Consider the following 64,440-nt stretch of genomic DNA (forward strand, 5'->3'; position numbering starts at 1 on the left):
AAGGGAAGCAACTTGGCCAAGATTCCACATCTTACAGAGGTGAGGAGCCAAGGTCTGAGGATTCCGAGGACACACCAGTGAAAACTTAACTACAAAGTGAAGACATTGAATTCCTGCTCCGTGCCAGCACCATTCTCCGTCTACCATAACTCCTATCTACTCTCATTCTTCACACATCAATGCTGGGAATGCGATTACTATGCCGCTATTTCTTACCTCAAAGGAAACTAGGTTTAGAAATAGGAGCAAAATAATCTGGCAAAAGACCTTCAGTAACTCACCAAAGTCCCAATGCTACGAAATTCTGGGGCACCAATTAGAGCTAACTTTGGAACTCGGGCTTTCGTGTTTGAATAAATGAATAAATTAACTAATTACAACCTCACTCCTAAAACACACATACCTAAATTTTTTCAAATGTTTAATTAAAACTGACCAATCTCAGAAAAAAAATTAGCCACATTTCTCATGAAGTAATTAAAAACACTGAGAGTGGGGCATTTAGGTTGCTTCCAGGTTCTGGTTATTACAAGTAATAGTGCTATGAACATAGTTGAGCACATGTCCTTGTGGTGTGACTGAGCGTCCCTTGGATATTTACCCAAAAATGGTATTACCGGGTCTTGACCTAGGTTCTCTCCTAATTTTCTAAGAAATCACCATAATGATTTCCAAAGTGGCTGCGCCAGTTTGCACTCCCACCAGCAATGCAGGAGTGTTCCCTTTACCCCACATCCTCTCCAGCATAGGTTCTCATTAGTGTTTTTGATCTTGGCCATTTTGACAGGTATAAGAAGGAATATCAGAGTTGTTTTGACTTGCATTTTCCTGATGGTTAAGGATGTTGAGCATTTCCTTAAGTGTCTCAGAATTTCAGATCGTCAGTTGAGAGTTCTCTGTTTAGGTATGTACCCCATTGTTTTATTGGATTATTTGTTATTTTGATGACCAGTTTCTTGAGCTCTTTGTATTTTGAAAATCAGCCCTCTCCGATGTAGGGTTTTTGAAGATCTTTTCCTATTTTGTAGGCTACTGTTTTGCCTTGTTAATCGTGTCCTTTGCTTGACAGAAACTTCTCGGTTCCAGGTGGTCCCATTTATTAACTGTTGCTCTCAGTGTCTGTGCTACTGGAGTTATATTTAGGAAGTAATCTCCTGTGCCAATATGACTGAAGAATGTATAAAGAAGATGTGGTATATTTACAACAATGGAGTACTATACAGTGGAAAAAATAACGACATCTTGAAATTTGCAGGCAAATGGATGGATCTAGAAAACATCATATTAAATGAGGTAACCTAGACTCAGAAAGACAAATACAATATAGTATGTACTCATTCATAAGTGGCTTTTAGACATAAAGCAAAGAAAAACCAGCCAACAATTCACAACCCCAGAGAACCTAGACAACAAAGAGAACTCTAAGAGATACATACATGGGTCTAATCTGCATGGGAGGTGAAAAAAAGACAAGCTCTTCTGAGTAAACTGGGAGCATGGGGGCCATGGAAGATGGCAGAAGGGGGAAGAAGTAGAAAGGAGAGGAGTGGAGAAAATATATAGCTCAATAAAACCAATTTACAAGATACTGACAGTCGTCTCCATTTTGAAATTCTACAAACTGATGTCTGTGACCCCTAAATTAAAGAAAATATTTTAGCACAATGTTCTTTTCTGTGACCTTCATCCTATTTTAAGGAAAATCAAATCAGCTTTTGTTTTGGTATTCCAATAAAACTGCTGAGAGATTTTAATTCCCACTGCATTCCAAAAAGGATGAAAACCATGAAAAAGACAATCTCCAGGTATTGGCGAACTCCTTCCAAATAGGACATGCCTATCCTTTCTCTTTTACGCTGCCCTCCCTCCACTCCAGCCAAATCCTCAGCCCTAAATTCTCCTAAAGGAACAGAAGTTAGCAATAACCGGAAAGAATTAAATCACAGAAGATATAAGTATCATTAAAATAACTGTGTTTTTTTTTTATGGGTGACATTGATAGGGCAGTTTTCTGATGCCCAACAGCTGCAAAATGTCCATCAAAAATCTGTCTGCATAGATTTATGAGGTATAAAACATGACCATCATAAGGCCTAAAAATGATGAGACTGGTCCTGAAAGCACCGTGTCGACACTTAGAAACTGCAGTAGGTAGCAAATAAAGATGATTAAATTTCATGTGACAGAAGGTGCCAGAATGCGGAGAACAAGCAGCTGTTTCCGTGGAGAACCATTCATTGTAAATGGTCTGTTGAGGCTGGCCAGGACCCGGTGGGCAGGAGCAGGTGGATAAAAAGAGGCTTTTGATGTTCTGTTGACTTCAGAAAAGAGATGGCCTTACTCTAGGCTGCATGAGCTCTTTCCAGCATCATGTCTTCCTGTTTCAGCTAGATGATGGTTGCACATCTCCCATAGTGCACAGAGGCGAATCTATGACTCATCGTCACTCCTCTGAAATGGCACATCTTGTGAAGAGCAGCTCTAAGGACTACATCATCCCATATTTAGCCCTCAACATTTTTCTTTGGTTTTGCATTATTACCAGCTTCCTGGTACATATTGAGAGACCGTGACATGAAGATGAACTGAACAAATTGAGTAAGACAAAATAATCCAGGCTTCCCAAAGAGCTAGTATGAACCCAAATCATACTTTCTTAACACTCTATCCAAATCTGTAATCCACTTCCCTCCGGATACAGCAACTCCTCTACTCCAATTGTCCATGAACTAAGAGTTACTGGGAAAATCAAAAGAAGAGTGTTACATATGAAAATCACTCAGGTGTCTATATTCATTGCTAATATATAAAGTTTTATTGACACATAGTAAAGTTCATTCTAGTGTGTATTATTTAAGACTTGTTTTTGAGTTACATTGACTGAACCGGGTCACTACAATAAGTGATTTGGCAGCTGACAAAGTCCCTTTAATTTTTCTTTTTGAGATCATCATGGGAAAAAAAAAAGCAGCACCTGGTCTGTGAAGTCCATGAGCAAGAGAAAGGCAGATGATCCAAATTCCCTTTTCCTGCTCTAGAGATGTGGTTGAGTAGTTGAGTGTACTTGCTGTTTTTTTCAGAGGACTTGAATTTGGTTCCAGAACCCACCTTGAGCAGCTCACAGCTACCTGTACCTTCAGTTCCAGAGGGTCTGGCACTCTTGTGTGGCCACCCCTGAGCCCAAGTGCACATGCATATTCACACACAAAGGCACATGAACAGGAACAAACACAGACTTTCTGTCCACATGGAATGATCTAGTCATTTACACTGCCCAAGCCAACCCTCCAACCACCCTTTTCTGTCTCTTCCATGTTGACATCTTCCTCTTGATCTGAAACACGGCATAACACCTGCAGTGTATTAGCTTGTGCTGAGGTGTGTGAGCAGAAATACAAGCATGAAATACCAGCACTGAAAGGGGAAGACATTCTGCACAAATCTGAATAACGAACAGAGTAGTTTTCCATAAGTGTAACTCGTTTCACTTAAAAGGTATCTGGGGCAGTCTGAAGAGATGGCTCATTGGGTAAGGTCATTTGCAATGAAAACACGAGGAACTGAATTTGGATCCCGGTACCCACATCAAATAACAGGCCTGGAGAGGTACTTATAACCTCTCTCTGGCAAGGGAAGAGCAGAGACAAGAGGATTGTGGCTAGCTCCAAATTCCGTGAGAGACCCTATCTCAAAGGAGTAAGTAAGATAAGGATAAAGAAAGACATCTACTATCCTCTTCTGAGAGTCACATACAGAGATGGGCACAGTGCACACACAGTTGTATAACACACACACACACACACACGTGCACATGTGCACACACATGCATGAACTTGCAAGCGATCTTCACCAGTGTTCTAGGCAGAAAGAAGGAAATTCACATTTGAAGACTGTTTTTTGTCAGAGTGCTCCTAATGAGGAATCCAAGTTTGAATAGTCACTCAGAAAACAAAATGCCTTGGGCAGATCAGCTAGTGCCTTCTCTGTGGCTCAACCATCCGCAGCTGAAAAGGAAACAAGCCAATGCAGGTGTGTCGCTCCTGAGAAAGACACAGATGTGCATACGAAAGCAATCACAGAGAGGGCACAGCAATTGGGAGAGTAGTGCTTCATCCTCCCAGATGACCAGATTTCAAATGTTTTAATAAATAAAAGTAAAAACCACATTGAATTTAACCATCAGTTTGGTAAAAAATTTCACCTGAATACTTTATGCCTGGCTTTTGTCTCTCAGACATCACTATAGCAACAGCCAGGGCAGGCTTCAGCATTTCCTAAACCACAATTAAGTAGATAACGGATAAAAGGTGCGAGCTTACAACAAAAAGACCAGAAAACATACATCTTTAGACTACAGAGCCCTATTTTCTTTCCTCTTGGATTAATATGCATATTTAAGAACAGAAAACAAGTGGGTAAATACCATGATTACCTCCAAATAGGAGGTATCACTCTGCCTTCAAGAGATGTATTTATATATCTAGAGATAGAACAGTCCCGTTCTTGGTTCTTTGACCTCAATGCACAATTTTTATCTGTATCTTTATATAACTCTTAGTCTTCATAAACACCAGCCAGTGGCAGCGAGCCTTGAATACACAAGAGGCTAGGCATTTCCACCAGGGAAGTGAGGGAGTACAATAGAGACAGCACGGTAGAGGTCACACATAGCAGCCTCGTAGGCATTCAGTAAACATAAGCAGCGACGTTTGACAGATGTGATGAAAAGCAGGGTGCACACACTACAGGTTCAACTGCATCTTCTAAGATCAAAGCAAAGCTTTGTCTAGCAAGAGAGGAAACTAACCTTTGCTTCAGTTTCCTCAAAATAGTCAGCTGGGAGATGCTATGGCCTGACCACAAGCCACCAGTTCTTCTGTGACTCTCCAGCAGAGCCTGAAATAATCTTAAAAAAAGCAAAACATCACTTCTTCTACTCCTCATTTCACAAACAAGGACTTATTTATGGGATACTGAAGTTTGTGTGTGTGTGTGTGTGTGTGTGTATGTGTGTAAGAGAGAAAAATTAGAGAGATGGGGAAGCAAGTGGGTGCATATGGAAGTCAAAGGAAGATTGTAGGTGTTAATAGTCTCTCCTATAACTTTAGGGGGTCCGGATATCGAACTCAGGTCTCCATGCCTGTGCTCAAACATTTCTCCTCTCTGAGCCATTTTGCTGTCTCCTATACATTTGGGAGAAGACACAAGTACTTCGTTTCCATAACCTGTAAGATCACCTTCTTCTCTTGTTCTTCCAAAACTGCGGACATTTGTCTTAAAGACACTGGATTGCTGCAAAGCACACTATTGTCAAGAATTTTGTTACTTACTGAGACACGTTGTTAGAAACCTGTATCTAGGAGAAGGAGACAATCTTCTACGGTGTTGTTTCATCCGGGAGAAGTGGTAAACACTTGGACAGAATCAAATTGAAACAAGTGAGGCAAGTTTGAAGTTGCTGCCCACAGCATCTCTCTTGAAAGATGATACATCAATCAATAGAAAGTGCTTCAGACTTTGAAGTGGGCAGCCCCTTGGGTAAGCCATTTCAGGGAGGATTTATTAAGAATGGGCATAATATTGGGGACACTTTCTTTTTTCCTGTCTCAGTAGCATCCAGTTGTACATAGTGTAAGAAAAAGAAAACACCTTCTTTTTCAAGGTTCGGTCTTTCTTTAGCTATGAAGACTTAGGAAATATTTCCAATGATGATCTCAATAATGGAAAGCTTGATGTTTGATTAGTAGATTGGAACAAGCCATGATCTGCTTTCCCAATCCTCCTGTTTTGTACACATTCTTCCCTCAGCATGAAATGTACCTCTCCTCCTTCTAGTCTCAAGCTTGAGGTCAAGCTTCAAGATTACTCCTGAGGTTTTCTGACCCTGCAAGCCAGAGCAGTGGTCACTGTCATATATAGCTGAAGACCTTACCTTGCATAATTTCTTGTACTCTCCCCATCACACTTATAAGGTTTTGTTTTAAGTTGTATTGTGTTATACACCTATTAGGTTATTCATCTACTAGGATGACGAATTACTCGCATGTGGAGGGCTTTGTCCTATTTACCTTTGCCCATGAAATATGTAGAGGCATAGAATACTTACTGCCTAAGAAATGTTTTGTGAGAGATACTGAAATTTTAGAGCTGGCACATCCTAGAAGTCTCTAAAAGCGTGTCCTTCAAGATGTTGATGCTTTTTTCTTTTGTATGCACTTTTATTTCTTTTTCATTCTTAAATTGATTAGATCATTTGGCTAAAACTCAGAAGTAACCTGAACACTGACACTAGGAGTCCTTGCCAAGACAGTTGACAGTCTGCAGACGTAGTGCCCCTGCCTAGAAGGGCTGGGGGGGATGGGTATGCCCATCCTCTCTTCCTGATGGTCTCTTTCAAACAAACACCATTGCTTCAGGCCCATGGTGATATGTGCAGTATGCATTACCCTCATAACTTTCCTAGCTTCTAGAGCCCGGCTTCCAAATTGGCACTGCCTCTGTCCTTAGAGGTTTTTCAACCTCTTAGTTTCTTCATTTGCAAATTTATGTTAGTAATAAGATCTGTCTCTTGGGGTTGCCATGTGAGTTAACTGAACTATCATATCAATTGAGTTCTTAGGACAATGTGAGGTGTTATGACTTGTATTATTTATATACATAAACAAAACCAGAAACTTATGAAACACTCTATCATATCATCTGCCCTTAAAGCAAATTTCTCATGGAACTTCAACTTGGTTTCAGAGCCAACATTTAATGCCATTGCTAGTGGATATATCTTTTATGTAACCATTTTTGCTAGCTCACATGAAAATGAATTGCTGTCTTTTCAAATGGGCAGATGATACAATTTCAGCCAGAGGATCAATACGCTTAGCCCTTTATTTCAAAGATGTTTTCATCAAGAAGGGATCTACATTATAGCACTTGAATTCTGTTCTCTATAATACAAATGAGCAGTAAGTTTTCTAAAGTTGGCCCTGTATGTAGCAATAACCTGACAACAATTTCAGAAACCTACCTAAATCTCAATGACCAGCACAATCAGAGAGATCTATGCAAATGGAAGCAACTGCTAAAACTTAGTTTGCATTTTCGCAGGTATAGTTCTAGTAATTGCTACTCATATAATTCCACCCAATGCTAAAAAAAGCAATAACAATAACAATACAAACAATACTTGCATGTGAAGAAATCAAGGCACAAAGAATTTAAATGACTTTCAGTCACACAGGCAGTAAGTGAGCTTGGACAGAAAGCAAAAGTCATGCCGTGGGCATAGGGCTTTGTAATGAAGCCCTAGACCCAAGGAGGAGTCAGTGTCAGCCCGGGCTGTGGAATAGAGCTCACCACAGGACCCCTTTAGAGAATGATTTAGGCACTCCCTGTTCTGAGAATTTGCTTTGTGTGGATTCTTCCTTATACTCCAGTTGGCTGGCCCGAAGATCTTTTCCCAGCTCTCTATAGCTTCTTTTGTTTTCCTCTTTGCCTGTGTCCTCTTGGCTTCTCCCTGGTCTCAGAAAGCTAATCTATATCATACATTTCTATCTCTGTACTCACTTGACTATGTGCACAAAACTCAGGGATAGCAAGGGACACTTGGCATTATAATTGGCAGTTTTTGTTAAGTCACCAATGCCAGCCTAGGAACTCCTCTGTGCTTTCTCTATTTATATTTGTCATTGCAAGGGCTGGCATATAGCCTGCCAAATAATTGGCACTCAGTCAGTGAGCACTTAACCAGTGTGAATGGGTGGCGAGGCAAACCTCCACACTGCAGGTGAGAAATCGCCTTAATGTAGGCTCCTATTTCACTCGCCACGCTTCTCTGCCAGTCTTTGTTACAGAAGCTTTCCTAGCAGGCTGGAAATTTCAGCTAAAAATATAACAAGGTATCTCAGAAGTGTCTTGAAGTTAGTGTTATTTGTGTTACACTAATAGTTTAATATTTCCACTATTAAAGTAGCTTCAGATTATCTAAAGTGTGATACTTCTCTGCCTGTGCCAGGTTTTGCTTACCTCCTTCAAGTAAAATGTCATTGCCTACCATGATGACTCCCAACAAGTTCTCACCAAAACCACCTTCTAAAGGATTGAGCCACCTATGGGTTGTCAGACGTTTCCATGAAGCAATATAAAACATGTAGCTACACATCAGTGATAGGATGAGCTTGTTCACCAAACATCCAGTTAATGTTAACAATTGGAATCCTTGACTGAATTCTAGTCATGGTTACTTCCTTCCTTGCATTTTGAGGGAATAAGAAATGTGTATCAGACTTAATACTGTGTGCTGTCCTTTCTGTCTGAAAATAATACTTAAGCCAGTGCAGCAGAGAGGGAAGACAATGTAACACAACACAAAGTTACTCTTTAAATAAGTTACTTGATTTCTCAGGCAATTGACTTACAACTTAATTTATGGCGTAGCTATGATAAGTTAGTGATGCACCACACAGTTGTTGGGGACTCGGTCGAGTGGCTGGCATGCAATTAAAGCTTCTGCTTACTAATCTATCAACGTGAGGGGATTGTGAAAAATAGGACTGATATCATTATCCTTGTTAAAACTCCACTTAACACTTTCAAAGTGATATCAAACTTACAAAATTATCTCTTTCTGTATCCAATGTGCTTTTTGGTGGTTCGGCAAAAAGACACATCACTATAGAGACCGTAATGCCATATCACCAAGGAGACAAGATGACAGAACCTAAAAATATGTGATTCACAGCATGACAACAACAAAGAAATGGGAAACATGTGAATTTTTCTGTATATTTCCACACTGTATCCCAGAAATCAACAGAACAAGTAGGCAGAAAAATCAATAGGGATGTGGAATACTTAGCACCACCAGCCATTTCAAGCTAATCAATATTTACAGAACATTCTGTCAAGCTGAAGACAGCATGTGAAATATCCATCACAATAAAGCATGTTCTAGGCAATAAAGATAAATTGCAATACATTAAAAAGAATTGAAATCATGCATAGTATGGGATGAAAGTAAAGATAGTAGATAACAAAGCATGTCTGGAAAATCTATGAGAATTTGGAAATTAAATAACCCATTCCTAAGGTCTTAAAGATATAATATGAAAGCTAAGGAGCAAAATTATTTGGTATTTTGGGGATGACTCAGTGGGTAAATGCTTGCCATACAGGCTTGTGGACCTGAGTTCAAATCCCAAGAATCCTCATATAAAAAGGTGAATGTGCCTGTGATGGTAGAGACTAGGGGCAGGGCTGATGGAGCTTTTTGGATGTCAAGCCTTGCTCCAAGTTCATTGAGAGATCCTGTCTCAAGGAAAGAAGGTGAAATATTTATATGGAATTCTCCTCTATATGCTGTGAATACCATTGGTTAATAAAGAAACTGGCTTGGCTCTGATAGGGTAGAATAGAGCTAGGTGGGGAAAACGAAACTGAATGCTGGAAGAAAGAAGGTGGAGTCAGTGAGACTCCATGGAGCCACCAGAGGGGAAAAATTAAAGTTGCCAGTTGAAACCTGTGGGTAGGCCACAAACTTCGTGGTAAAATATAAAATAGTGGAAATGGGTTAATTCTAGATGTAAGAGCTAGCTAGCAATATTCTTAAGCTATTGGACAAACAGTATTGCAAATAATATAGTTTCTGTGTGATTATTTTGGGAATCTGGGCAGCCAGGAAACAAACAAGTGAATATTATATAGTAAGACACATGAAATACTCCTGTAACCTCTGAACATGTCTGATTCTGGACACACATACACTCATATTCATACAGAAAATATAGTGAACTTAGTAAGAATAAAAGTATAACATATTAATGTAATTCATTAATACTAAAGAAAGAAATTAGTTATTCTAATATTTATGTTGAAGACTAAGAGTTCTAAAATCAGTGAAACAATAAGTTTGTGATATAACCCTGTATTTCTACAATAAAATATTATACAGCAAAAACAAGAACAAAGTACTGAGTCTTACAAGTATTGGTTAAATATATTTAAATTATGCTACTTAAAAAATACAGATTGCATGAACTACAATCCCATTTATGTGAAAATTCTGTAAGACAAACATATTCTAGAGATAGAAAACTGAGCCATGACTAGTTGACTACAGAATTTATTCAGGAGCAATGAACAGAGACCATTTTAGGATGATCGAAGTTTTCTTTTGATATGGCTATAAGAAACTTACATAGTTGCTGTAGCTCAGAAAATTCATTAAAAAATTCTTTTGTTCTACAGAACTTGTATTCCAATGAAGTTTCTTTTAAGTAATGTGTATGCATTTGTTTGATCCTTATGATTTTCTGAAAGGTCTGGGAAATAGTATATATGGGTGTTCATTTGTATACATATATGGTATAATAAAATATATGCTATAATAAAACAGTATATATAAACAGTATATATGGGTGCTCATTTGTATAGACATATGGTGTAATAAAACAGTATATATAAACAGTATATATATATAGGTGTTCATTTATATATGCATAGGGTATAATAAAAATATATGGTGTAATAAAACTGTATATATAAATATTATATATAGGTGTTCATTTATATACACATAGGGTATAATAAAAACATAACATTGGAGAATAACCAATGGTCACATTTTAAATTGATGAGCTTAGTGAGGAAAAAATACCATTTAGCAGTAAAGATTTATACAACTTTTCATATATGGAGAGGAATTTGACTTAAAATTTCTAGAATACAAAGGAAAGTCTAGATACAAGCCACTAAAATATTAGATTTCATACTGGTTTTCTTATAGTAACTTCCTCAAATTACATGCATTTTGGAAAATCAGGTTATTGCTTCATAAAATATGCAATAAATCAAACTAGATATGAACTCACAATCTAGACAGTTTGATTAAAGTCTATTCTTTTGTTAGGTCATTTCCTCGAGTAACACTTTAGAGAAACTTCTTTAAACTGTTAACCTTTCCTGAATATAATGTTTGTCTGGCCTGAAAAGAACATAGTACATAGTACATAGTACATAGTACATAGTACATAGTACATAGTACAAGGAAAGGAAGTATGTATATTGGTTTGTTTCAATTGTGTGTTTAAATCTAATATACAAATTTCTGCACAAGTGTGGTACAGGTAATAAAAAAATAAAATATGTAAGGAACAAAATATGAAAATCAGCCGCTTGCACCCAGCTCAGATAACACACACAGAGTCTCTTACAGCTTTGAACAAATAATAAGGCATGTCTATTTTAGTCCAGACAAGAAACCCTCACATGAAGAGAAGAAACATCAAGTTTCTTCCTGGGTTGTTGAAATGGCACATCTTCATGTTGCCCTGACTCTGTAACCTACCCCCAGAACACAAGGCCTCCCATCTCAGACCCACGGACCAGAATCTTGGTAAAGTGTCTGTGGTGGTTTGGAAGAAAATGACCACCAAAGGAGTGGCGCTATTAGGAGGTATGGCATTGTTGAAGTGGGTGTGGCCTTGTCGGTGGACGTGTGTCACCATGGGGGTGGGGGGTTGAGATCTCATATTTGCTCAAGCCACACCCAGTATCTCAGTTCATTTCCTGTTGCCTACAAGATGTAGAACTCTCAACTACCGTCCAGTATCATGTCTGCCTGCACGCCACCATGGCCTACCATCGTGATAATGGACTGAATCTCTAAAACCGTAAGCCAGCACTCTAATTAAATGTTTTCTTTTATAAGAATAGCCATGGTCATGATGTCTCTTCACAGAAATAGAAACCCTAACTAAGATAGTATCTGACTCCTAATTTGGTAGATCATATTTCTCATTTTTAGAGCCCAAAAACTTGCATTTCATAAAATTTCTCCAAGTCTCTAGTAGGCGAATCCTCAAGAGACTGTTTAAAGGGATAATATGGATTTATTATGATACACTCACAGATACACAACAAGATAGATTGCCACTGTGGTCCTCTGTTCTGCCCTGGGGTGAATGGCACCTGCAGTCTGATACCCAACCACCCCTCGAGAGGGAGTGACTGCACCCCTCTTTGTTTTAAAGGGGTCAAACCAGAAGAACTGCCACTATTGGGTCAGCCCAAGGTCATGGGCACAGTGAATACCCACTGCTTGTGCTCTCTCTCTCTCTCTCTCTCTCTCTCTCTCTCTCTCTCTCTCTCATTGTTTTCTGAACTTGCCACTTTTCCTTGCCAAGTTACCTATGACAATTTGATGACACCTCCCATGGCTTCCAGCATCCTCAAATGAGAAATGTGGACATCATAAATTGTGAACTATTAGTGGATTTGCGAGGACTGGTGAAGAACCACCTAGCTACTAGAAAAGCTCCCCCCTAAACGTGGAGATAGCTCTCTTATGATGAATTGCTCCTGCGGTTTTGGCAGCATACAGCCATGCATATCCTACAGAAGGAGTTTGGTTGTATGAATGTAACTTTCTTACGGCAATTAGGAAAGAGAAAAACAAATATCATGAGCAAGTCATCTAATGGAGAATATGATGGGGCCTAAACAAGTACTTGCAATTTTCTCAAGTTCAAACTGGAAGTGTAAGGCAAGATCAGAAAACCAATGAACAAGTTCCAGCTAGGAACTGAGACACTCTTATGAGATATCCTATGAACTGTGGTGCTGATTTTTCTTGTGAGAAATTCCGCACATGGTTGAGAAGCTTTGCCTAAATGGCAGAGGGCCAGAAAGAAACAGCCAGCATGTGGACTTGAGACGTGTCCGTGACACCTTGGGTCCATCATCTGCTTATTGTCCTTATTATGAAACCTACTGTTTCAAAAGAAACGCCTTCATTTCTCTCTAATCGGTGGTGGAGCACGCCTTTAATCCCAGCACTCAGGAGGCAGAGGCAAGCAGATCTCTGTGAGTTCAAGGCTAGCCTGGTCTACAGAACGAGTACCAGAACAGGCTGCAAAGTCACACAGAGAAATCCTGCCTCAAAAAACAAAACAGCAAAAGCAAAAACAAACAAACAAAAACAGAACTTAAAAAAATCTAAAGACCACATTTGACTAGAAATTAAGATATTATGATTAAGAAATCTTAATGCAATATAAGGTTTGTGTTTATTTGTTGCAAATAAAAAATATGTTATATATTAGCCCATTAAGGTTTATATGCAAAAATCTACTTTATGAAATAACAGTTTCTTCAAAAATACAGTGTTGAGGGGGGCATGAAGTTGATAGGAAACATGTAAGAACATAGTGATCTGATAAGTTTGGAGGTGAAGGTGAGTATGTGAAGAACTTTCTCCAGACTGTAAAGATCAAGTTGAAGGAGATAATGTGAGCCCCAGCCCAGGGAGAACCCTCCTTAAACACCCAACCTGGCAGCCACCCAATGTCTGTCTCATCACAGCCCAACTCCTCTAGGTCACGGAGGCGGTCACATCTTTCCCGACCCCGTGAAATCCTCGCCACTTTACACAACCTTGTACATCTGATCATCATTAATCCCAATGTCATCTCTTGTTCCTTCTTCTAAAGGAAGCTGTGCTTCTCTTCAAAACTTTTCAGATGCTACCTTGTGTGGGAGAACCCAACCTGGTTTCTCTGTCCACTGCACAGCACTCACGAGTACCTTCGTTTCATTATTCAACCCACTGAATGCCCATTTTCAATGTACAAATCACATAACTTTTTTTCTAAGCCTGTTTCTCCCAATAACTGTGAGCTGTTTGAGGGTAAAATGTGATGTTTACTTACTAACCATACAGCACATAATACGAACTTAACAGTTATCTGTTAGGAGGGAAAACAAAATGAGGTGCAGAGTATTTATTCAGAATAGGGCTGCAGAGGGATGCCCTGGGGAAAGATTTTCATGGAGCTAGAGCTGAAAGAACTGACTTCCTAGCCTGCAATTGCTCACTGTATTGTAAAGACGTACAGCACGGGAGTCATCCCATACCAACTGAGATCTAATTAAGGGCCCAGGGAGAATGAGGAGGGAAGGTTAGCTTAGGAAGTAAGGCTTTAATTTGAAGTAGGGAAGTTAGGACTGAGGAGGAAGACAATGCCTCCCTCAAAAGCATTTTCACGCTGATGAGCAGCCAAGAGAGAAATGGTTCAGAGTCATCGCTGCCCTGTAGGCCAAGGAGAAAGCATCCTTCACCCAAACCAGTGGGCAGAACAAACTAAAATTCAGGCAAAGATGGACCCAGAGTGAGAGAACCTACACTGGACTGGTTTCCTCCTCGCCACTCAGAATTTGGCGATAATTCAGAGGCCAAACCTTGACAGGGGCCATACATGTATGATTATGGGGAGAAAAAGCTGACTTGCCTAAAAGACAGGTGAAAGGTTGTGCGGCATGTAGAACATGGGAGAGCTGGCATCCTTCATCAAGGACTCTGACTACCAGTCACTGCTTGTCCTCCATTAATCTCCAAGCAGGACTGTAAGCCCACCAGGGCCAGACCCTTTAAACTTTTATGAGAAAAGGTCCTGATTTTAATATGTAATTTTTAAATTTTGAAAGGTAAAAATAATCCAATTATTTTAAATTATACTTGAGCTGGTCCTGTTTAGGCCAAACAATACACCCCTGGAACCTGAATGTGCCTTCTGGGATGTTGCTCTGTAAGGAGCAGTGATTGGGTAAAAGAGATGGGTGGGTACCAAGGGTTCAAAGGAGAGGTCGTTCCCTATGATCCGGAGCTTTGGCTCAGTCTCATTGTTACTGGCATTGGACATAGCTCGGGTGCCCTTTTGGTCTTGTCCATTTAAAATAGACTTCCTGAGGATCTGATCTTTTAAGACTTGGTGCCTCAGGCTGGGAGTCCAGCTAACGGTTGTTTCTCATGGTAAGACAGTCAGCTAAAAGCACACAAACGTTAACGGCTGGTGCATTCAGTTGATGTGGAGAGAAGAGCCACTGTCATAGACTGGCCACAGGAGGCTTTAGAGAGTGGGAATGACCCTGGGCTAGAATTTCACTGGATAATTCTCCCTCTTAGGAGTGTATTTAGATAAAGCTTTCACAGGTAGTTCCCTTGGTTGGCATTTCAGGCAACAACATAAGCCCAAATTTACATGGAGTAAGCAGAGGACCCCCAAGCCCCACAAGTTTCCACAGGTGTCTTTAGATTGAAGTATTCTGGTTGTTAATTTTATTTATTTACTTATTTGTTTGTTTGTTTTTATTCATGAGGCAAGGTCTTGATATACAGTCCAAACTGGCTTCACACCACCGTCCACTGAGCTCGCCAGTGTGCACCACTACTTCTAATCTGCAAGTCCTTTTTGAAAACTAATGCTTTTATGTGAGCCTCAGAAGCTCATAGTTAAAATATTTTAAAATCAATTTTAACTTACTTTTCATTCATATAATACAAAAGGAGAGAGAGCTACTTTTACTGATTTACTGGAGAATCAGTCTGAGGCTTTCCACAGCAGAGAGAGAAGTTGACCTCACTGCAGACAGCTATCGCAGGCTCCAAGGGCTTTGCCCAGAAGGTTTGCTACCTTCTAAAACACTGTCAAGAAAGAAGTAAAAATATGTTTCAGAACAGCTCAGACACAGGAGGCTCTGCAGAACTTAGAGCATCATTATGTACAAGATCAGCTTTTCTCGATCTTTACCTGTGATCAGTCTTCCACACTGAACACTATCAGCCACATGTTTGAGAGTACATTCTTCAACGGATTACGAATCAGTCAGTTCTGACGGGCAGTTGGGAATGCGTGTGCAGTGTGTGTGTGTGTGTGTGTGTGTGTGTGAGAGAGAGAGAGAGAGAGAGAGAGAGAGAGAGAGAGAGAGAGAGCTCTCATTAAGGGACGATCTATGATTTGACAGCCTCACTGCTGCGCCTGCTGCTGCCTCTGTTACTGCGGCTGTAGGGTCTGTCATGAGTTGAAAAGGGATGTGAGGCATTGGAGCAACTGCCGCTCCAAAGACTGAGCCTCTGCTAAGTGATCTCCCTGCCAGACAGACTAGACAAGATTTTCTGCAGGACTGGAAACTTGGACCTATTTCCTCTTCCTCTGCCCTGAGAAGCAGGCAGCGAGACAGAGTGAAAAGGTAAGAGAAGAAACTGTCTTCTATTGAGGCAGGGGGCTGGGGAAATGGGGAACTTAGGTGCAAAGGTTTGCTATTTTATACCAATGATGTTTCACTCCTGAGAGCCAGAGGCAGTAGCTAAATTCCTACCAGGCTTGACCACTGAGGCTTTCGGCTTTCCCACTGGTACCTTTTCCTTCTTCACTGTACTTTTCCCGAGCATCTGAGAGGTTTCTTTGTATTCATTTTGCAACTCCCACATTTTCTTTTTAAGTTTGGAATTGTTTGTTTGTGTTTTTTTGTTCTCCGGAGTGGACCCGGTTTCAAAAGAGGAGTCTTTTCTGCCTCTCTTGTCTTCCACATTTTTCTCTGTGAAGAGAGACTTACCTCGTCCTCTTAGCATGATGTGGTCAAAACAATTGCTACGTTCTGTCTAGAATTGCAAAATAAGAAGTTTTGAGAAGTGCATAGGAGCCCCATTACTGTAGAAACTCGGGTGTAAAGAGAAGAAATGCTTTGCCTGTGAGTGTGGCTTGCTTGGCCGTCGTGGCATTGTGAGTGAACATGTGCGTGACTTTTCCCAGGGGGAAGAAGTACTTCAATAAAGGTGAAGCGTGGAGAGATGTTCTAAAGGGTCTGTGTGTGAGAGAACTTCAAGCCACGGAAGATGGAGAATGAAACAGTCAGTGAGCTGAACCAAACTGAGCTTCAGCCCCAGGCAGTGGTGGCACTCGAGTACCAGGTGGTCACTGTCTTACTTGTGCTCATTATTTGCGGGCTGGGCATCGTGGGCAACATCATGGTCATCCTGGTGGTCATGAGAACCAAGCACATGAGAACTCCTACCAATTGCTACCTGGTGAGTCTGGCTGTAGCCGATCTCATGGTCCTGATAGCTGCAGGCCTCCCCAACATAACCGACAGCATCTATGGTTCCTGGGTCTATGGCTATGCTGGTTGCCTCTGCATTACCTATCTCCAGTATTTAGGGATTAACGCATCCTCATGTTCCATAACCGCCTTTACCATTGAGAGATACATAGCAATCTGCCACCCCATCAAAGCCCAGTTTCTCTGCACATTTTCCAGAGCCAAAAAGATCATTATATTTGTCTGGGCCTTCACATCCATTTATTGCATGCTCTGGTTCTTCCTGCTGGATCTCAATATTAGCACCTACAAAGGTGCCATTGTGGTATCCTGTGGCTACAAGATCTCCAGGAATTACTACTCACCTATTTACCTAATGGACTTTGGTGTCTTTTACGTGGTACCAATGATCCTGGCCACTGTGCTCTATGGATTTATAGCGAGAATCCTCTTCTTAAACCCCATTCCCTCGGACCCTAAAGAGAACTCTAAAACGTGGAAAACTGACTCAACCCATCAGAACAAGAATTTGAATTTAAATGCCGCCAACAGATGTTTCAACAGCACTGTGTCTTCCAGGAAGCAGGTAAGCAAAGCTGAACTTGCAAGTTTAGAGGGGAAGTGTGGAATAGAGATTAGGTAAAATGAGATCAATTTTGTCCTACTTAGCTGACGGCAAAACCAAAACACAATCATGCAAATGTTTCCCAGTGTAAGCTTCTGATTTACATGTTAAACACACCTCTGGATCCACTGGAGATCTAAAAATAAATGGAGGGATTTGCTAGCCCTGTAGCAGGAAGCAGTTCCCTCTTAGGATGTAGGGGACTGTAGACAGAACCCCAGAAGCCTTGGTTTAAAACTCCTGTGCCTCTCAGAAAATGTTAACTGAACATTGAGAAAACTTTTGGCCTCTGTAGGGAGAAATTCTATTGCACGACGAAGAAAGGTAATTTCAGGAATTTGACTACACAGTTATCAGGAGACTTTGAGAATATATCAGTGAGTCAAAATAATGAAACTTTTCTTGCAGTGTGCAGTTACTCATAACTAATCCTCCAAAAAAAAAAAAAAAAAAAAAAAAAAAAAAAACCTCCAAAACAGGTAACCAGCCTTATTTGGTTGGTGTTCATGGAAGATGATTCTCTAATCCTTTTCTCTGGCTCTCTCCAAGTTATGCAGAAACCGGAAATACATTTTCCCCGGGGCGGGGGGACGTATCTCAATACATTTTCCTCGGGGGGGAGGGATAAAACGTATCTCAAAAGGATGATCAACATCAAGCTGAATCAGTTAGAAACAATTTTTTAGTATAAGTTTCTAGCTTAGTGTAACTGGAACTCTTTTATGCTCTCAGGTAACCTAAGTGCACATGTAGCTGCAGTGGAGTGATGGTTTTATTAGTGAGTAAAGCACCTCATTCATCAGATAATGTAAAAATAGGAGGCTCTGTGACATATACTCATCTGTCCTGAGATACACACGAGCCCAGCTCTCAGTTCTCCCTCCCTCTCTCTTGCATGTAAGAAATAGGTAGTAGATATTTATTCTCATAATGAAAAGAGAAATCATGCAATCAACAATACCGGTTCTTTCAAATCATCTGAATTGACTTTTCATCTCCTGCAGGGAAAACAGTTAATTGCATTCATATGGGTAGAAAACTGAGTGTGCTCTTAAAAGCCTGTATGTGGATCAGGCATACTGTTACTTCTTAATCTCCAGGCTACCTAGTACGTTATGAACTGTGACTGGATAAATATACACACATGTGTACATGCACACAACAGGGCCAACTCATAAAAGTGGGGATGTTGGAAATACAATGTGGGCTGTAGTTGAAGAGAATGCATGCAGCATTTTAAATGATGCGTGACACTCAATTCACGTGGCATTTATTATGAAGACAGAGGGAGCACGTGAGTAACGACTACCAAGTCTTTGCTTCCATGGCTAGACAGCGAAGCTACCTAATGCAAGGTGTAGCTGGACATTACTCAAAGCTTGATTCATGGAGATGGAGAGAGAGATATTGGCCACCTGCCAAGACAAATATTAACAATGCAATAAGACAATCAAGAATATGCACATATTAACTAGAAACCAAACATTAGTATCAGCAGCAAGGTAGGTCAGTTAGAAAATTTGTACCTTATACTCACATACTCACATTTATATTTTTGTTACATATATATGGTATATATATATATGGTATATATATATATATGGTATACATATATTTTAAAGTGTTTGTATGGTCTAATGTCCATTCTTTTGATTACAGTCATTAGCATCCATCAGCATAAATAATGTACTTTAGATTGCTAGTTAAGTTACATGTTCACAATACTTTCAAAGGATGTTAGTGGAGAGCATGTGAGAGCCCTGTAGAGTATGTAGAGATGAGAAGCTGACAACTCTAGATGAGGACGATTGGAAGGCTGAGAGATGGGTGGCTATATGTTTGCGTAAGTAAGATCTTCCTTATCAATGCTTCTCAACCTGCCTAATGAATGCTGTGGCTGGCCCTTCAATGCAGTTTTTTTATGTTGTGATGGTCCCCAACCATAAAATTATTTTTACTGCTACTTCATATCTGTAATTTTGCTACTGTTGTGAATCATAATGCAAATATCTGAGTTTTCTGATGGTCTTAGGCTACCTCTGTGAAAGGGTCATTTGACCCTGATGGCGTCAGGACCCACAGATTGAAAATCACTGCTATATAGGGAAAATTTGAAGCAAAGTGAACATATGAGACCTAAGGGATGAGAAAGGGGTCATTTAATATGTAGCATACTCACACTTTACTCCCAAAATAATGGAATTATTCTTAAATAGAATACAAGAAGTAAAAGCAATCATGACTTAATCAGTTTTCCTAAGCCCCAGTTTTCTCATCAATAAAATGGGTGCTTCTACGTGTTGGTTGTTGATGAAACCAAATGAGATGCATTCTCAACGATGGGGAGTGGCCCCGGAGAGTGAGATCACAGCTGTGAATGAGGCCAATGTGTTCTAAACTTAGAGACCTATATTCTGGCCTCGCCCTTTTCGAAGAAAGTCTTAATTCTTCATAAGATTCAAATCTGCATGTCCTATAACCTAAGGACTTTTATTTTAATATTTCTCTCTGATTTTTTTTTTCTTTTAGGCAAGTGTAATTTACATTTTAATAAATACTTATCTGGGCCAGCACCTTCTTACCGAGTTACTAAAATCAAATGCACATAGCTAAGAGGGCTACATTTTTTTTTTAAAGAAAATAAAAGAAAGATTGCCTTTCTGCAAGAGACAAACGTGATGCTTTCCTTGCCTGTTCACTTTTCACTCGTATCTTCAATGTAAAAAAATCTAGATCAAAAACTTTTCTCTATTACTCAAAGACTTGATTATATTGTAGTAAACTACCCTGATTATATTATATTATATTGTAGTAAACTACCCGAGTTGAGATAAATTAAATTCGACCGCACTCAGTGGCTAGAAGCTATGTAAAGGGATTGCCTGATTGAATTAGTCTTTTGTTTAACAGTTGGGTGGTTTGACTCTAAAGAGACAGGGTTCAAATGGTGGTTTTTGTTACACTTTAGCTCTGCCTACACAAAGCCATAAGGCTGCAGTGCATTCAGGTCCTATGTTCAGCATTAGGAAGAAAAGCCATCTCTATCACTGACTATTTCTGCATACGTTAATGAATTTTAAATTTGGAAATACGGAGGCCCTTTTTGGTAAAACTCTGTAGTATCAATAAACACATTAATTTTAAATATTTACTACCCATGGGCCACAGGGACATGTAAGATATTTACAAACCAGGCTTCTGGTTTTGTTTTCAGGGGCACCATTTAGCAATTTCTCTTGTCTTACAGGATGAGGAATAAGAAAATGGTGTGACCTAATCCCAATAGAAGCTTCCAGAGATATTGTCAATTTTTTGTAGGTTTATCTGATTAGTCCAGTCTTCAAATTACCAGCCATTCCTCCTCTAAAGTGCTTACTAAAGAAAACTGTTGAAAGTCCAAGAAACAAAATAAAACAGCTTCCCTTTTTAAAGTGACATGTGCCATTTGGGGATGACACTGAAGATAGTGGTGGTGTTTATAATGTTGCAAATGGTGTCATCCATCCCTACTTTTCAGGAATTAAATCTTCCTTCAAGTCCTCCCCCATATGTTCTGATGCAGTCCTAGCCATTCTGTGCACTCATGGAAATAAAGGTTGTAATGTGCCTGCACCCCTCTCCTCCTACCTTTCTCCAGTCCTTCTCTAACGTTACCCACCTCCCGTATGTGTGTGTGTGTGTATGTATGTGTGTGTGCGTGTGCGTGCGCATGCACATGTCTGCAGTGGTATATAAATATATACATACTTGTGTGTGTGGAAGCCAAAGATAGCATGGGGTATCTTCTCTGGTTGTTCTTTGCCCTACTCTTTAGACAAGTTCTTTTACTAAGAGGGCTCACGGATCTGTCAAGCCTGGGCTTACTGACATGAGCAAGAGCACGCATGGGTGCTGAGGATGTGAGCTCCAGTTCTCGTATTTGTGAAGTAAACTCTTTACCAACTGAGTCATCTTTCTAGCTCACTGTGAGCTCGTTACAGAAACCAGGAAGACATCAGTAGCCATGGCCTTGCTAACAGGGAAGCTAGAAGTCTCACATGGCCTCAACTCTAGACAAAGAACTGCAGGCAACTATGGAATGCTAAAAGAAGGAGAAATAGTCTTCCCCAGAGAAGAGTACACTAAAAGGTTATCTAGTATCAAATAGACAGGGCTGAAAACATGTCAGTAACACAGGTGGAGGCAGTTGTATTTATATAATTAGGAATACATACAAATACATATACATACACACACAAACATACATACACCACCAACAATAATAACAACAATTAAAGAAAAGGAGGCCCTGAAGGAGAGCAAGGTGAAGACACATGAAGTTGGAGGGCAGAAAAGGAAACTATGTAATTATAATCTCAAAAAATTAAAAATAATGTATTTAAAAAGAAAGAATCTTGCACAAAGCACAAAGGAAATTCATCATGGTGATGATTCAGCCCTGTGACGTCTGCACTTCAAAGGTGAGGCAAGAAAACTAGAAGTTCAAGGCCAGTTAGTAGAGTCACTGAGCAGTTTAATGAACACATCAGACTCTAATTAAACAAACACAAAGGAAAGAGGCGAAGGCACAGTCCTGGAATGCCCTGGCCATAAGATTTGGGAGCACAAAGTCTTGTAAGCTGCATGACTCATCAGTCTGCAACTGCACGCACCTCTTGGAGAACTACTCTCCTCCCTGCTTCAGAACTCAGCTCAACATAATATAATCTCCTATCTCACCCAAGACCCTAGCTAGTGAGTGTCCTTACAAGGCAAAGAGTAGTCAGCTTTTTAGCACTAAGCCTTCATTAAAGTTGGAAGTGCAGGCCTTTAATCCCAGTACTCAAGAGTCAGAGACAGACAGTCAAGGCCAGCTGGTTTACAAAGGAAGTTCCAGAGTAGCCAGTACAGTTACGTAGAAAAACCTAGTCTCAAAAGAACTTTCCCAAATTTGCTAGGGCTGTTTACACAGATTTGCCTTTCATGTTTAATTGTTTTATTTCCTCCCACCATGTGGACTCAGCTCTGTTCATACTAGTCTAAAAAAAAACTAAGTTACAAAAAATAAGTAATTTATCCCTTAACACACAGGTAGTTAAGTATGCCACTTTGATTTTATTTAAAGAATAGCTCCCTGTTTCCTGATTCCTATATTGTTTCCAGGGCATTTCCCATAGATATTCTAAATGACAACCTCCATAGCTGTGGGATTTGTGTCCTTCATCCTAGATAAGTACCCTGTTTGTTTGCAACTTTAGAGCTGCAGCTTTCAGCCCAGTACATATGTGTGTATGTTTTCATATATGTGTGATGTATAATATATAATTGTATTATATATTTATATATTTATATATATACACACACAGAGTGTGCAATCAATACATCTCCTAGTGGCATATGTATTCATATGTACATATATGAATATATTCTTAGATGTCTACAAAAGGAGAAATCCTGTACCACTGCAGAATTCTCAGTTTGGCTAACAGACCAAATAATCTTAAAATCAGCTCTTCTTGAGAGTCACAAACTGTACTTATCTATACAGTTCCTTATGAATTAAAACAAAAATCCAAATTTTCAGGGTGATTTGTAACATTTCTTAAGTCTTGAGGCCTTTTTAATAAATAGGAGAAAAGTAGAGTGTACACCTGAATTAACATTTAGCAAAATTTCACGTCTCGCATTCATTTTTAGTCAATACCCCCTATAATGCCATTTCACAAACAGGACGTGTCTAACATCACCCTAAATGGAGAGGATGCAGGAATATTGGATGATAACTTTTTTTTTTTTTTTTTTTTTTTTTTTTTTTACCTTCAAGAACCTTCATGTTTGCCTTGCACACAAGCAACCCTGAATCAACTACAATGTCCTGCGACGGGGGTGGGGGTGGCATGAGGGAGATTGTGAAGTTCCTGGTCCTCTCCAGTCCCTGTTTTCTGTTTACAGATAGAAACCCAAGAGTCCATCTAAGCGCATTTCATTCCTAGTATGTCTGACCTAAATTCAAAAAACAGTAGTGAAGATCTTGAGGCTCTAGTGGTGACTCTCGTAGCTGACCCACTTCTCCGCCCACACTGCCACTGCGCCAGCTCACAGCCTCGCACCGCTCTCTTTCAGTGCTCACCTCACCAGCCTCTCCAACTCCCGTCCCCCTCCACCAAAGCACTCTGCACATTGCTGATTAAGTGATCTCTCTCATGGAGAGCTACAGTATCAAAAATAGTTTTTAGGGTTCCCTGAAGCCTAACATTTAAGCCGCCTTGCATAACAAATAAAATCCTGGCACCTTCCTGCACTTTTCAGCTTTGTCTCCCATGGCTCTCTCAACTTACACCTTATGCTCCAACAGAGCAAAATTATTTTCAGTTCTCTGAAAATGCTCTGTTCTCAGCCAGAACCTCCTTCACCTGGCAGTTTCCCAACTGTCTTTCAAATCTCAAATCAATCTCTCATGCACGCGGCAAAGCCTTTTCTGAAATTCTCGGGCAGAGTTACACATCCGATTCCCTAGCTAACAGTACACATTTAAGTGCTTTTCCTATGTGCCCATAGTATTTTGCATTTATTTCTGGTTTAGTAACATTAGCCAATAGAATTATTAACCTGTCTGTCTTCTGTTCCTTCCGATACCTAAATAGCAAGACCTTGTTTCCTCTTGGAGGCTCTGCACTGAATTGGGATATGATAGGCTCCCAAGCGTAAGGAAACACAGGTGCCTTGCAGCCTGGGAGCACAAGTTTTGCAGGAGAAGGCTGTCCGTTCTTTCCACCTCTGCACCCAGTACCACCACAGCATTGCTTAAGATTGACCTTGTCTTCCGTGATTTCACTATAGAAATTAATAAGTGTAATGATAGAGTCTTTTCTCCTTTTGTTCAGATAAATAAATGTGGAATATTTACCGGCATATTTCTCAAAGACACCACTTTTCATAAGTAACATAAGTAAAAATGTGAAAAGTAAATACGTGCATGCTTAGGATCTCATTCATACCCAACAGTGTGTTGCCTGTAAGAAAATACTACCTTCCTTTCCTAATCATGAGTAAAATTTTCATCTCTTTTATTAAATCCTTCTTTAAAATCGAAAATTACTCAAATGAAAATAACCAGTGAATGGGGATTAACTTAGTAGATAAGACCTTGTAGGAAGATTTTTTTCCCCTACAACTCTGACAGGGCTAACTCTGGAACATTGCAGACTCAGACAGTAATTCATTTTGTAATACAATATTCAGTTGCCTTTCCCACTGGCTTTAAAAATCCTCTCCTGATTGGAGGAGCTACTTTGGACAGAAGAAACAAAGAGGTAAAGCAATGGCCGCCCAGGGACGATAAGCAATATGTGTACTAGTACGAAGACAGTAATAGATCCAGGTAAATATCCCTGTGTGACTAACTTTCCTAAAACACTTCACTCACATCATGTCCCATAAAAAAGTATTTTCAGTCTCCTCTAACTGGTTATGAAAACCTTATCAGGTTTTCTGGCTTTGCTCACCTGTAGTTTATTTAATTCAATAATAATTTATTGAGCACCAATCTTATTCCAGGCACCTGTTTAGGAGAAGCCACTGATGTCACTTCTGTATAAATTTTACTGTAAGACATGAACGATCAAAACCAATAACAAGGGAGAGGCAGGCAGTTAAGGTTTATAGTGTGCAGAAGAACCAACAATAAAGGGTAATTATGACATATAAGGCTGGAGAGCAAGCTTCAACTGCGGTGAGACCTACTCCCATTCTTAAAGAATAATTATCTGTTAAACCAACACAGAAAGCAAAGATGTTCGTAGAAGCAGAAATCATCTATGTAAGCAAGGTATCCAAAATAAGACCCTGGCATGCATTTTGTGGTATCTGAAGGCATCTAAAGTTGGACAAAAAGTACTAGAGAGAACCAACACAGTCTTTTCCAGTGGTGGTAGAAAATGCAACTTGACATTTTTAACTTGGTTTTAAAATTATACTATCTAGCCAGCAAGAATCAAGGAGCCAGGAATGAGGTTATTGCAATCCAGCAGTGGGGTAAGAAGCAATGGCTGAGGTGTGTAGGAATGACCGCAAATAGGAAATATGTAAAAAACAAAATCAGTAGACACTAACAGCAAAATTTGACAGGTAAGAGAGACAAAGTCTTAGCTGAAATGCAAACAGAATGCTGGGATACACATCTCACAGAATGAAGTCAGAAGAGCTCTTTCATCGGGCCTATGATGTATCTAGCAACAGGTTTTTGGTCCTGATAAAGTGCCAGGAATGGGTTCCCTCTTGTGGAGTGGGCCATCAATCCAATCAGAAAGTGGTTAGTTCCTCCCAGGATTTTCATGCTCCTACTGGCACAGTGGGCATGTCTTTCCAGGACAGCCATTATTGAAGGTCCAAAGGTTCACAGCTTGGTAAGACTAATGATTACTGTTATTCTCTAGTAGTATGCATAGAACCTTCTGGTACTAAGAAAGCTATCTAGTAGGGATGAATGAAGCTTCCAGGTCAGGGGAGGGGAGAGTTTTCCCAGCAATTAAGATCATTGGTTGCTCTTCTGACTTGCTCTACCCAATTCAATTCCCAGCACTCATGTGGTGACTCAAAACTACATACAAATCAAGTTCCAGGGTGTTGGGGGCTCTCTTCTGGCCTTTGTGCACACCAAGAATTTGTGTTATGCATAGGCTTACATGAAGATAAAACACCCACTCATATAAAAATAACAAATTTTTAAATCCTCCAGACCAGTAACAACTTGATTTCTCCATTCTATTATTCAGAGCTGTGTGGTGCCTTCAGCAATAGGATCTTACTGTCATGGTCTGGACAGTAAACAAGAGAATTGGTTGCATTATTAGCTCGCTGAGCAACAGCTCATAAAGAGATAATTCATTTCAGGGGCCAAGTTTTTTATTTGCTAGCCTGTGGTGTCTAATGCAGAAATATATTTTTAAAATACCACTTGTTTACTCATTCATAAAATATCAAAACTATAGACTATTTCTACTATAGACAGTAAACGTATCTAACAGAATATTATGGAATACTAAGTCAATAAGTCATTCTTGAACTCCTTTGATGTGCTCAGAGAATACTTCTAAGTCCCATGCATAATAAACATTTATCAACTTTTTATTATATGTTTTACACTATTTGTTTGCTTTGAACAAACATATTAACTCAGTAAATCCCCACAACAGTTTTGAGAAGTGGAGACTAATTATAGAACAGGATTTCATAGTCACCTGTGCCAGACCACATCTCTTTTTGATAAAGCTAGGGTTTGAACATAGTACTTCCCCTCCAGAATATAAGGGTGAGGGGAAAACTCAATGATTAATTTAGTAGAAGTTATATAAATTTCTTGAAGCTGGGATTATGAAAGGCATATGGAGAATTGTGAGGGATAGTTGAAAAGAATGGAAGAAGTCTTTTCAGATAAAGGAAAGAAAGAGTGTGAAATTATATTATTATCAATAGAAGAATAGAGAAGAGGCCAGTATGAAAATAAGGATTTCTGTCTCAGAAATGCTAGTAAATAGGGCAAATGTTCACTTGATGAAAATATGGCAAATAAACTAAGGTATCAAAGAGACTGAGGTTTGAATGGTGAGTTCACCACAGCTATCTCACTTGAACTTCTGTTCCAAATAGGTCTTCAGTGATCTCTGGCAGTAGTTTCAGGACTATAATCAGTTCATTTTGTCAATTATTTAATGAGATTTGGAGCTCAGAAGAAGCATTTATGATGTGGGATTTCCCTCTGTTTGGATGAATACCACTGGTTAATAAAGAAGCTGCTTTGGGCCTATTGTGTCACAGAATAGGGTAAGGTGGGAATTCAAAGCAGATAAAGGAAGAGAGAGTAGGCGGAGTCAAAGAGGAGCCATGTAGCAGCCAAAGGATACAGATGCCTGGGAACTTCACCAGTAAACCACGAGCCTCATGGTAAAATATAAAATAACAGAAATGGGTTAAGATACAAGAGCTAGCTAGCTATACTCTTAAGTGATTGGCCAAGCAGTGTTTTAATTAATATAGTTTATGTGTGATTGTTTCGAGTCTGAGCCACCAGGAAATGAATGAGCAAACTCTGCCTACACAGTTATCCTAAGATTACTGCGTTCTGAACAAGTAGGATGTAGATGGTGATGATGGCTCAAGAACAGACACAGTCTCTGTAGGAAATGCTGTGGTACAGGAAAGACACCTTAAAGTAGCCAGGGTACTGGGGATAAAGAAATGGTTAAATTTCTTTACTCTGAGTGTAAGCCAGAAAACCAGCATAATGTTTCAATAGTGATCAGTAGAAAAATTGTAAAGATAAATGTGGTGAGAGCAGACTCCATAAAGCAGGAAGGACGGTGAATGATGCTACAGGGAGATGACAGATCAGGGATGGAGAAAGACCCAGGAAGGCTAGCCACAGGCCAGCCTGATGATGAAAGAACAGTGTGAACAAGGAGAAATTAGGCAAGACATTTTCGTTGGGCTTTACTTCTGAATACAGAAGAATCCATGCCTTTTAATCTTCATGAGAAGAGCCAATGGACTAGAAGGAATTATTTTTAGATGTAGAACAAAACTTAATTCTGATGCCTGAGGAGTTAAGAAGGATTACAGAAAAGAAATCTCCCTTGCCCTCATCAGCAGGAACTGTGTCTGATTCAGTGACCCGTCTGCACCACCTGGTACCGCATGGGTCCGCAGGGCAGTATCCAGTAAGTGTTCTGCAGACAGATGGGCAACGGAGTGGGTAGAAGCAGGACTACGTGTGGAATGAGCAGACATTGGTTGTCACGGGTGCGGACCAAGATCAGTGTTAGGGGAGAAAGCTACGAGTCCTTGCAAGCTGTTCTTTATTTTCCAGGTGGGATTGGTGCAGGTAATAGCAGGAAGAGGAGTCACACAGCTGTCCGTGGCAAAACAGGGAGATAGATAATGAATAGGATGATAGCAGAGTTAAGTCCCATTCATGATTAGAAGAACAGAGCTAGCAAGATCATAAATTACTGAACATCTGAATTTACTAGTGACGTGCAAATGCTCACACTCCAGTGGTTCTATCCTCCTAACTCACTCTCTCTAAAGCATATTTGGATGAACCAGTTTGTTTCCCAAAAGCTAAGCTGGTACTGTCCTTGAGACGATTTCTCTTGTGCTACAAAAGGAATACATTACAATTTGTGCTGTTTTACGCATGGCACTCTCTTTGCTTCACTGATGGGAGGATCTTAAGACAGAGGGCCAGACTGAATAAGATTGGATGGATTACCGCATGTCCCGGACCTCTTTATTTGCTAAAAAGTTCCATCTGAAGCCTTAATTCAAATCAATAGAGACCAAATACCTCTCTAAAATAGAAAAAAGAAAAAGCTCACATGGAGAAATTCCTACCCCACCCTGAATCTTAAGTGAGGTCTGTCCTTTCTCAGTATCTCCAGCATACATGTCTAGAGTTGAGCCTTTTCTCTCTTTAACTCAGATGTCTTGGTTGTCTTGACTCTTTCCACTTTGCCTCTAAAGAATTCAGGAAACCCACTTAGAAGAAATTAGACTTGGGATAAAAGCCCACAGTTCTTGATGTTGCTGCTGACATCCATCTCAAAGGCACCGTGATACGGAAAGGCTCTTAATAAAGTGAGCTGGCTTCAAGAGTGCTTGACTCTTCGTTGGCAGACAAGCAGATTCTGAGCACACTAGAGAAAAAAGCTTCACTCTCACAATCCGCAGCACAGGCTGTCTGTTTATTCCTTGGGGAAACGCTCCCAATTTTGTGTTTGTCACTCAGAATCCAGTATGGGCCAACTTTGGAAGAGTGGGAAGATGTGGTGGTTGGCCATACATTTTAAACTGAAGAGCAATGGTCTCTATTGCCAGCTGCTCTTCTTTGGCATAAACTTCCTCCAAATAATGCTCGAGATGTTACTGAATTGCACTAGGCTTCCTTTTTTTCTGTTGCAATAATATTTTAAAATGGACAAATATCTTTGTGTATGCATACTGTAAGTTTAAAAAGCACTCATTAATTTAAAGCAATATTTGAAGTTATCACTGCTCAAATACTAGAAGGAAGCATATTTTCTTTCAACATTTCAGTAGTGAGGTATGAAAATTACTGGGCTGTGGTAGACTTATCTTACCTCAAATGAATCGTAGTGATTACTGAAAATGTCTTGAAGGCATTTTAAAAGGAAATAGTCATTTTGCAAATGTCCGTTATCTATAATTCTGCTATCTAAAAAGCCAAGCTTCCATGATTAGGATCCCATTTATTTAGGAAGGCCACCATTGACTGACCTAAACTTGATCCAACATGTTTTTTTAAGAGTTCAGAATCAAGATATTTTGTAACAATGAGAAATTTATTCTGTTAGAAACTCTAATAATTTTTCATAAAAGCACCTCGAAGAATAATGACCAGCAAGCATACAATTCACAAAGATACATTCCCTAAATGGAAGCTAAATGTCAGCACTGAGAAGTAAAACAGTCTGGTAAATGGTCACAGATTAGAACTGTGGGAAATAAAATGCATAAATGACTGAAACAAATCGTGATTTTCTTGGGTGCTAGCTAGCCAATCCTTTTTATATTTGACAGTTCACACTCATCATAAAGATGTGAATATATTCTATCTTAATAATGTGTTTGTCTTCAACATTTGTTCCACTCTAAACTCGTTGAAACATAGAGAATTCTCCTGTTGGTAGCTAATTCAAATTCTAACAGTGAATCCACACTGGAGTCTTCCGTGGAGCATATAGACTTTTGGAGAACCTTCCAATATTCTCCTCAAGCCCTCCTCATGCTTACTCACACCAGTTTGAGAACTACTGTTAAAACACGCCAGCTTGCATCCTCCCTTTACCATCTCATACCACACCACCCGTCCGTTCTTTCTGACAGTCCCAAGGCACAACCATCTGCCCCCTAGCACTGGTATCAGGCGTGTTTATACCATTATGGATGGTAATACTGCTGCCCTCTTACTGTGTGTAAGGCACAGTGCGAAGGGGGCTTTCCCGTGCCATGCCGTTTACTGCTGTTGCTATTAATGAATAGAGATCTGAGGCTTAACAATTTCATCAAAGTCCTCAAAAACTGGAAGAACAAGAAATATAATTCTAGTATGCAATCACAGCCTTTGATCCACATCTTCACATTCTGGTCCATCTTAACTGCATGCTGAATATGAGACAAAGATGGAGTAGACTATATTTGTCCAAGAAAAAATGAAACTTATCCTTATATACATAGCAGCTAAATTTATTAGACATTTTGCAAAAATTGTGTTGAATGTTTCTTTAAAAATTCTAACCACTAATTAAAAACTTAAAAACCTAGCAATGAACAAATTTTCACCCCATGAACCTCACATTCTATGAGGAAAGGGCACTGAAAAATTGATAAACACACATACTATGCCAAGGTGGAATACATAAAACTTTGAAGAAAATTTGTGAATATAGGGGAATAAGAAAAGGATAAAGTAGATCTGTCATTTTAAAAATGACAATTGTAATTCTGTATGCACACATGAGCAAATCAATGCTTGAAACTCAACCAAGTCCTTCATACTTGCTGCAATAATAAAACAGCAGGCTGATCTCAGAGGTCATTAGGCTTTAAGCAAAGAAATGTGGCATTAGTAATACCAGTTTTATTTCACAAAACTTATTGGCATTCATTCTAAAACAAAATGTCTTATGTGTTTTGATTAAGAATTGAAGAATTCCCTGGTAATGGAAGAAGAACCACTAGGTAGAATGATGGCTAAGAGAAGTTGTAATAAATGATCTTTTATCCAAATGTTATGCTAGCATTTGAGGAAGAAAGGATGGCAATCTCTCAACCTGAGGAACAGATGTTGTCTGTTTGGGAGAGATGGGACCTGCCAGGGTTCTTAGGTATGACCTAAATGTTGTCGCGACAAGACTGTGCCATTTATCAAGCATGGAATCCAGTTTTCTAGAAGAAGAATCTCAAGAATGATTCGATAAACAGTTGTGTAGAAACAAGAACAAGAGGTCTTGGAAGAGACACAGTTTGAACTGATGGGGATGACGCCATCTTTTCTTATGACTTATGACTTAGGTATGGATCTTATCATTCAGAAGTGCAACTGCTGCCTGAACTCCCTTTATTTTCCAAGTGGAAGTAATCAGAGTGGTTTCCTATGTGCCATCATAGAATAAAATGAACCCATATGTGTGAAGTGTTCCAAACAATGCTTGAAACACAGTAAGTAGGGTGTTTTCTGACGACGTCGTTGACTGCTCCAGTATTTACTCTGTTCCAAGGAGCGACCCTCCATCACTGCTCCTCTCCCCACAATACCTCCAGGGGAGAGATGAAATTTCTGTCACCGCTTTACTGAGGAAAAAGATGAACATTTGAAATAGATATGGCCCAGGTCTAGTAAGCTCTCTATGCCCGGGCCGGAATGACTGTTGTGGACTAGGTGAGGATTTTCTCCTAGTAAATTAGAAGAAATTGATGGGAAAGCTGAGAACCAGGGCGTCATCCCCATCAGTTCAAACTGTGTCTCTTCCAAGACCTCTTGTTCTTGTTTCTACACAACTGTTTATCGAATCATTCTTGGGATTCTTCTTCTAGAAAACTGGATTCCATGCTTGATAAATGGCACAGTCTTGTCGTGACAACATTTAGAAATTGCTAGAAAATCAATGCTAAAACTTAAAAGCCAGACTTTAGTACTAGAGGTAAAAACCTGCAATTATTAATCTATATCATAAATCCAAGAATTATTAGATAAAAGACTTGAAAGTTTACCATAAGTCACAGTACTGATTTGAAAAAGATTCAGTGCCACTTTGCCTGTACATCATTCCCTTAAACTTAACTCCACATCTCCCTAAAGAAGATACTTTGCCCACTATAGTAAAGAATCCTATATTAATAAACTCTAGAAGACTAATTTCCATCTCTACATGCAGGGTGACACTGGGAGAAACAGCTTTCTACAACTTCTGAGTAACTAAGAAACCAAATTGATTGACTGTGACATTAGGCAGATAAGATAGAACAATTGTCAGAATGATATTGTAACTTTTGGTGGCAAATCCTGTCTCACTTAAGCTTGTGGTAACAGAGCATCAGTCAACAGTTTGTACTGAACACGACTCAAGCATGGATCACATTAAGTGAGAATCTCCTTGAGTCTTTAATCTTCCTAAATTCTTTATAACAGTATACCCAATAATTCTTCACTTTCACAGAATAAAAAAATTCTGTGCCCCAAAAAATCTTTGGGGGAGAAATCAGCAGAAATTGAGATGATAGATAAGACAATTTCCTTTTTTTTCTAAATATAACTTTTAATTTCAACCATTTTATTCATAGACTTGTTTTAGGACAGAGATAAAAAAAATGCCCTAAAACATTACTCCTGCCACCAAGATCCTCGATGTAAGAGAAGAAAGGAGACACAGCCTTATAATGACATGTGTGATTCAGGCTGGAAGTATGAACCAGGCTCTGGAATTCCAGGGAGGCAGTAAGGCTATGCACAGCATTAGTGAATTCTTTCCCACTCATTTCCTCAATATTTATTTTTCATGCTAGATATTCATGTTGTTCATATTGCTTCATGTATATAGAGTAGAGTAGGCCTCATCGTTCTAGGAAGGAAAGGGAGCCATTGTTCTAGGAAGGAACAGAGTGATAAGTGGGCAAGCAAATGCAAGAACGGGATGGATACAGCTTTTTGCTATCAACAAAAATAAGAATAAAGCAGCAGAACAGGAGAGAGAACACCTTAAAGAATGATTAGTACCCACTCTTCTGTCCAGAATTAACGTCATTGGGTCTCCTTTAAAAATAAAGAAAATATTTACCTCACAAATACTCTGAAACTTAAATAATTCAACAAAGTCCCTAGTGCTGTGGTTAAGATATATTAAATATTGCTACTTTCAAAGGGGGATTATTCGGCTAATTTTTCCATGACTTTCCTATAGTTAAAAATCTCACCAGTCTAATGTAAATTTAGCTGTCATTTTTTGGGCATGCTATTTAAGATAGCTCTTGTGTGTTTATTGAGATAGGGTTCTGTTCTATAGTTGAGTCTGGCCTGAAACTTCTGAACTTCTTGCTTCTACCTGCACAGTGCTGGGTGTACAAGTATGTGCCACCATGTCTGTTTGTTGATATCTCCTATTTCACAGAAGAGTACTGAAGCTGCAAAGGGTAAAATGGCTTGTTCCCTATCACACAGATATGGGTACAACTAGAAATAAAGTAGAGCTCTGTCTCAATAGTTGTCCCCTTATGCATTATATAATTCTTAAATTAGCCTAGACCGTATCATCCAAAAGGGACTTAGTTGTATGCAAATCCATGTCAAAAGCCTGGACTACTACCCAGGCTTCGCAAGCCCTGCTTTGCCTAATAGACCTTACAGATTCAACTGAGTTTCTAGTCCAATAGATAAGAAGATAAATGCAAAAGAAGCCTCATTCTGTACATTGGGTCAATACGATGATGAAGTGGTCACCCCTTAGCAAGGATGCAAATTCCACACAAGGACAGTGAATATAAGCACCCATACATGGAAAAAGTATATGCATATTACTTTGGAATTTCGTATTTTCCTTATGATTAATCACCACACATGCAATTCCTCATATTAAACATACTCCACATTACAGATATCAAAACCCAAAGGAGCTGGGCAGTGGTGGCACACACCTTTAATCCAAGCATTTGGGAGGCAAACCTGTGAGTTTGAGGTTAGTCTGCCTGAAAGAGCTAATCCCAGGACAGACTCCAAAGCTACAGAAATCCTGTCTCTAAAGCCCCCTCCAAAAAAATAGCAAAACAAACAAACAAAAATGAGCTCTGAGTGACGTTGGCTGGTAAGTTAATATAGAAATCCGGTTCTGGTTTTGAACAATGTGTGTAGCACATCAGAGAGCTAAAATAGAGCCAGTTGTGTGGTGCATGCCTGAAATACCATCACCGTCCTCTAGGAAGATACAGTACAGCTTAGGGTACAAGAGACCCTATCTAAAAATAAAAATTAAGAAAAGCTGACATGAAAACGGGTTGAGTTTGCGATTTCTTGAAGGCATGAAACAGAGCTGGGCTGCTGTTTGTTTCTGTGTATTCTTCCAGGCTAGCAAGGAAATTAGCTCTGTAGCTCTAGCAGATTTCACCAAGGTCCAGACTGTTCTGAGTGAGACACATCCCAGGCACTGCCAGTCCTTTGATAAAGGATGGTGTCTAAGAGTTTTAGAAGGAAAAGAAAAACCTAAATGCCCACAAAACTGTTGACAAATTTCAGAGCTTTACTTCTCCGTCATTCAGACTTTAGATTTTAAGACTGGTTTTCCAAGCTTCTAGTGGGCAAACAAAGGACAACAGACCACCGGTGTATATTTCAGTCCCCTCTTGCCAGACCATGACTGTATAGCTAGAAAAGCAAGGGAGAGAGAGAAGGTTGGAAAAAATGTCACCTTCAGAAAGAATCTGCAGAGAACTGTTGAACACCTAGCAGCCAAAATCCCAATTTTCGTGCTAAGAGGACTGACCGTGTAGAACGTCTAAGGCGGGTTCTGTGACATTACCATGCGCGAGAACAGATGGCAACATATACAAGAAAACTTTAAGAGTTTTTTTATTAATGAAGAGTGGGGAAAGGAAAGAAGAGAGGGCACAGACCTCTCTGAAAGAACGTGGTGAAAGAGAGATAGTGTGTGATGGGCATGTCAGCCTTTTAAAGGTAGTTCAGTGCATACATATAGGGGATTATATGGCTACGCCATGCACGCTTATAGATTATGAGACCATGCTGTGCATGTGCGTAGATTACATAGGGCATAAGACCCTAGGGTGACTAGGCAATTTGCCTGAATGCTGCTGGCGCATGCGCAGCCTTGGGACCCCCCCCGAACTGGTAACACCTGGGATGACTAAGCACTTTGCCTGAATGCTATCAGCTGTGGGACCCCAGACACGGTGAAAATCATAACATTCCAAGCAGGATAAAATGTTCAAACTCAGTAACCATGCGCTATAGAGCAAAACTAAGGACGCTGAAGTAAGACGTATGAGGCAGCCTTTCCCAACAGTCAGCATTTTGCTGGTAACTTACCTGGAAAAGATAGCGCATAGAACGGTTCAGGAACAAACCAAACGCACAGCAGATAAAACGTAGCATGGCTCATAAAAAGAAAAATTCAAAGTGACATTTTATTTTCTAAATTCAGATATTATTGTAATTTGAATCTCAATGCTGCCAGCTGAGATTTGCGTTACCCGGCGTGTTTCCAAATATCCAAATATCCACCTCCTGTGAGCAAGAAAACATCCAAGCAACAGGGGAAGAGTCAGCCTTTCATCAGGCAGCATTATCAAGACTAAGTAATCAATCCTGAAACAGTCATGCAGCAATCGTTGCTAGCATTATGGAAAGTTCTGCATGGAGCCTAACTATAGAAGCTACGTAGAACATAATCGCTTGTAACAGAAGAACCCTGAAATAAGACGCATTCAAAAACAGGTCCCAACAGGATATAATGTCACAGTGAGAAAAGAATTTGCCTTGCTATTTACTTCAGGCATTTGGCTCAGTTTAGAAATAATTCATTTCATGCTGGCTTCCTTCTTACATACAGCCGCCATCAACTCCAACTTTAAGCCCAAACTTTTGCTTTGTTTGCTGTTTTGAAAACATCAGAATCAAAATTTAAGGTATTTAATAAAGATAAAAACACTATGCTCTCAAATGTGCATATCTTCTCAAGGTAGCCTTGTACAGTAACATATTAATTTTCTGCCGTCAATTTTACCCTCCACGATGCAAGTGAGGCAGGGCTGATGTCAAGAAAACACACACACATGTGCCATGGAACAACACAGATTCTGTCAGATGTTTTATTTTCTTCCCTTTAGGATGCTAATTCCTGTTACTAGAGGTAGGATATTCTCAGCATCCATTCTGTGTTGCCGTTTTATATAAAAATATGCTTAGAAATTACTACATGTTCCCTCTATAACAGGTACTCAGCTTTCTTGTATGCTAAGAACTGTCAACATAAGTTATCTTTGGTCCTCATTGTCACATAGCTCAAAGTCCCATCCCCATGCCCACTCGATGGGTTTTTGCCTCACATTCATCCTATATCGCACATCTTTGTAAAGCACTGTCCATTTTGCCTAGAAAATCTTGCATACTTATATTGGGTGAGGTGACACTTGTATATTTTCCTGCAAACTGTGGTTGTCACATAGAAAAAGTCACACTATGTGTTGCATAGAATTGGGGCTGGAGAGATGGCTCAGTGGTTAAGAGCACTGGCTGCGCTTCCAGAGGTCCTGAGTTCAATTCCCAGCAACCACATGGTGGCTCACAACCATCTATAATGAGATCTGGCACCCTATTCTGGCATCCGGGCATACATGGAGGCAGAATATTGTATACATAATAAATAAATAAATCTTTTTAAAAAAAGAAATACATTTGCATGCAACCTCAACTCTGGTGTCTTCCTATGGCAGTTCATGTGGCCCTACTAAACCTGAGAGCCTCCTAAGTCCAGTTTCATCTTCTTGTTTGTGTCTTTTAGGGAAAACATCCACCTCAACCTATTCTAGACCTGTGGAGACAAAAAGAAAAACGTTTTTGTTGTATGCACCACTTTCATAATCCTATACCTTTAAAAACCATCTACCACTGTGCCCCATACTTTTAAAAACCCTCTACCAGTTTGCCCCTATATCTTTAAAAAAAATCTACCAGTGTGCCCCTATGCCTTTAAAAACCATCTACCAATGTACCCCTATACCTTTAAAAACCATCTACCAGTGTGCCCCTTTCCTTCAAGCCCTATCTCTCAAGAATTAATTACCAAATACAATTTAAAAATTTATTCTGAATAGAACATTCAATACTGGGTGGCAGGAGTAGTCAAGAAGCCCATGGAATTGCATTTCTGCATGGCTTCCTGTCAAGAGACCCATAAGCGATGTGGAGTGCAGTGTCAGACAGTCATGGTCCCTCCACAGTGAATCATTACTCAGCCTTTATTCATTTTTATTGTGCTTCAGTGGATCTTGAGCTGATTCCAAGACCCTTTCCAGTCTCATCACTCAACTTTTAAACACCAGTGGTGACCTCACACTGGTATGCAGCGCCTCACACCGATTATTGTTTTCAAAACTGAATGTCCAGACATACATCAAAAGAAAGCAGAACACTCTGCTAGGAAAAAAAACAAAACCCAGGGCCCTAATCAGCCTGGAGGCTTGGCTACACTCAGATCTATTTAATTATCAAGTCAGTTTATCCTTCAACTGCCTCAATTAATATAACAAAATGCAAAAGGTCATTGATCATTTTGCTGAAAGCTAAGAGCAAAATATATCCAGTTTCGGAACACTTTGTTAATATGCAGAAAGCAAGAGAACATGGATAGAGTCCAGACACAGAATGTATTGCTGCCCTTTAAAGGATGACATTAGAATATTAAAGGCTAACTGGTTTGTATTCATTAACCAACCATTGCTTTCAGAATGAAGTGTTCTGAAAGTGAGTCTCCCGGTCATAAAAAAAAGTGCGAGAACCACAGCACTTTGCTAATTTAAAGGACTCTTATCTCACACATATTTGGTAAGAATAAACATCTACCCAGCAATACAACCATTCACTGAGCACGTGTTATGGGTTAGACTTCTGTACTGAGGGCTCCTCCTGACTTTTCATCCCCAAGATGTGTTTCCTAAGTGTCATCTTGATTTATTTTTCTTGAGAAATCAAAAGCAGAGCACTGGGCTTATACTATAGCGACTCCAAAATTGGTAAAGAACTTGTTCACAAATTAAGATTTCCTGCTATGATGCCTGGAAAACCACTCATTAAACAAAGAGGTAAAGAGCTGTCAATAGAAACTCTTTAAGGACAGGTTTGGACGTCACCTTTTTAGCCTTAGCAAAGCTCCTCCACACCAGAGAGTACAGCAGAATAGAAGAGAGTACACTGCAAGTTCAAACGTGGGTCCGGGTCTTTGCCCCACGTTCCTGGAAGGCAGACACCAACTAGAAAACCTTGACACTGTCAGCCAGTCTCACCTCCTTCTTCTACTGCAGTCAATCATTGCTACACAAGGCAGTGATGTCTTTGTCTCCTGACAGCAGCGAGTCCCAAGACCACACACAGAATCTTTCCCCCTCGGAATCACTCACAGAATCAAAGGTTAGGCATTTTTCTCAATCATTACAAGAACCCAACTAAATATCCTAGGGAACAGAGGTATGAATCAAAATCCCATGCCTTCCTAGGAAGACTAATAAGTTGATCTCTGACAATTAATTAAAATGTCACCAGGTCCCATGAAACCAGAGCCTAATAAATGATTTGCAATTAATTGCACTGTGTCCTAATAAATGCGAGTTTCCATTACTTTTCATGGCTATTTTCTGCATTTCAATTTTCTTGTTTATTTGTTTCCTTGGGAAGCAGATTGGTGTGAAGGACTCCTGACTGCTTTGTGGCAACTGTTTTTTCCCTAATCAGGACTCTAAATGGAAGACTTCAATTTGGGGATAAAAGACATGTGGGGCAGCATGGAGATTTCAGGGTTGCCAGTGATGTGTGGTAGCAATATCAACTCTTCCAGATTGTCCACAAACAATATCTATAGAAGTACATGTCTTAGTTAGTGAACAGGAAGGGAAAGACAATAAGAACTAGAGTCAAGGGTGTAGGCTCAACAGCTGCTCTGTCACCTGCAGCAGGCTCCTTTTCTCAGCTTCTCTGAGCTCATTTCCCACTTCATCATCAACAAAATGGAAAGACCAACTTCTCCCACAGATGCTCCAGTGATGTGAAAGAAATCAGCTAATTCCAAAGACCTCTGCTATTAGCCATGACTAGAACTCTATTGGATTCTAGAGAATGATTAAAAATAATTTTTTATCTGGGTCTTTTTATAAATTGTGTTGATCTCTTAAACGTGGCTGAAAGAGCAAAAGAGATCCTGTCCCCACTAATGATGGACTGGATACGGTCTCTATCCTGAACACTGTTCCTTCAAGCATCTTATTCCTCATTCTCCCCTGTATCATAAATGTTTTTCTTTATGGAACTGCTTCCTAAGGAAACAAAAATACTGTGCTATAGTCCATCTTTGAAAGAAAGAAAGAAAGAAAGAAAGAAAGAAAGAAAGAAAGAAAGAAAGAAATTAAGAAAGAAAGAAAACTGATTTTTCTCTCCCCTCTCCAGTAAGCCCATGATTTCTCTACTCCCCTTAAAAGAAAAACATGTATAAATATTTCCATGACTAAAGCCACTTCTCTTTCTCTTTTGAATACACTCCAAACAGGCTTGCCTGAAAAAGTGTGTGTGTGTGTGTGTGTGTGTGTGTGTGTGTGTGTGTGTGTGTGGTGTATACAGTGTCTGGACAAACAGAAAAGGAACATGGACTGTGATTCCCTATAGCTGGCGCTTAAAAGGGCTGTGAGCCACCTGATGAGCGTACTGGGACCCCTATCCTGGAAGAGCAGCAAACATTCTTAACCACTGAGCATCCTTCCAGGCCCTCGTCTTCTATTTTTAAGAACAGCATAAAAAATGGATCCCAACTATTTTGGTTTCACCTCACTCTGTGTCTTTCTTGCATTCTAATATATCTGTAAAGTCAATTAGTGTTTTTGCTTTGTATCATAATGAGAATTATCTTTCAAAGTTAAAGGAGTATTTCATATTATTATATAAGATACCAGTTTTAAAAGGTACCAACCAGTAGTTTTACTGCTATAGATGAAACAGAAGTAAAAGGTAAGAGAAAGAGCCACAATCAATCACATACAACTTAGACTCCAAAGTTTCATAGCTGTAGCAGTGACTGCAACTAAATATTTAAAGTATGAATAAAATTAATGTAATATGTATGCACTATGAAATAGTATTCAGCAATGAAAAGAAATAAGCAACCAATACAACGCTGCAGTACGGGTCACTGAATATCTCAACCTGTGCACGACTGACTGTATGTTTCATTCATATAAAATATTTGAAATAGGTAACTCTATAAGATTACTACTTAGATTAGTAGTGGCCTAGGCTTTGGAAAAGAGGAAGCGGGGAGGACATGATCGCTAAAGGGGAGCACTCCACCTGCTTTTTTTGTCTTGTCAACTCACTTCACCTCCGTAATGAAAGAGAAAGAATATACTTCTGGTATTGTTCATTAGAACATCTACAAAGTGTGAACTAAGGAAGTTGGTCTCTATCAAACAACAAGAGACCTAAAGCTTGTTAAATGTGTAAAATATTGCATCTAAAGAAAATCAATTAGTTATTATCTGCACGCAAAGATGATCTCTGCAATAATTACGTACATTCATCATGTTGTTGGGAAATTATGATCTCTCTATAATGCCCTTAATGGGAGGTTAGAATTTCATGGTGCTTTAGGGTTTCTAAGTCCCACCCCACTCATTATTTTAATCCCTCAATAACTCTGTGAAGTGAAGAAAACATAACAGGCAGATCTTCAGATGTCCAAATGGAACAATAACTTGATTACGATCTTAAAACTACTTGTAGAATCAAAGCCAGGTGATCTTACCATAAGTCCAATGCAAGCAATGCCAGATTTCACTGAGCACCAAGTTAAGAAGAATCTGCTAAAAGAGACCCTTGATCATCTCACTCCAGCAGGACCCCATCCCCTGCTCTGAAAACTGGCAGACACAGTACAACCTCCAAGTGGTTATAATCTTTTCAGTTCTGATTAGAAATATGCAATACTCGTGTGTTACCTGATACTGAGGAGACATGCCACAGCTGCTGCAACTTTTCTGCATCTTAAAGCACAATTATGTTATCACATTTGATGATGGAAGGTACTATGATCCCATCTTACAGGTGGCCTATGAGGAAGTCTAGGATAATTTCCTACAGCTAAGGAGATGGAGTTAGAAGCATGTCTCACAGTATTTGTCACAGACACATTTGGAAGCAGCAAGGAAAGCCTTAGCTGGATGGATCCCACCTACTGTTCAAGTGGGGGGGGGGCTCCTGACAGCATCGCTTTCCAGGTACTTAGAGGTCCCAATAGGTTGGGACGTTTTTTCAATCAGAGAAATTTGTCTTAAAGTTTCTAGGAGTTCTTCAGATAGAAAGCCCTGGACATACTTGGGTTTTCTAATGCTTAGGGACATCCTTCAACAAAGAGTAGCAGGCAGCTGGTGAATAAATGTCCTTTGTGACAGATAATTCTGGAATACAGAATTTGAGTTCAGTTGTCCAAGCAAGAGCTATCTCAACTAAACTCCTATTTTGTTCTTTCCTCCTGGGTCACATTCTTCTCTGTTCCCTCAATTCTACTTTCTGGGTTAAACTCTACAAAAAACCAACCTGACTGAACGCAGTCTTAAACTACATCTTAGAAAACACAGCTGGGGGTGGGAAGAAGGTGGCAGGATCAGCTTGATTTGTTTCTATTGGTGTCTGTACTGCATCTCTCTGTTTCTCCACAGGTTACCAAGATGCTGGCAGTGGTTGTAATTCTGTTTGCCCTTTTATGGATGCCCTACAGGACTCTTGTGGTTGTCAACTCATTTCTCTCTAGCCCTTTCCAGGAAAATTGGTTCCTGCTCTTTTGCAGAATTTGCATTTACCTCAACAGTGCCATCAACCCAGTGATTTACAACCTCATGTCTCAGAAATTCCGTGCAGCCTTCAGAAAGCTCTGCAATTGCAAGCAGAAGCCCACAGAGAAACCGGCCAGCTACAGCGTGGCTCTAAATTACAGCGTCATCAAGGAGTCAGACCGGTTCAGCACAGAGCTGGATGATATCACCGTCACTGAGACTTACGTGTCAACCACAAAAGTGTCATTTGATGACACCTGCTTGGCTTCTGAGGTAACCTTTAGTCAGAGCTGATTCATGAATGAGAAGAAAGTGAATCATAGTCAATGAGAATCTGTGCTGGGATCTATGAGAGGGAAAACAGTTACCCTGGAGACACAGCAGGCAGGCTTGCCTTTGATTCTACACGTCTTGGCCCTGCATGCTTTAACCCATGACAGTGTTTTTCACTTTCTTTCTTTCCAAACTAGAATCACAAAACAGGGTCTGTCTCTGAAGGGGATAAGCGATAGAAACTAAAGGGTGGTTCACTTTCATTTAAAGTGAGAAATTCTTCTCTTTCCTGGGGTAAAGACATTGCCATGAACTCTAGACAATAATTTAAATTCTTCACAAAAACCTTATCAAATGTGATTTCATACACACATGCTCCAAATATCTACACATTTTGCAATTTGAAAAAAAATGTGATTTTTAAGTGGTTTAATTTAGTATTTCATTTAACAAAGTTCAGTACTGTTTCGTGAATACCTAAACTACATATTTTAAAAATGAGCTAGAAACTCAAAATACCACCAAATCATAAACATGAGGATTTGATTTGAAGCAGACCTAAGTTTTGTCAGCTCTTAGGTTTCCGAAATGACGAGTGGAATAAAGGCAAGCCCAGTCTAAACTTTCGTGAAGCTACCACCTAACACACAATGAAATTTAAATATATAGCAAGTGCCAGGCGGGGTGTTTAAAACATGGTTTCACTTTTTTTCTCAAAACCTTTAAAGCCAAAATCCCTTTGAACCTTCTTGTTCATAAGCTAATGAGCTATGTCAAGCAAATTCTTCCAGGTGGGCCATGCTTAAAAGTCTGAAGCAGTTTCTGAGGTTCAGCTGTTTGAAATCAGTCAAATTCTGGCTATTTTGTCTCAAGGCAAAGACACCCGACTCTGAGTCGGACTTTAGCTTGCTTCCAATTGTCTTTCACTGCTCTCCCTTGTCATTTTTCAGACTTACTTCACCTCAAATAGTTAGGATATTGTGTTTACAGATTCTAAATTAAAACACTGCAAACCTCCTGAGTTTATTTTAAACTGATTTCAGCCTATTATTGCTAGCTCACCTGTACAGGTTGAACTTTGACCTAGCCTTCTAGTTTTTATTAGACAGGTATGAATGTACCTCTACCCAGGAGGCTTAAAGATATTATTTTAATCCTCTTCAAATAACTCATCCACTGGGATAAAGTCAATCAGATACTGAAGACTATAAATTGGTCTTGGTGATAGCTTCGTAATCATTAATTTTTAATAGTTGGGCCTAAAAGCCATATTTTTAAGGGCCCCATAAAGCTGTCACTTTCCTCTCTCTAGCATATATCTTTAGTTTATGGTTTTTCTTTAAAGTTTATTTGATAATGCTAATTAACCCTTTAAACCTTCTTAATAAAGAATATATAGAGTTCATGGGGATCCTGTCATCCAGGATCCAATCCAGGTATGCTTGTATGAAATTTTCTTTCTCTACTCCAGAAAGACATTTTTCTTTTTCCACATTATCAGTAAAAAGATGCAATCAAAAATTTACAGAAAGGACCAGAAGTTTACCTACATAACACTAAGCAATCTATTTCATTTAATTTCTATTCTGGATTAATTACTATTGGAGAATTATAGAGAGGAAAATAGAATGACCCAACCTCAATTCACTTAAGTACATATTTAGGTGCAAGAAAATACACATCCACATGTACAAAAATTTATGTAAAAGAGAATTGGAATATATTAAACGTCGTATATTAGGAAGAGGAAATAATATTATTGAACATCTACTATGTGTTTGACACACTGGTGTACTCTTAAACACCATTATCTCAGTTACCGTGTCTTCAAACATCATGTGGCAACTACAGAGAGGAAATAATTTTTTCCTTTTGTAAAGTTGATAATTAAATTATTGTGATCCAGTGGCCACACAATACATACAGACACATATGATTAACAGTATCAGATATTGCAAACAACATGTTTAACATAATATACATATATACGCATGATAAATCCACTTTTCTGACCTTAGAACACTTAATACATAGCCTCAGTTTTTCCCTTTTAAGTTTTGAAAAGTTGTTTGTTAGCCTTTTTTTTAGATCAGATGAGAAATTCAAAAGAATTCAGTCCATAGTGTTTCACCTTCAAAAGGGGAAATGCCATTATAAAAGTAAATGTTTCTGTGTAATGTCCAACAGATAGCTGAATTTACACCAAGGAGGTATAACTTTCTAAAATATTCAATATCGTGCTGCATTAACTCATAAAGTATCTCCATAGATGATCAACACTATATATCATCAAATGGAAACTAAAAGACTAAATTAAGATGTGCTGGTGTAGAGAAATTATCTTATTAAGAGACTCCCTAAAGTTCCTAGAGTTGTAATATTACTTCTAATTCTGTTAATTGCTGAGGGGCTTTGGGGAGATTGCACACCTGAGGAAAGCGGATAAAGATTCCCTTAGGGTTTCTTCCTCTGTTTGGGCAAACCTTTCAAGTTTAACACAGATCACAAGTATTCTACATGCTGAAGTTTAAATGGGAAATATTCAAATCCCATGAACATTTCTAAGTGGGTGAAATGTGCAGAATTATGGGTACACCTTGATAACCTACCCAAAACAATGAGTGGTTTGTGTGAACAGCTTAGCAAAGCCATGCAAAGGAACGCGGAATGGAACCAGGTTTTAAGTCGCTAGTGGAGCTGTTTCATGGAGGGCACATATCTTAGCAAAGCGAGCGCTACACCGTTCTGGTCTCTTCTTTAAAAATGTGGACCCACTAGTGATGTCATTCTAATCTACAAATGATAAGTTGGAAGAATTAACTTTTAAGGGGACAATAATTTGAATTATTAACCCATAGTTCTATTAATTTTACAAACAACATATTCAGTATTATTTTCCTTCCGATTCAACTCCTAGAGGGGATGGGGTGTTGCATGTGAAGTCAGGAAAGCATATAGGATTGCAAGAAGACTAGGAAGCACCAAGCTGAAGAAACATTTCAAATATTTAGAACCATTCTGGAGACAAGGACACAAACTTGAGCCTCTGAAGCAATTTATTTTAAATTTCTTCAGCTGGTAATGAATAAATATATACAAAAACAAACACTGTACTGAACAAATATAAAGTGTTACACTAGCAAACACACACACACACACAATCTTGTAGAACACTATTGATAGTTGTCTCCCTGTTCCCTCCATTCAAACTCTCATCCTTCCACAAGTACCACTTTACACAGAGCAGGAAAACTCTGCTAAACTTCCTCAAAGAGCAAATGTGGACCTGAAGTATCTTAAGTGAATGTACAAATGTTCTGTTGAAAATAATAAGTATAGGAAAATATTATGCAAATTCTAATTTTTATAAATGTATTAATTAATGAAAAACTGGCCTGTTACTTCTACAATTTCTATTTAGGTTTGCCATGATTTGTATAGTAGGAATAATGTGGAATTGATACGTTTAGAGATATGAAAATGATATGACGAATATGAATAGAGACCTGGCACTTCACAAGCTGCAGTCAGAAACCTGGAAAAGAACATTAAATATATCTAAAAACTATTGCTAAAATTTTATGAGAGACAAACGAGTCTTTTCTATTCTTACAAAACTTACCCCAAAATGAAGGAAAGCAGTTCTGTGTGATATAACCTAAGATAGCAACTCTTAGGCAGTATTTAGAATGCAGATTAGAGTCATAGGAACTATAGCCTAAACCAGTCCTTAATATTCCACCTGCTAAGAGCTAAGCTGACTTGATAGAAGGGTTATTTACATATGCTACTTTAATGGACTATAATTAGGAATAACTATTTTCACTCTTCTTTTTACTTTCCACAAAATAAAGAAGACCATAAAAGACACTGGAAGGTTTTCCTTGTGTGTTTATTTTATAATTATCATCTTAAATCATTCAGCAGTTGACGTCATTCAGGAGAGTTGCATACTGGGATACAATTTACTATTAAGATTTTTCAACAGCAAATGGACTGCATTGACTGGCAAGTTTAATCCGTATCATTCTTAATTCAATACCCAAATAATATCCTTTGACAAGAGTGATCATGGATGTTTGTATCCAATATTATCAGACCAAACAAGATGTAATCTGCCTTCTTTTATACAAAGCACCTATATGCTAACCAAATAGAATATGGTTTTTTCATATTTTAAGAATTCTGTCTAGAAACACTGAAAAAGGCTGGGACATGTAATACTAAGTTAGCACATTGTCCAAAACTATCAAATCTGGATGTAACAAGACAAGAAAAGAATTTAGTGACCAATAAACTACATAGTCACATAATGATGGCTTCCAGTATTGATAGAGGCCCACACCATAGAATCTCAGCTGAAATAATGGAAATGTTATTTCAGCAGGAAATGAAATAATGGGTATTGAAAGTAATACTAAGAGGCTGGTAACCAGTAGTGTTAACCAGTTGTGTTAGTTAGCATTCCTGCAAGCATTTAAGTGACTCTTTCTTTCTTTCTTTACAGAAAAATGGATCCCATTCATGTGCATATTCTTTGACTGCCAAACAGGAGGAAATATAAACTTCCTCACGAACATCTTGGACCAGTATTAATAAAGGTGAAATCTTTCCATAAAAGAAACAAGTACAGTACGACTCAGAATAAGTTTGTTCCAACTGACCAAAGGCCTTCGTCCAAAAGTCAGTAAGGACATCATGATACTGACAGGGTACAGGATGGCACAATAAGAAATCAAGCATTTAATCCCTATGAGTACAAGCTACTCCTGTTTTGATATACATAAAAATTACTGGAGAGTTTATCTTAATATGTGCTTTGTCTATCTCTGTCTCAAGAAATTATCATTTACTGAGGACTCTGAGCTCGGCCTGAAAGTCACATTGTTCTGAGTCTCCACAATGTACCCTTCAAGAATCTTGAATACTGAATAACTCTGAATAAGCAAATAAAAAGAAAATGTCTTTAGGACAAATTCATTTCATCTTCACAGCCCACAAATTAAAGTCAGACCATGACTTTGACATTGGCTTTCTGCTGAATGATTGAATAAGTAAATCAGTGAATCTCCAACCAAAAAAATATAACCTAGAGGGGCTGTGGTGGAATGTTCCTTTAACCCCAGCACTTGAGAGGCAGAGACAGGCAGATCTCTGCGAGTTTGAGGCCAGCCTGATCTATAGAATGAATCCAGGACAGGCTCCAAAAAGCTACAGAGAACCTTTGTTTGAAAACCACCCCCCCCCAAAAAAAACAAAAAGAAAATATAACCTAAAATCTTTATGCTGCCTGATTTTCCTGTAGATTTATCTTTACAATTATGTAACTTCTTTATTGAATGTTTTTATTGTCTTAAACCATTTTCTTGGCTCATTAAAATGTATTATAATTGTGCCACGTGATGATGACAACCACCCCTTGTGTATACACCGTGAGTGCGACCTTGTGTATACACCGTGAGCACGACCTTGTGTATATACCATGAGCACGACCTTGTGTATACACTGTGAGTGCAAACTTCAATAGCATCCTCACATCTGTCACCTAATTTAGTAATGATCAAGATTACTACATTGTCTGTTTGCTCAGAGAGTGATAACAGATTATCACTAAAATGCGAATAAAATGAATAAAACATTGCAGAATACGTAATAGAAAGACAAGCTATATGATTTCATACTGCAAACATTAGAATTCCTCTAGGGGAATAGACTATCAGCGAGTCCTAGAGTCATGTGAAGGATTTTATAAAGAAGATTGGATTTCTTTTAAGGATAGACTTGGTTTAGATAGTCAAGAAAAGACAATCCGTACAAGAGAAAGAAAATGAATAAGTGCAGGTTAAAAGGAATCAACTCTAGTTATTAAGGCTGTTTCCAGTGTGGTATGATCATCAGAAATTAGTTAAGGTAAGCCACTAGCAGAAAGGAAAGGAAGAGAAATAAAGGACTTCCTAATATTTATATTGGATGAGGAAATAGTCACCCAGACACCATAGGTAGGTGTGTATATAAATAAGCTATTGTGTATTTTCTAAACCTTGTGAATTTCATTTGCTATCTACAGAAAATATAGTATACTATTTGTCTTCTCTGTGTTACAATTCTGAAAGTATTCTTAAAGACACAATTTTCCAAGTAAAAACTATATTATATATGTGCATATTTTTTTCTATACACATTGTCATCATCTATGGAAAAATATTTATTTATGTATATATGATTCAGAGGTCCCTAACAGCCATGAAGTTATCCAGTTATGCTATATATAGAGATCAATGCCAGCTCATAGGCCCTTGGTGAACCTAAGCATCCATATAAATTGTGAAACTGAGAAGCAGTGCATAGTTTTATAGTCCCTCGACCTGCTGACTTGCATGTTGCTTACATTGTGTAGCTGAATGCTTTGCTTTCTTACAATGTACCTCAGAAGACTTTGGTTTCCTTTTATCAGTTGTAGAGAGCTGTGTGCCAATTCATCTCATTGCTTGGAAGTTAACAATTGTGTCCATGTGGGCACAGATTCTTCTTTGAGAATGTTCCATATTTTGTGTCCTCTCTACAGTGGGAAACTATCTGTTTCTTGCATGTGTATGCCAAGCAATAAAGCATAAAACTGAAAGATCCATGTCCTTTGGTTTCTTTTCTTTGAAATCATCCTTTTTGGATATAGCTTAACTCTAGAACATTTGCCCCAAACATTTCATATTGATACACTGTTATCTGGCATGTGCCACCGATTGTTTTTCCAGGTAATTGTATGTAAATGCATAAGTAAATACTTTTCAATATTAGTAAGAAATTTCATGTGTATTGATTCAACAATGACTAGCTCATGCTATCCATGATCACACTGACGTTAATGAGTTCATTTAATGTTAATATTAGATGAGGAGAAAATTACATTCATTAACAAATAGTTGAAGTTCGGGAACCTGTTTGGAGTAGTTACTTCAAATATTTTTTTTCTTTTTTTTTTTTTTTTTGGTTTTTTTTCAAGACAGTGTTTCTCTGCAGCTTTTTTAGAGCCTGTCCTGGACCTAGCTCTTGTAGACCAGGCTGGCCTCGAACTCACAGAGATCCGCCTGCCTCTGCCTCCCCGAGTGCTGGGATTAAAGGCGTGTGCCACCACCGCCCGGCTACTTCAAATATTTCTTATTGTCGTCTTTTCGCCACTAGCAAAGTATACTCAAACATTTGTATGTAAAGCAGATTGCTCTGGTTTTCATTCAATTCCAAATAATCTCAGACAGTGCTGCAACTGGAGAAACAGGCTTAGCCAACACCTAGAACACTCCACCAGCAAACAGATAAAATGTGCTTTAGCATACGAGAGGTAATTCATGCTCAAGTAAATCTCAACTTTGTCTGGATGACCCAGTTCTTTCACAACTGTACACAGAGGTTTAATTGTGAGTAAGTGTGTGTGTGTGTGTGTGTGCTTGAAGCCTTGTAATTTTCAGAGGGCAAGAGAAGATTCACTTAGTTGCTTCGAGATTATGAATCACTAATACTATTCACCATTCAAAGATACTTTTTTATACAGTGATGCATAACACCTTAAGTTTTTTAAGTTTTCAACTATCTAGGATAATTAGCTTCATGAGATTTTACCAAGATATGTATCCCCCTCTTCTAGACCTCCTGAAAATGGCAATAAAAACTGATGAGAGCCGGGCGGTGGTGGCGCACGCCTTTAATCCCAGCACTCGGGAGGCAGAGGCAGGCGGATCTCTGTGAGTTCGAGACCAGCCTGGTCTGCAAGAGCTAGTTCCAGGACAGGCTTTAAAAGCTGCAGAGAAACCCTGTCTCGAAAAACCAAAAAATAAAAAATAAAAAAAAACTGATGAGAGCACAATTGCTCACCAAGGTCAGCCAAAGGCAGTAATTTTCTCAGTACCTGGGACACGGTGGACTGGCCCTTCAAGAATCTTTTACTAGTGGGTGAGGATGGATGGGTGTATTAAAGAAGAGACTGCAATGAAGATGAACCATGGCATATGACACATCCTAGCTACAGTGCGGATCCCCCACAGACACCGAGAAATCTTAAAACTCCTCAGATTCAAACAACATTCAGTCATTGCAGTAACTTTAAAATAACTGCAGTTTCACAATTTAATTGTGATATGAAAGCCATTTGCCGTCCCCATCCCTTTCTCACAATGTCTTTTCTGCTGACGTATCCGTTGTAAAAGGTGACATTTATCATGTCATTGTGAATAAGTCCACGTTGGTAGTGGCGGCATTTGTTGGTGCCTTGCTCCCTGATGGCACTGTGCTTCTGTGATTTAGTCACAGCTGTGGTAGACAGACTCCCACACCCTGCAGTTCTTCCCTGTTGAGAAAAGTGAGGTGAGAACCTCGCTGGCCAGCACATGGTTCCAAGCTATGGGAAGCCTTCGGTACAAACTCAGTAGCCTAGAATTTCAAGGGAGTTAAGACACCTGGGAAAAGCAATCACATAGAGAAAGATGAAACCTAGTGGGAAATGGCCATACCTTCTGGTGGAATACTTCCGAAGTGGCTGTGCATGGCTAAGCTTCCACTGTCCATACGGAAAACAATCCCCAAACACCTTCCTTTCTCTTTCATCTGACCATCCTCACTGCTTGCCCTCTGCTTTCTAAAGAACCTCCAACACGAACCATCTGTTTCCAAATCCTTCTTGAATGATCCACTTTATGGCCCCATCAACCACCAATGTTATAATAGTTTTTAAGTTTTAAATTCAACTGTTCTCTTCATTATCTGTAATGGAGCCTGTGAACATTTGACTCTCAGAGACTGTAATAAATACATATAAAATAAAAATGGAAAACCATAATGTATGAATGAACTAAAAGGGTTGAATTACATTTAAAAGTTGTCTTAGATAACTGACCATCGCGTGTATTTTTTTTCCAATGGAATGTCAAGAATGAGGTATGACTCTGAAATCAGGCTACTTTCATCCAAATGGGATACTTAGTTGGCTATGCCTCACTTCCTAACTAAGACATATTCCTGAAAATATAAAGCATGATGATAATAATGATAATAACAGTAACAATATTATCTTACTAATTTTTTTCTGGTTTAGAATAATGTCAATAGCTGGAACTGTTCTGTATATCTAAAATTATCCAAAAGAATATGCTTGCTAAGAAAAACACAAGCAAAAAAAAAAAATATTAGCAATGAATGTCCATTAAGTTCCATCTAGAATGCTTCCCCTATATGCTCCAAAATTATTTTAGCACCAAGATAGATGCTTTCAAACATTAGCCAAATGGCAGAATTATGCAAACCTCCTTCTCAAAATGACTAACAATGTTCCTAACTGTCAAACACAATTTAAGTGCAGCAGGCAGGATCTTCGTGAGTGCATTGCACTTGAGTCAGATGGCTCTTTATTTCCTTATGTAGCAGCATAAGCCAGGAAAGAGCCCGCAAGAAAAATAGTCCCCCATACAATTGTCAGATGTATAAAATAATATCAAATAAAAGAAAACAAATTTTCCATTTAGTCCATACCTATATTACGCAATCATCATATGTGATGTGTCCTCCATATGACCTTTGGGAATCCTTATGTTCTCAGAAGCTAGAAATTACCTAAAAGAGTTTATAATGACTCTGATTTTTTCCATGATAGCCTTAGAAAATTTTACATTGATGATTTAAAAAGGGGTGTTTCAATTTTTAGCTCATTCTCCAGTCCGTAAAGTACATCCTGGAGATGGTAGGTTTATTAATTGTGGTAATTTTCAAGTTTTATGGAACACTAACTCTAACTACTGGACAAAAAAAAATCTAAAAAGCAATTTGCAATAGCAACAAGCACAGTATTTAAATCCAGTTCCTTATTGTTGAACAAAGTTCTACAAAAATATATAGAAATGATACTTCTAACCAAGTAGATGAGGGCAAGAAAAATGATAATTATTTTTAAAAGCAAGGATTAGTGAAAATGTTTCCAAATCACATATTTTTGCCTTGGGTTTATTGAATAAAAAGAAAATATTTTAGCATTTAATACTAAAATATTTTTATATGAATAAGAAGTTAATCATGATCAATCATTTTCTCTGGAATGAGTTGCACTGACTAACAGAAATATTTGGGATAACTGAAAGAGCCAACACATTCACTTGGAATGTCAAGAATATTCTTCTTAATGTAAAGATGTAAAGAACGCACAAGCAAATTTTCCATTGCCAGATGGAAGTTGCTGAACTTTCTCACCTATGGAACATCTGGGGTGTCGCTCACAATTGCTCTTATGTTTGCTAACATGTCATAGCAGAGAAGACAGTTACCATGAATTGTTATACTTTATTTTATTATGTCATAAGGTTGGAAATTTTATAGAAATTAGTACTGCTGTGTCTTATGATTGGCATTACGTAATCAGATAGAATAATATAATGGAAACACAAAAGGCTGAGGTGCTGTATCGAAACTGATAACTGCAGGAAGCAAGCCCTGAGAGAGAAGATGAACTGAGAACTAAGTTAGCTTTAGAAGCAGAGTGGAAGCCCAGACCTGTGGGATAACAGCTTTGTAATGTACATTATATTGCATGTCGGCATGTATTGTTTATTAAGCTTGTTGCAAGCAGACATTGAAAGTGAGTGGGATTCCCCATTCCAGACTCTAGAACATGTATTTCATGTGTACCCCAAGACTCCTTGATTAGGATTTGCCTGGGCAACTGATCCTGAAACAGGGAGATAAAATTTTTTTGACCTCGTAATATATTACTTTACTTTCTTTTTTTTATTATTAAAAATTTCCGCCTCCTCCCCGCCTCCCGATTATCCCCTCCCCCCTCCACCCCCCCTCCCTCTCCTATCCAGAGAGCAGTAAGGGTTCCCTGCTAAAATTTAACAAAAGAGAACAAAAGGGAAATAGAGAGATGGCTCAGCAGGTAAGAGCATTTGTTGCTCTTCTAAAGTTCTAGGTCTGAGTCCCAGCATCCACATGACAGCTCACGAGTGTGATTCTAGTTCCACGGGATCAGACACTTCCATGGGCACTACACATACAAATGTCCAAAAGGCATGTATACACACAAAATAAATAAATCTAAAAAAAATCTCAAAAGTTAAAATTATATTCATAATAATAGCTAAAAGGTATTCTAACCAGAGTTACTATTGTTAATCTCATAATATAAAAAATGCATGGGGCGAAGAGAATGTACAAATTCATCTGTGGAGAAAATGTTCTGCTTGAACCTTTCAATTCGGACCTCCAACATGGCTGTTTCATCAAGGCTTCCTCCAACTGAGTTCTGATGAATGTCTGACTTGCTAATGCTAGCCTTTCCTCTCTCTCTCTATCAACTGGGCTACTCTATAATTTCTGATTGGCGTTATGAGCGCTTGATTTGTTGATGTTTGATTATCTATCTGATGCTTCTGTCTGTTAGTCTTCATTCTTTTATTTTTGCTTGCTATGTACTTAACAAACTCATTTATTCAAGTACCACTATCAGATCATTCTCTGCCTTACAAAACAGCATTTATTTCTGAGATTGAATTTTGCTTTTGCTTAGAACTGTTCACTGAATTGAGATTAGCAAATTGATTTCTCCAGATGTATGGGCTTTGTCTATGGGTGACAACTCCTCTTGACAGCCTTGAATTTCACTTTCCGTCATCCTAATGCCATTCTCATGCCCAAGATACAACTTGTGACATTCCAAGTCCAAGTCAGGATGTTTATCTTAAAGACTGGTTGGTAATGAAAGCAATTGATTCTTTAATGATTTTTCTTCCTGACTGAGTTAAAATATGTCAGACAGACAGACAGCCAACAACTAAGTATCTACATTGCTTTCTTAAAGGCTTTATTTTAATGTGGGTAGGGTTACTCTTGATACTGCTGCTAATAACAGTGCACTTCCTAGAAGTCTCCTCAACCTTGTATCTGTTGCTTTCCCAACATCCTTCACCATCCACTCTCGCCCTTCTTTGAATAAACCTATTTATTCAGCATACTAGGCCTTCCCAGAAATGAGGTTTTGCAATTACTTTGTTACTAGGAGACATGAATTTTTGAGGCTTCCGTTTCTGAAACAGTCTAAAACAAACAAAAATCTTCTCATCAGACCTTCGAAAAATGATCAGACACAAATACGAAATAGTAGAAATAAAACAAGGTAACAATTGACAATAATTTGATATTAACTCACAGGGCCCTCAGAAACAAAAGGTCAATGTTTCTGTTTTCAAGTGGATGAAAGCTAAGGTCCCAGATATGCATTTGAACTGTCTGAAACAGAAACAATTGCAAGTTGCTTTCCTTTGTCCTTCACCAGCCTATCGATACTAATTAAGTCACATTAATATGAATGAGCAGTTTCACCAGTAAGCCAATAACCTGCCTAGCCAGGGAGCTTTGACTTCTCCTTCTTCTTTTCCTTCTATACCTTAGAAATAAAAAAAAACATATGCAACGCTTGACCAATAATAGCTCTTTCCAGCTACTAGCTTCTGGTTGCATCCCTAAACAGGTAACTGCAGCATTGATCCAGGAGCCATCTTTTCTGAACTCAAAAATGCAAATATGTCGCATGGCCAAGAAGAAGTGTATGCATTTTCCTGTCCTATATGTCACAACCCTCCTATTGCTTTCTATCTGTGTCTTGGTCTTGTTTATGTGTACTGAAGCAGGAAATTAGTGTATGAGAATAACCTATTGGCAAAGAGCAAACCTGGAGGCCCCAGACATCAGGGCAGGCACAGTGACACTCCAGGGAATACAAAAGTGGCTTGTGACACTGTAAAGTATATGTAACAGACAGCACATGCAAGAAAGCCTGCACTATACAAATGAGTCCAAAACATTGATCTCATATATTACAAACGCCCCCATCCTTTGTGCAAGCCTGTTGTTGAGATCCTAACCTTTCTCTTTGCTCCTGTCTGCTTCCCAGAAGTCTACTGTTTCTTAGGACACTGTCTCTGTTTCTGCTGTAACTGAGTGTGCTGTGCAATTCTTTCTTCTGGGACACAAAAGCCTGAAGACCCCAGCAGGTATTTGCAGACGTCAAGAACACTACTTTCTATATCATCTTTGTGGAACAGTGATTTCTATGAAAACAGGCTCTCAGCTTCCACCAACAATTGCTCTCTTGCCAGACAATGAAATACAAGCTGCACGCAGTCTTTTCCGTCTCTCCTTTCTAATTCTTAGTCACTAAATTCTCACCTTTAGTATATATTTTTTCCTTAACACAAACCAACTTGTGAACGTAACAAAAGGCCCTGGCGCATCTGCACAGCAGACTTATCTAACTGATGAGTGCGGTGAAAATGGAGGTGGGTAAGTTCAGACCTGTAATCTATCTATTCGGGAGCTTGAAGCAGGAGGATTGCACATTTATGACTTGCTTGGAAAGATTGGGTAGACCCTGAAAGGTAAAGGGAAGTCATTCAGAGGATCCTGAGTTCAGTCATCAGCATTAAACAAACAAAAAAAAGCCCCCTTGTCTTTCTCAATCCTAAGTAATCAGGATTATGTATATGCATATGTGTGGTGACACTAATCAGATTCTGTAGGTTGTGTGTTTGTGCATGTGTGTAAAAATGCAACAATAATAGTTATAAAATGAGAGATCCTTAATTCAAGGGTGTTTGGGACATGGGAGGAGTTGAAGGGAGAAGTAGAATTTATGTAAAATGTACTTACTCATGTATGATAGTATCAAAAATAAAATTTAAATAAAAAATTGAGCACAATCAAAAGTTTTAAAATTATAGCAGACCTTAAAACCAGAAGAGTTTATGTTGTCATGTGATTTTGAGTTTTATTAGCAGTATTTGGGTATAGATAGCTCTGTAAGCATCAAAATAAAACATCTATTCTTAAAACCCAGAAAGATAAAAGGAGAAAGAGAGAAGATAAGGAGGGGGAGGAAGGTGAGAAGGAAGAAGGGGAAGAAAGGAAAGAAGGAAGGAAGAAATTCATAAAGAGAAAAGGAAAACAGAACTAGTTTTCCTGTTGTGTTGAAAATAGATGTTTAAGGATTAAGTAAATGTGTCACTTATTTTATTCATTTTCTTTGGGAAAATTAAACGAACAAGGCTTAAGCTAAAGAAAACATAATGGGAGACTCCTTACTGTACTTTAACTTGGATTCGACTTCGCTCAAAGAGGAAGCATTGACACAACCTCTGGCATCATCGACGGGGCTTCAAAATGCCTCTCTCAGCGTCATCAGTTGGTGCAGGGGTGAGAAAAGGGAATCCAGAACAGACATATTTGAGTGTCACCAGACTAGCTAGAAACGACTAGAATGGGGGGAAAAAAATCCTTGTATTATAAGCAACTGATGTCAGAGAGTGGTACATGGAATTCTGGGAGATTTAGCTGGTAAGATCTTTAAAGTCAATAAATTCAGGTGAATTTATACTTTTTTTCAGCTGCTCTTTTGCAAGCCTAGAGACTAGACTCAGATGATAAAGCATGCTGCCCAACAAACCTCAAACTGCCGGACCTTGTCTGTGCCCTTGGAGGGAAGCCACAGAATCCACATGACTTCTACAATCATTAGCTGATGGGATCATAAAATTCAATTGCACGGTGAAAGGCTGCCGCGTGGCTCTCTCCATGCTTTAGAGCCCATCAGATGGCCCATTTTGTCCTTTCACGGGGTATCAGGAAACAGTGAGAACTAGACCTTCTCCTGCATTTTTATTAGCAAATCTACAGTGCCCCCAAGAAGCCTCATCTCAGCTCGTACGTGCAAATCACAGAGCACAGCTCAACCCCATTCCCCAAACCCAATAAGAGCAGAGGCGAATTCCATTCTTTAAATGGAATCCTCGAAGCTGATTTCCCTTTTTGCTTATTACCTCTCCTAGTAGAAGCTTCTCAGCAATTAAAAGTATTGAACTCATGCAGAGTGCCTGCTACACAGACAAAAGTCACACACAGAAATCTGGGAGACATACAGCAGCAGCAAGCACTGTCATTAAGAATATTATTTTTATGGTTTTTCTGTGAATACTAATGAGTGAATAAATGACCTAGTGATGTGTCCCCTTCATCACTTAAACTGGCAGAAGGGGAAAGGGCGCTGAACTCTTCATGAGATACAAGATGACTTAGCAGGAGAAAGGGGGTGCCAATTTCTCTCAGTAAAATAGAGGGGCCTGACTGCTTGCAAAATAGAAGATATAAAGACATGAAGCTTTAGTGAAGTTGCTCATGCATTATTTGGGGTCAAAGGAGAAAATACGGCAGAACCATCACAGCAAGCGGCAGCTGGGGAAGTGTGCGAAGTGCAGTATAAGATGCCTTTCCCTAAAATCATCAGCTTCCTGGGATCCAACACTGCTCTTCGCCCTTACTGAGATCTGTGCTCTGATGGCTATGAAGACTTTTATTCTCGCCTCTCTGTGCCTTATCAAAGAGCAAGACAGTTGTAGGATGCAGGTTTTAGAACAGTGATGAGCAAGGCAGAGAGGCACTGAGCATGGTCCTCAGAAGAATCTACTTGTCACAAAGGGAGCAAGGCCTTCTTCAAGGGCCACCTTTGACAAAGCAATGAGGAAATGGTTGAAGCTAAGGAGTCAACTTAGGAGGCAAATAGAATCCAACATGCCAGGGGCACCATGAAGAGTGAAGTAAGAAAAGAGTCTATTGCTGGGCACTGTATGCATTCAAAAGGACAGACCTGCTGGTCCTAGCTCATAACTTCTCTGGGAGATTTAGTGACATATTCCAAGCCAAAATGCAAATCCTTTTCACAATACTCTCACAGACTTCGAATATAATCTTGCAGCTTGAGATGCTCTTTTAAGATATCTCTAGGAACCTTTAAAGAACTTAAAAGTTCATGTTAGAAAACTGACTACAACATACCTAGAGATCTAATACCACAATCGGATTCCACAAAAACCATATAATAACAGTCTCATGCTGCACAAAAAAATAAAATTTTGGTGTAGTAAGTGTGTTCCTGCCCAGTGCCATAATGAACTGAGTGGGACAAGGAGACCCTCGTGCAGATCCAGGCCAGAATGCCCAGTATTGAGGAAAAAACAGGGACACTATTATGTGAGCAAATGTATGGTATGGTATGGAAGAGAGAGAGACAGAGTGGTTCGTGTCCTGTGGACAGAGGCATATCTGAAGAGGTGAAACAAGTGAGGAGCAGGTGTATATGGTGTGTACAAAATATTAATAACTGAGTTCAGAAGTTGGCATATGAGAAGGAAAAGCGGGTAGTTCTTTTTATTGTTTTATTTTTATGTTTTTTAATCCGCGTTTTTCAGTTTTTTTATTGAGCTCTACATTTTTCTCTGTTCCCCTCCCTGCCTCTCCCCTCCCCTGCAACCCTCTCCCAAGGTCCCCATGCTCCCAATTTACTCAGGAGATCTTGTATTTTTCTACTTCCCATGTAGATTAGATCTACGTATATCTCTCTTAGGGTCCTCATTGTTGTCTAGGTTCTCTGGGATTGTGATTTGTGGGCTGGTTTATTGTTTTATTTATAAGACATCTGAGAGACCTTTTGATTATTTTCACATTTTAATTGCTTATATTGAAGTTTCACCCCTTTGTGCTGAGGTGTTGCTGAATCCTTTTGAAGAATGAACCATCACTAGAGAGCTTGACGCTATGGCACAGGAAGCCACCCCCATTTATTAAAAAAAAAAGGAAATGGAATCTGGAATATTAGCTTCATAAACATTTGGTAAATCTCTGATGAAAAGTACAGCCTAAGTATTCAGGAGCAGACCTTATCATTGCATTGAAGTTTATCAACCTGCGGAAAATTACAGGTTTACTTATTCAGAGGGAGAAGCAAAGGTGGACCCGAAGAGCTATCTTGGGTGGATGCCTGTGTTTGAGGAATCCTCTGAATGCCTGAATAAAGAGATGGAACATTGAGAAGGAGCGATCATGGGAAGAAGTTGAAATGATGCTAAGATGAATCAGGCTTTTCCTAGTTTCACCTGTTCCTAACTGTAGCCATGACCTTTTATGCCATAAAAGAGGTACGTGCATCTCTGAATTATTCACTTTGCTGTAACAATATCTCATCCATGTTTCTTCTTTGTTTGAAGCATGTATATGTCACATATAGGCTTTAAAACCCTACATATATATATACACATATATGTACATATATGTGTATATATATATTGTAAATGAAAAAAGTAACATTTGGCATCTTTTCTCCTTTTCTTTTTCTAAAAAACAGTTTTTATCTAATTTTCTGCTATTTGTAAACACTTGATTAGCCATGTTAGTGCTTATGCTATATTTCATAAACAATTTGAAAGTGAGCTTGGATTTCTAAATAGAACCAAAGATAAAGAGAATAGCAGTACAGATGGACATTCTTAGACTGTCAGCTTCAAATAACAACTCAGAGTATTATTAGTAATTATGAAAGCTTGGCCTTAGTTTAAGGTTGTCCACCTAGCTCTTATCACTTAAATTAACCCATTTCTATTTGTCTATGACTTGTCATGTGGCTCAGTTACCTCTACTCTGTACCATATGTCCAACTTATTTGGAATTTTCCTAGCATCCTCAGTGTGCCTAGATTGCTTCTCCTCTTCCTCTCCTAGGAAATCCTTCTCCTATCCTCTCCTGCCTAGCTATTGGCCATCTAGCTCTTAATTAAACCCATCAGAAGAAGCCTTTGACAGAAACACATCTTTGCAGTGCAACATTGCAGAATGGAAAAGAATGAAAGACAAACATCTCATCTCATTGCAGTGAAGTGAACTGAAATGGAGTTCTATAAAAATGAATTGCTGTGAACATCTGTTCTCCTTCTGTGCAGAGAGAGAGAGAGAGAGAGAGAGAGAGAGAGAGAGAGAACTTCTTTGTATATAATTATCTTAGGGTTTGTCTTAAGGTTTCTAATGCTGTGATGAAATAGTATGACCAAAGGCTACCTGGGGAGGGAATGGTTTTGATTAAGACACAGTTCTATATAACAATTCATCATCAAATACAGTGAGGGCAGGAACTCATGCATGGCAGGAACTTGGGAGCAGGAGCTGATCAGAGACCATAGAGAGATGCTGCTTACTGGCTCACTGGCTTGCTCATCATGGCTTCCTCAGCCTAATTTCTTATAGAACCAGAATCGCCAGCCCAGGAATAACACCACCCACAGAGGCTGGGCTCTCCCCCATCAATCACTAATTAAGAAGATGAGGTTCCCTCCTCTCTCATGACTCCAGATTGTTTCAACTTGACAGAAAACTAGCCAGTATAATAACTAAAGAAAATGATATAAAAACTATGGAATCAAGATATTATTTAAGAGAAATTTTGCTTTTCTTGTGGGAAAATTCCCCATACATTATTTGGCTTATTGTCTCTAGACTATTGTTTCGTTATGTTTGATTGGGCACTAATCTCTCATGCAATTATCACCTGGAGAGCTAATTTAATGAGGTCATACAGAGTGAGTATTGCATATGAGCTTCTGTATGCCGCTGCTAATATCCTAACATTATTTGGAGAAGAATAAATAACCAACCATAACAGGCACACACACAACAAAGGTCTCTTAGAAGACAAAATACAGAAAACATGACTTTGATTTATTTGAAGATGATAAGATTAGAAAAGCCACCAGTAAGATGACTCAGTGGACAAAAACACACTGACCAATGCCAGTGATCTGAGTTTTATCCCCCGAAGCCATGCAGAGGTAGAAGGAAGAATAAATAAAGATAACTTTAAAAGATTATAACCCCCCAGAATGGGATAAAACAACAGATAGCACAAGGATTGCTGGATTTAGAGGCGGTATCCAAAGATCTCAGAGATGTCAGCATGGAAAGCTCTCTTCAGAACAGAACTAATCAACTGAAGATGCTAATGTGAAAAAAATTAATTTGCAGTAGCAGAAAAAGTCTACACAGTTATTAGAAAACAAAAATGTTTGGTCAGGCATAGTAGTAATAGTAGTATGTGCCTTTAATCGTCTTTAATCCTAGTACTAAGGAGGCAGAAGCAGGTGGTTTTCTTTGAGCTCCAGGCCAGCCTGCTCTATACTGAATTGCAATTTCCTGGCAGACCAGAGCTATGTAGTAAGACCCTGTATAAAAAGCAAGAGTTTAATTTTCATCCCCACTTTGGTGCTACAGATTGAACCCTGGACAGTGTGCAGCTGAGGTTACCTTCTTCCTCTAAACTACACTCCCAAGGCCTCTTTCTGTCTGAAGTAAACCATACTATTTTACAAAAGTCCAAAACAAAGAGAAAAAAAACATGTCATATTTCCACATGGAGGGATTCAGTGTTCTAAAATCTCCCAAAGCAATTCATAATTTGATTTATTCTCAATTAAAATCACGGCAAGAGTCTTCAAGGAAGTTGATGTTTGTGTTCTAAAGTCTACATGTAAAAGAACATTCATAGAATATTTGGCTAAAGCAAAGTGAGAAGGAAATAGAAATATATATATATTAAGTAACATATTTATATGTGTAATATACATTGTATAATATATATATGTGTGTGTGTGTGTGTATATATATATATATATATATATATATATATATATTCCTCAAATGTGCTTGTATGCTGTGTACCCCAGGAGAAGTCTTGCCTGATTATCTGTAGATTATGTCAGGACACTCCATCTAGGAGGAAGATGACTAAGAATATAAATAATTAAGTAAAGCAACTCTATTAATCATTGAGATAATAAATTATTTAGTTGACATATTAAAACAATTGAGTTTCTACCAGAGAAGACATGTTTAACCTTATTTTTCACATAACATTTTAGATATCTTAAAATTCAAAAGATTGAAAAGATATAATTAGAGAAAAAGATAGAATATTTTTTACTGCTTTGACCTGACTGTAATTTCTCAAATGAGTTGCAGAACACTTAAATTAGAGAGAAAACAACCATCAAGGCTTATACATGGAGAATTAATTTTTGGCATAATAAAAGGTACCATAAAACATATCCAAAACAAGTAGCTAAATTGGAGAAGACATTTTTCTAAATGTACTGAAGATAAAGCTTCCATAGAGAATTAAATAAGTCAAATTCCAGCAATTTTCAGAACAGACAAAGACTATGAATGAGCAAATTATAAACCAAGGACTCCATGTAGAAGGAGGGAGAGCAGGGGAGAGGTTGCTAGTGCCAAGGAGACGCAATTTTAAGGTGTGATTTTTCACTACACATTTGAGAAAGCTTTACAATACGGATACTGCTTAGAGTGGCGAAAACAGAGGGGTATGTGCTCTCAGGTGTTGCAGGGAGCTGTCTGACTCTGCGTGGAGATTGGGCAGCTCAGTCTAGCACACGACAGAATTTAACATGCACAGAATTCTGGCTCGTGAATTTCTTTTGTAAAGCATTTACCCCCTATAGTTGCTTTGTGAAATTACTATGTTAGTCATAATTTCGTGTCTATTACTATATTCTGGATTGTTTTATTTGTGTTTAATATAAGAATAAACCACTTAGCTGCTTATCTTTAAAAATTAAAAATAATGGAGCAGCATATTGGAAGGTTTGGAGGGAGGAAAGGTCCAGAGGAAATGATGTGTTTATGTTAAGGTCACAAAAAAATAAAAGGAAAAATTTGAATGATATATTGGCAAAGAAAAAAAATAAGAATTTTGACAAAAGTCTAAAATCTTTTATTCTAAGCTTTATTTTAATCTTAAATTTTGCTTAGGGGTGAGATTCAAAGGTGTTAAAAAGCAGGCTAAGCCATACTTAGGCCAAATATATCAGTATAACGCACAATAAAATTTTCATTACAGATTTCTGAAACGAAGTACTCAGAATTATTATCTGAATGACAAGCTCAAACGTTCCATGTGAGATTTGTGAATTGCGGTCTGTCACTCTAGGTTGCTATAAAATATTCCTTCAGTACCTTACAGGCCTCTTGCTTACCTTATGTGCAACTCAGAAGTTGGTATTTATTTGTTTTGTTTGTATTCTATTTCTTTCTTAATTTCTCTCTCTTACTTTTGAAATTACAATATATTTACATGATGGAGGCGGGTCTTCTATCAATCTGCTGATTTCATTGGTTAATTAATAAAGAAAACTGCTTGGCCTAATAGGTTAGAAAATAGGTGGGTGGAGTAGACAGAACAGGAAGAAGGAAGTGAGGTAGATGGCTCAGACAATTGCCCTGCCTCTGCAACCAGATGCGATGAAGCTCCAGCCCAAGATGGACGTATGCTAGAATCTTTCTGGTAAGACACCACTTCATGGTGCTACACAGATTATTAGAAATGGGTTAAAGCAAGATGTGAGTAAGAGGCTGGAACTAATGAGCCACGCAGTATTTAAAAGAATACAGTTTCCGTGTAATTATTTTGGGTAAAGCTAGCTGGTGGCTGGGAGCAGGGTGGTGGGAAGCCGGCCCACAGCTAATCACTACATTTACATCATTTCTCCCTTCCCTTTCCTCGCTTCAAAAACATTTCATACACCCCTTCTTGGTCTCTTTCAAATTCTGCATATATGCATATGTATGTATTCCTAACTATAACCTGCTCAGCCTGTATAATGTCACTGATTTTTCGCGCTGACCATTTGGGATTGCATAACCAAGTGGTGTTATCCAATTCCCCAGGAGGACCTTGGGGAAGACAATTTATTCTACTCTCAGCATTCATTGCTTGGCTATAGTTCTTCCTGTAGGCTTAAGGCCCCATGGGTTTTCCCCTGTCCACTTTGCATGTCCTCATTCAGTTCATCTTCAGGTGGTCTTTCTTTGGTGATATTTTTTGAACATAGCCTCTGACATTTCTAGCATGCAAAATCCCACAGCAAACTTCCTGTTCCTCTGGCTCTCTTCTGCCGCCTTTTCTGAAACTTGGCTGCCATGAGCGTTTTAATACTGGGAGTAGGAAAGCCTTAAACTGACTATACTCTGACATCCAGGGAGAAAAAGGCAGAGGGGTTAAACTCCATACAAGTCTCTTTCTTTAAAGCTCAGTTACATAAAATTATAATTTGTATTTAGTTTTAGAGCTACAAAATATAAATAAATACATAAATAACTAAAAACTATATGGCACATGATTCTTGGTCTCTAAAACATTCTTTAAGATGTGGTTGGAAAACC

General features: G+C 38.8%; 1 protein-coding gene across 1 annotated transcript; it reads left to right on the plus strand.

Annotated features, from left to right (window-relative positions):
* Positions 1-16,663: 16,663 nt before the first annotated feature.
* Trhr (thyrotropin releasing hormone receptor) lies at positions 16,664-46,922 on the plus strand. Its single transcript, XM_038344273.1, has 3 exons — positions 16,664-17,452; positions 41,972-42,358; positions 46,866-46,922. The coding sequence occupies exons 1-3, from the start codon at positions 16,664-16,666 to the stop codon at positions 46,920-46,922; spliced, it is 1,233 nt and encodes a 410-aa protein (XP_038200201.1).
* The last annotated feature ends 17,518 nt before the right edge of the window (positions 46,923-64,440 follow it).

The sequence above is a fragment of the Arvicola amphibius genome, chromosome 9 (assembly GCF_903992535.2).
Source record: "Arvicola amphibius chromosome 9, mArvAmp1.2, whole genome shotgun sequence".
Taxonomy (NCBI): Eukaryota; Metazoa; Chordata; class Mammalia; order Rodentia; family Cricetidae; genus Arvicola; species Arvicola amphibius.

Bases quoted from the DNA above. Each gene is read 5' to 3' on its own strand.
- Trhr (XM_038344273.1), top strand. From the start codon at position 16,664: ATGGAGAATGAAACAGTCAGTGAGCTGAACCAAACTGAGCTTCAGCCC. The intron at 17,453-41,971 runs GTAAGCAAAGCT...GTTTCTCCACAG, and splicing joins CTGTGTCTTCCAGGAAGCAG to GTTACCAAGATGCTGGCAGT. The intron at 42,359-46,865 runs GTAACCTTTAGT...CTTTCTTTACAG, and splicing joins ACACCTGCTTGGCTTCTGAG to AAAAATGGATCCCATTCATG.